The sequence below is a fragment of the Myzus persicae genome, unplaced genomic scaffold, assembly GCF_001856785.1.
Source record: "Myzus persicae strain clone G006 unplaced genomic scaffold, MPER_G0061.0, whole genome shotgun sequence".
Classification (NCBI taxonomy): domain Eukaryota; kingdom Metazoa; phylum Arthropoda; class Insecta; order Hemiptera; family Aphididae; genus Myzus; species Myzus persicae.
In genome coordinates this window covers 441,809-505,433 of record NW_019101330.1, presented here as the reverse complement: position 1 = coordinate 505,433, position 63,625 = coordinate 441,809, and the positions used below count along the sequence as shown (strand labels likewise).

The following is a 63,625-nucleotide window of genomic DNA, read 5'->3' as shown; positions in this document are numbered from 1 at the left end:
TTCGGCTTTCACATTTTCGGCTAAAATACTGTCGGCTGTAATATTTTCGGCTAAAATATAGCCCCTCCGATGCGCCGTCCTTTATTTGTATATTTTAAAATGATGTTAAAGAATAATAATATCGTAATCGGCTAATCTATTACTAAAAAATGTAATTTTTTTTTTCATTTTTACATATTTCTTGTTTTATCCTATTGATTTTATTGTATAATTTAAATAATTACGTGTTATACACTTAAATAGTGGTATAAATTATAAATAATTAGAAACTACATTTAAAGTATTCTTTTGAAGTTTATGTTCTAGTTTTTTAAAATTACTCCTAAGCAAGCCTGGAAAAAAAAGAGTTAAAAAGTTGGAGTTAAATTAATTTTAACCTATTAACATAACTTTAAACTTAATATTTAACTCAACTGTTTGTTTACGATATAAACTTAATAAATAATGATTTACTTTTGATGAAATCCAAGTTGCGTCAATTTATAAAAAATTAAATAATAATAATATAATTCAATATTATTATTGATACATATTGGGTAGACATTTACTTTTTGTTATTTTAAACCATATTACTAGCTATTTGTGTATTTAAAAAATAAAAAAATAAATAACTTAACTTAAGTTCATAAGATAATTGTAAGATTTCATATACCTAACGTTTAACTTAACTGAGTAAAAAAAAAATTAGAATAACTATTAACTTTAAACTTTTTAAAATGTTTTATATCAACTTAATTTAACTGAGTTAAAAGTTATCATTATATTGCCCAGGCTTGCTGAGGATCGTAAAATGAAGTATTGATATCTAACCCAAAACAACATATTATAGAAGGAAAAGACAATGATTTTGATTTTGAATTGATGAGAGGTATCACATGCTACATATTTTGAACATAGAATTTGCAAACTTAAACTTTTACATTAACTCTTACTGTTTACTCAATTCAAATAAGACGCGTTAAATTAAAACAATAATATTTAAATTAAATACAATTTAAGATACATTGACGATTCGTACTGACTGAAAATACTGATATAGTACCAATCTGTAGAATGTGTGTCGTTGTATCGATCAACTCAAATATTATCCAAATACGATACGAAAAAATGTACTTTTTCTGTTGATATTATTGTAGAGCGTCTGCGTGGATACTAATGAACTCATGTCCGGAAAATGTATGTCATACACTCATATGTTAACAAATGTAATCAAAGTCATCGGTAACGGGCTATAATAAGGTAGAACTAGTCAACCAAATTATGTTTCCAGTAGTTTTTATATGTTTGTTCATTTATTTATTCAGATTAAATTTTTTTGGTGTGATAATTTAATATGATCACTATTTTTTTTTATGGAAACAAGATTAAGTACTAGTCATTTTCGGGAAACAAATATAATCTAAACCATATTTTGTGTACTTTTCCATCACCGTACTCCCTGCAGGCGTAAATGTAAAATGATGTTAATGAGAATTTACTGTTCTCGGTATGTTTTAAGTTTGTTTCCTTTATTTGTTATATTTACGGTATACTATCTAATACCAAAGCACTTTTTGTTTAACAAAATAATAAATTATAACCGGATTTAAAATATCAATGCAGCTCTTATAAATTGTAAATCTCTCATAAATGTTCTCCGAAATGTTACAAGCTTTATTGTTGTTGTATATTGTTTTAAATATGTATATTATTGGTTACATTACTGAAATAAATAATAAAATATATATTTTCCTTTACAACTCAAATAATGCCCTTACTTACATACATAATTAATGGAAAATAAAATGAATATGAATTAGATACATTAAATTTAATTGACTGTGGGCTGTGAGACATATATAAAAATCAAATTTCGCGGGACTTGGATCAATATAATAATTATCTATATTATTTATTCGATATATGAAATCTATTTAAAGAATTAAGAAGTTGAGAACTTAGTAGTGAGTTTTTTTCGACTAGTAATGTTGATAATTATTGCCTTTAGTGTATTATGGTTAATAAATTTATAATACTATTTTGTTAAATCAATAAAACTGACTTAATTGTCATGACTTCGCTAATAAACACTGTGAACATATTTTATAAATTCGACAAGGAGAACAATATTATTTGACTCTTAGAATATCGTAGGTCGATGTTATAGTGTAAATTACAGTGTTGAGTTTATCTAGATAATTATTCTTTTATCTTTTATCTTACCTAGATAAATAGAGAACATTTATCTACAAACTTATCTAAGATAAAAATCACTATTATCTAGATACAGTTATCCAGACAATTTAATTTATTCAGCGGGTTTTATTTATAACTAGCTCTCCGAAAGTCGCTGGGGGAGCCTCCAGACCTCCCCCCCCCCCCGGTGGGCTGAGAGTGGATTTCGGTCCACGGAGAATGAGTCATTGCAATTATAAAAGTCGCGTTCGTAAGTGGGTTCAACCCCAAAAGTCAGAGAAGGTGATAAGGGGCTTTGGAGAGTGTCTTTTCGTAGGCGGAATTATTTGAAAAGTATCGGAAAAAAATGCAAAAAGTTCAGGAGGCCGTAAAAAAAATAAATAAAAAAAATAATTTAAAAACAAAAAATTAATAAAAATAAATAAAAAAAATAAAAAAAAGGATTGAAAATAATTTTTTTTTAAATTTTTTTCTTTTAAAAATTTCTTTTTTCAAACATTTTATAAATACAGTTTATTTACTTATGCATATTGATGATTGTCTAAAAAGGGATGTACATATTAATAAGTTATTAATTAAGCAAATTTAAATTTTTTATGTATTTAAAAATCTGAAAAATATTTTGAATAATAGTTATACTATATGCTCTATTGATCTAATACAATATTAATAACTACTATGATTAAAATAAAATATACATAAATTATTATATTGCATATTTTATAAGAAGTGAGTGCTACAAACCAATAAAATAAATTATCCGATAATTTATCTAGGTAAAATATATTTTTTTTCATCTTTATCTAGATAAAATTATATTTATTCTGGGCTCAACACTAAGTGCAATACACAAACATTTGTTTATAAATCGAAATAGTTGAAATGTATTATTGTGATAAATTATAGGTACTACGAACCACAATTTATTATGATATTTGCAAAATGATTAAACTTCGTCCCAAGAAAAAAAATAAAAAGTGCAACAAAAACTAGGCCTTGTACATCCCATGATACTCATGTCATCAATTACTTGCTCTGTAGAAGTGATGCAGCGGCCTAGCGAACATTTGTTGAGTGGAGAGAATTAAATGGCCAGTCATCCACTCTAATTATTATTCCTCATTATTTCACGTGCTCGAAATTGCACAGTTCTCTCATGAGACAAAGTAAACAGTACTATACACTGTGTCTACGACAGTTTCTAATACATCGTTTAGTAATGACTGAATACACGTGTACATACTATATAGATGTATAGTGAAATACACTCTCATAAATATTTTTTTTCTAATTTTTACAATTCCACCAAAATAAATATACCCCCAAATCCAACTATATCCATCTATATTTTATATATTTTAGTGAAAAAGTTATCAGTTTTAGTGCTAATCATGTAACAACCTATCAAAGAATTCCACTAGTCATACATATTTTTACACGTTTTATCGATTGCATTTAGGCACGATGACTGTTAACTACATTTTATTTTATTTTTATTTTTATAAGTTACTAGATATATATATAATATATATATATAGGTCCACACCGTTATTGTCAAAGTATTTGTATCGTAATTTCCTACAATAGATAGATAACATAATATCATAAAATATTTTCCATATCAACAACATTTTAATCAGAAAAAATTAAAAACAAATCAAATCATGATGTTCGTAGAATTTTTATTTATACATTTTGGTGAAAAAAAAATTTAATATGAAAAGACTTCATCTTTTTGTGAAAACGTTTGGTGTTTTTGGACCATATATAGAATATTATTTATGGAGTTCATACATAGTAGATATTAACTGGTTCACTTTGAAAGGTATAGTTTTTTTTTAAGAAATCAAACAAGAGTGCAAGAAAGAAGTTTAAGAATTTATATCAAAGTCGTCATACCAACAATGTATTGGAGGAATGTGGTTATTATGAATCAACTTAAAAATGATAGGTTTTTGTGACAATTCAAAAAAATACATTTTTAATTAAATTATTTATATTTGTTCGACCTCGTCATCTATAATAATTATTAAGTACTAATGAGAAAGGTTCCACACAAATGTTGAAGTAAAATTAAAATAATAGATACATATTAAAAATATAAACTTTATCACAGGTATAATAAAAATGTATGATATATGAAGTAATTATAAGGTGGTCACACAATACGACAAATTTGAGTTTTTTTATTCAATGAAACACTGGCCAAGTGAACCACGAAAAACATCTATAAACAGATAAAATTGATATAAGTAAAGCTATAATACACACAAATCAAATAAATATTTTTAACTTTTTAATGACATTCGCAAAGAAGCTACCTTTACTTACTGTATTTTAACACATTCGCTAAGCTTAACATGTATAACCCACATGCATTCCCATTTTTATGGGAATAACACTTTTTTCTTAGGTTTTTTTATGTAAATTAAATTAAATATAAGGCTTTTATTTAAAAATATATAATATGTATTTTAAATTAAAATATGCAGTGAATGTGTTAAAAACATCTAGACTTTTTAATGATTATTGATTTACCTACCTGTAACAAAACATTTTTTATAACGTTTGTCAGTAAAAGCAAGAACAGTGGTTAATTTTAATTATTGCAAAAATAAAACTTGACAAATAGCATTCAAAATCACTAATAAAACAATTAATATATTCAATTAAAAATGATTTGCTTTACTTTTAATTGTAATGCATGGACACAAAATTATTGCTAATCTTTAATTCAAAAAGTAATTCATATTATTGACAACTAAGTGTTTTTGTTGTTATATTTAAAAAAAAATGTAATCACATGTTTGATACTAAAATAAATAAAATAATAGTAAAAGACATTCATAATAATTCCAATTTTATTTAGAACATACATATTATATAAATAATAATTAATAAAGCAAACAAAATATTTAAATAACATAACACTAATAAGTAGAAGCCTATAGGCTTGAAAAGCAAAATGTATAAATAAAAAAAAATATTAAACATAATATTATGAAGGAAAAAAATTGTCAAGAATAATACTGGATAAAATAAACATATAGTAATAAGAGCATGCCTGTATGAATAATGATGTTATAATATACGAGTATAGGGACATAGGGTTTGTTTTAAAATGTACCCACGGTCATTAATATGGGTGTAAAATGTGCTAGTCATGTACAATTTTGAAAACATGTTTTCATTTAATGTTTTGTACTGATTAAATTCAAATTTATCTGTATTGTTTTCATTTATTTATCAATTTATTAATTTTTTTTTAAAACTTATTTAAAGTAATAATTCAATAGGTATTTTGAATTTTCTCTTTGAAGTAATCAAACATCAATATAAATAATGGATTTTCCTGACGTAATAGTACCTATATATCTACCTAATTAAGTATGTTAATCGGGTAATAATAACATTTTTTTTTAGTTACATTATTTTGTAAATTTGAAATGGGTTGTTTAAAAATGATTGACAGTTAATTAAAAATTCTACACATAGTTTGGTACTATTTTATTTTAAATTGTGCTTGGTAAGATATATTTTAGTGTTTAGTCTAGTACGTCATGTTTTTATTATAGATTTATATATTTTTTTTTATCTTGTAGTTTTTACTTGAAAAATGTCTTTGATACTGTTAAAAAAAACTGTAAATATAATATATTGTATTTACTATTTCATATTACTAAAAACGATCACAATATGAAGTACGATATGCATGAAATGATTTAAATGGTTGAAATCAATGACTACACTATTTAATTTTCTAAGCAAACATGCATTTCAATAACTATTGATTTTAGGTGGGTGAACATTTATTTACTATTATTATCCGAGAATTATTCGAGTTGGGAAAGTGAAAAGAAAACTCAATGATAGATAGCTTAAGTAGTTGCATTGACATTAACAACATTTAAAACAATATTGTATCTTGTAAGTAATAAATAGGAAATTCATAAAAACTAAATAATTTACAAATTTTATCATATGCATTATGCATACCTATCTATATTCATACATTGTATTAGCTAGATGATATGGAGGTATGTATATTCTAATAGGTAAAGTTGCTATAAAGTTAATTTGTATTAATTATATATTTAGAGTAAAAACGAACATACACACCTCTTAACTATAATTTTTAACACCTAGTACATAATGAAATTGGTAGTTAAATGTACTTACTACTTAGGTATAAACCTTGATATAGGTATGTTTTAAATAAGTTTAATTTGTTTTTTCATATTGTATCAAGTTCCAAGTTAAAATAATTCTGATAGTTCTTAGCTACATTTTTACTTAAGTCTTTGGTACAAATATCTCTGAACTCTCCAAACAAAAAACGAAGTTAATGTTTTTTTTTTTTTAATAATCATAACATTTCAGTTTTTCTCAATGCCATATTATATGCCAATTCTTAGCAGGTTAAGAAGACTATTTTTTTTTTTTTGCAACTACATTAAAGTTTAATTTGTCTTATATAATAAGTTGGTTAAATTATCAGCAGTTTAATTCGTTTAATAGGTATTTATGTATTTTATAACAAACTATGCACGTTGTACATATTATTATAATAATTATATAAATTTACTAATACACCTGTTTTATAGTTTTATTATCTATATCTCGGATCTCGCTTTAATAAAGTGCAAAATAATTTGTTTTTGAATATTCTAATCGTTTAAGCAAAATTTTTAATTACAGCCTAAATAAAAAATGTAATTCTTGGCATTAGATACCTACAAAACGGGTGTTGCAAATTTGTTGTATGCAATTACCATTATTGGGATGTATGACGAATCAACAGTGCAAATAACAATATAATATGCTGGTTAATAGCATAAAAATAACATGTAAGATTAAATTTTTATGAATTTCCACACGGTTTTCACACTGCTCGATAAAAAAAAAGATGTGTAGGTAAAGTTATCTGTCTGCGTACGTTTACAATAATTATTTCTATGGAAAATAAAAAAATAATTTAATCACAGCTAGTGTGCTACATTTTTTACATTTTTTAATGTATTTTGCACGACTAACCCATTCATAGCTATGAGTAATTTCGTTCCTTCCAGCCGTCGGTTTGGGGAGTAGACGAGATATGTTTATATATAGCTATATATACTGTATATAATATTTATGTATAATATATAATATATATACAATATTATGTACATGTATAATGTATATATATGTATATATCATTTAATAATTATTATATATGTACATATTATTATATATACCTACTAACGGACAATATAATAACTGGCACATTTGCTGGTAGTTTTCCAAAAAAAAAATAATGAGTAATAATAATATAATATCATTATCGTGACACACTGACACACATGGTATGTATTATATTATATTTTTATAATATTGTATATTGTATTATTATACGGTCATGCCCAAACACACTCGTGCAGCAGCAGTCTGCAGCCATCGTATATCGCAATCAGAGAGGCTGCTGCGAGAATACTTCGTACGTTGTTCTCATGGAACTGCTGCGACTCACGCTCGTGCTGCCGCCGTTGGCGTTCTTTTTGTTCTGAGGCCTCAAGCAGATGGACTTGACCAACGTCCAGTGTTGGAGCACGTACAGGTACGGGTCCAGAGCGAAGTGCATGGCCAACAGCATGTCCGCGGCGATGTAGAACGGCTTGATCTTCGAATCGTCCAAGAACCTGGACAGCGGTATCGCTATCTGTCGTGGGCCACACAAGTAAGTAAAAATAAATAATTAAATAAAATAAAATATGGGTGTGATCTTCTAAACATATCGTCGTATCCTAATTTATAACAATATTGAAATCGAATAAACGAAATGAGTGTTTTTTGCCGACGACCGATTTCAATATAAGAGTATTAATATATCAATAGATTTCTCGTGATTCATTGATGTGGGGAGGGGTAGTTTAGAGATTGTCTTAAAACCGCTGTGGGTCGCTATAGGACGGCTCACGGACGAATTTCGTTTTAGCTATCGAAAATCGAATAAATTATAATTTATATGACCTATATAGATAAGGTTGCTGCCGTTAAATACAGAAATAATTTTTTTTTTATTCATGTGTTTTGAGTCTAAACTTTAGGCCATACACTACTGGACAAGAACTGTGTATAACAACAGCATTGCAAGCAGCGTAACAACATTTCGCAGTGATGCACACTGTCTTTACGAAAAAATTCAGTGATGTAGCCTGTCTTTATGACAATATACAATAATCTGAATATCTGTACGTACTCGTATATCTTACCCTACCGCCCCAGCACTTCGAGTAATCGAGTAATGAAAAAGCGCCCTCTACGCTGTCAGGCTTTCATTCACTCATTGCTCGTCTAGTAGTATAAGGTCTATAGATGGTTTAGACTAGTCAACGGATGACGTGCCATGAGTTGCCGTGAAATATTTTATAAATAAAAGAAAATAATATTTAATTTCTTGTTTGTTGTTCAAACATAATTAGTTCACTAAGCAATGCCGATGCCTATTTTCCTATGAACGTAGGTACACTGAAACCTAGGTACACCGATATATAGCACCGTATTTTAAGTCTGCTCAGTGAAAGTCGTGTTCTACAGCCGGTCGGTATATTCTATAATATATACATATCATATATTAATACAGACTGTTTACATTGGGTGGAATTTTCAAAAATCGTAGAGCGGGAAGTAAGCAAGCTAAACGAGACCGACACCTACCGTTGTGTAGGGGTGGTTCGAAAGTTTTTTTCAATGGCCGTTAGATGGCTCTTGGCATACCTATCATAGCGGCGATGGGTAGAAACGCTTTCGTTTTTATTAGTTCCTAGCAAAGAAAAAAAACACTTTAATGCCGGGCTGCACGAACAATCACTAAACATGTAACGTATCAATAGTGAGCTAATGATCCCTTAAACATGGTTTAGCGACCCATGATTGGTCCATTTTAATTTTATTGGGCCGATAAATTAATAATTTTTTCATGCAACCCGGCATAAGAAAGTGCGACCGAATATGCGTCATTTTAGGGTACCTGGCTAAGTCGAATTGAAAACGTATAGATATGTATTCTATATTTGTTGCAGCCGAAAAAACTCTCGTGAATCACTTGTTTACAATTGTTGGTAAGTGGTTTCTTGTAAGACAGTAATATTTTAATTTTTATGATTTTTAAAATTTCTCGCATTTTTTGAAAACACTGTATAAATTGTGCAATTCAGCATTGAGATAGTATTATATAAGCCGAATTATGCACTGTAAGGCCTACTTGTAATAAGGGAGTTGGTGTGGGTGTGGGAGATGTGTGGGTGGATGTCCCCTGGGTGACATTTAACATTTTGATCGTGTCCCGCAGCCCACCCGATAGTTACGCATTTTCGAACGACAACAATTTTACAAGTCTAAGCCATTAATCATTTGATGTACATATCGTTAATTTTGGAACTAATTCTTTAATTTTTTTTTATAACTAATGCATTTGTTTAAACTTAAAGTTCGAGGAACGCGCTCATTGTCGATACAAAAAAACGTTTTAAAGTAAAATAAATTATAGAAACAATGTCTGCAATTTTCAACCTTCAATAAATATTTGGATTAATATTATGTGATTATTTACTGTCTTTTTCAATATAAAAAACTTAAAACCAAATTTAACAACACACAATATTATTTACTTAAATCTCCAGTTTGAATGCATTATTAAAATCAATCTTTACAACATAATAATAATCCGTAAAATAGGTGGATCCCTACCTCGGTTTTAGAAATCTATGGTGTATTAAACCTGTAAAAAATTCTGGAAGATAATTTTAATTATAGGATACCCTGACAACCTTCAATATGGTTTTGTTCAAAATATCATTACTAACAAGTAGGTAACAACTTGTAAATACACACATTTTTGGGAATGTAAATCTCAATTATGTAATTAATATAATATTTTAACTATCTGAAAGTTATCAAAACGTGGAGATAATGCATAACAAAATTGACCTAATATTCAGGGTCTTAAACTAACAGCGCAATTATTATTCTTGACGATTAAAAATTGTATTTAACGTGACATATAACACTTGTATTTGTTGTGAGCGTAACACACATACACCCACACACACACACACACACACACACACACACACACACACACACACATACACACATGCGAATACACAATTATAAGTAAAAACGAAATAATTTAAAAACAATATAACGCCAAAAAAATAATTGCGTAATTTCAAATTTTCAGAATGCAATTTTATTCTAGAAAAATTCACGGAAATGAGATAAAAGTTATCTTATAACAACTAATGATTTATTAAGAATATAATATTATAAAATCATGTTAATCCACAGTAAATTAAAAAAATAATTTACACACAAATAATGTCAGATACTGCAGTGTTGTTCTTCTCTCTAATTTGTACAAAAATATTGTCAATGCTATTATAATTATATTGTAATGCCATTATAATTTATAGTATCTAGGTACCTATATGGCTATATAGACATATAGTATTATTGTCCGGTACCTACACATCAACAACTGATAACAGGATCATTTGTTGAAATGGTGGTTTCTCTATACGTCTTTTTTTCTAACATGGATATATTTTTTGGTTTAGTAAAATTTTTTTTTTTTCGGGGTTACGCTTAAAAACACATATCTATGATTCCTCATGCTTTTTTTTTGTTGGAGCATAAGACCGGGGCATTGAGAACTCCTAATACTCTAAATACTCATAAGTTATATCACAATTTTCGTGTTTTTATGCAAGCACATAACATAGTAAAAGCAAAATAAAATATTTCATTACAAAATTTTTCAGCCGTTAAAACAAAATCTATTAGATTGCATTTCTCTATCTAATTGTACTATTTATAATCGCAAAATAATAACACGGGTACTGCGTATTATTATTATATAAGGTGGATAGTCTGACAGACATTATGTATTCATTAATCAGTTCCATCACAGAGCTTGACTATAAATTATCTGGCCCCTCGGGTAAGATAAAAATACCACATAAAATAGTTGATTGAAATTCAACAGTTATGAACTGCACTGTTGCATAATATTTGCGAAGCGAGTATGTAATAATGTGGCATAGTCTACTCGCCTGTCGAAAAATCAGATGCACCAGTAATCAGACGATCTTTAAGTTTTTCACGGTCAATATTTGCATCGATTTAAAATGCACAAACAATAATGTATTCATCGAATGTTTGATCAAAGCCATTATGTTAGGTTTTTAATATTTTTCTTCCATAACGACTTTTAACTTATCGAGTTGAATTTATGATTTGTGATCTGTTAACTATTCTAACTTATCGATCCCGCAAGAACACATCATATTGTGCAATTGTCTTAACTTAACTATTGAGTCGATTATTTTCATTTGATTATTCCCACCTTTGGACGAATACACGGCAGCTGTATAAACGTTCAGTAGCTATAACATATTATTATCGCATTTACCATTTGTGGGACCCAACATGTGACAAACGCAACGCACAGCAAAAACATGAGCCAACCGAACGCTCTTTCCTCTTTGGTAGCCGCATTGCAAGTCAACGATGATCCTCGGCTGATGCGTCTCATTAACACGTTGTGCTTGTTGTGAGGACTGTCCTTCATGCACAGAGCTTTCATGACGGCTAAGTTCGTGTAGACAATTGCGAAGCATAAAAACACGCCTAAATTGTAAACAAAAAAAAAACAAAAACGGAAAGTTTATATTTGGCCTACATACCGACTTATTTAACTAAACACATTTTGGGTGTTATTTTTAAGCATTGCAGATGATCGAACGAAGAGTCATCAATTTTAAAAATGTTAATGTTTGTTCTGATATTATATGGTGGATTTTTAAGTAAAACGTAAAAACAACTTCAAATCTATTTATTTGATTTAAACGTTCGGCTTAATCCCGATCTGCAATCGATAATTTATTGGTATTTACCTTATTTATTTTCGTCTGTGTTCCAATATGTTTTACAACTTCCTCGGTCATACATAATTTCTAATAAAACCCACGATCCGAATTAAAGTTACATAAAAATGTTTTATGTTACATCTTTCGATAAGATATTAACTTATACAGTAAACTGCAATATATTATACTATCTATATTTTACAGTAAAAATATCATTAGACTATAAGCTCTATATCATATTCTATTAGTCATGAAATTTGTTTTAAAACGATATTTCCGTGATACGTATATAGTATACTCGTATTACATAGAAATGAGGAAGTGAATTAATTTTCCTTTCAATAATTCCAAACAATTTTTATGCTCTAATCTTTTATATTTTTAATTAATTGCATGACCCATGACCCGTAGATTAGGTTACCTACTTACCATGGCCGAAATATAAGTAAGCGTATAACACGTCCAAAGGCTTTTTGGCATTCCGGTAACGCACACACGTCGACGTTGTCTCGTCCCAGTAAAGACCGAATCCAAAGTATGGTGCGCACACCAAACACAGTACTCCTAGCCAAAGTATGACCATCATTCGTTTAAGTAGACGAAGGCTAATGTGCTGAAATCACACATATTTTACAATTAATTTTGATTTAGGTAAATATAATATTATAAGTTAGAAAATTAAATAGGGTAATTTCAAATAATTAATTTTGGCGTACGCGTATAGGTTATAAGCGTATTCACTTTGTAGAAAATGCGCAAATCATCATAGCTGTTCAAAGAGTCCCGGTTATTTAAATGTTATATTATTACCATTTAATTAAACCGATTTGAAAAAAATTTTAATTTCTGTTTCCTACATGGGCTGTATACGATTTGGGGCCATATATATATAGGCATTAGTTAAATGTACATTTTTTTTAAAACGCCTAGGCAGGTTTGCCTGATTCCAGTTACAATTCTGTGTTTATAAAAAAATATGCGTTTTAATTTTGTTCTATGTCTTAGTACATGTGTTAAAAAAACATTGACATCGGTTGTTGGATTCAGCCTGATCCTATTGTTGTGTCCTTGTTCCGCGAGACTGTCGTGTTCGTATAGGTGTATTAGTTGGCATTATGTTATTATGCAGATTTTGACTAGCTATATAAGTATCGTACCACAAATTTTAAATGTTAGTTGGTAATTTTTTGCCATTGGGAAATTAGGAATCCACGAGTTAATATTTTATGACCAATAATATACGAAGTCTGCAGTTTATGAGCATAAGGATTTTAATTGGCAAATTACATAGTGATTAACGAGGCACACAAACCTAAACACTTTTCTACTTAAATGTTATAATGTTTACCATACTCATAAATTATTTGTTGGCCTAAACTCGTATATATATATATTTGTATGCGCAGGTATAATTATCCTCAAACATAATCTTAATAATATAAACGGGTACGTACGTAGTTGCATTGTACACAATATGTAAATATTGCAGTCAATACATCGAACTCGTTCAATACAGTGAGCGTTTGATGTTTATACGAGCGTCATATACTATTTTATAGGTACTTCATATTATAGCACAGCAAACGTACAATAAATATTAAGCTAAACAAACATTTACAATAATACAATACATCATACGACACGGGACGTCCCTCGAAAATCAAAAGTTATATTATCAACAGTAATACTACGCGTCCTTTACAATTTCCTGTCCAGTTTATAATAATGTATAGGCAATACCTCAATAGCCGGTGCACAGTTGTATACACGAATAAGGTATAACTGGAAATTTCCTGCATAATGTTATGTACCTTGGCAAACAATATAATATACCCATTTAATAAAGCGCACGGCTGATAAATCGATCCGACTTGTCTATAGCAATGCGCATATAATGCGAATTACTATAATAACTAATATGACATGTAATGAACTCGTATTTCGGTTTGGAGCGGAAACAGATTTTGTCTCATCAAGTCAAAATACGAACTCGTATATTATGCATATGACTATATGAGATGCCTCCACGAGGCTATATATTCATGGAAAGCGATTATATATCATATTATATATACAAACTCGAAATTAAAATAATAAAAATATATCGATAAATTCATCGCTCTTATACAAATATATAGGTCACACGCATACTTCATACATGATATATATACATTTTTTTTTTTTTTTTTTTAGAAAAATGATATCTCTAGGCCCTGCAGGTTATGGAATGGAATATCTCATCATTAGGTAAACTGTCAAATCTGCGAGTGTCCGAACGCTTATATTCTATATTTTTTTTTTGAAACCCGAGCTGTACATATTATGGGCATATGACGGTAGTGTTTTCATTTCAACATGTAGTTAGGATGCCGGATGTGTGTAGAGATTTTTCAAATTTCAAATGGTTATTTTTTATCTAATAAATTTGGATGAAATAGAAAATAGAAAATGGTGTTCACAGTAGCGAAATTCACGCGATTCGTGCAACGAAAAACTGTAATGCGGGTGGTGTTACTACTACAACTCACGACTTACTGAAAAAAAAAAGCTCTAGACTAAAGTAATTAATTTTCCTATAACCTCTGCCGCCTAACCATCCGACCACAGTGTATTCCTACCTGTCTGCTGCGGTGACTCAACAGCCACTGCTCACTCGACCCGATGACTTCGATACGAGTGATAACTGCTGTCGGTGACGCAACGAACGGCGTCTCGACCATACCAAGGTAACTCTATCATAATATACAATAATATATGTACAATGTACATTATTTTATACAATATTGCCAATTACACTCATCACAGCTCTCGGAGTCTACGTGATCGACGCCACATAATAATAATATATAAAATAGATAAATGCTGCGGCGGACTTGACTATTCCACCGTAGCGTTTCCGTCTCGCATTAAAACATCGATACGAGTGCAACATTGGCATCACACTTTAGTATTATTACTATTATTATTATTATTATTATTATTATTATTATTATTATTATTATTATTGTTATTATTGTTATTATTAATATTATTATTATTATCGTTATTATTAGGTGCTGCAAAAGCAAACAATAATATTGTAAACCGTTCGCTTGCGAGCGAGTAATTAAAACGTTTCGCAGATACACACACGCGACGCAAAACACGTGTCGTTTTCCCCTCATCGGGTTTGTAATGGAGCACAGTATTCGCAGGTAAAGGATAGTACAATACCTATATATTATATATATTATGTTAACCTCGTACAATAATAATATAATATTATTGTGTGTGTACGGGCGCTGTATCATTATATATATATATACATTTATATACACCTACGGTATTGTACATATATATGCACATAACTCGACGGTATTACCATGTCGTCCGAGTCGCCGTTGCAACGCCAATACTAACGAGACTGGCATATTCGCACCGTGAATATAAAACACGAATAAAAGTCGCACACATTTTTTATTTTTATTTTTATTTTTTTTTATTCCGTCGTATTATTATTATGATTTGTTAGGAGTTTTTCTGGCGCAGAAATAAGAACTTTCGTCTATGTTAAACGTCTATGCCGGTAAGCCATGCCGAACGGAAACTTTCGGCGGCACTCTTCCATCCGACCACTGCGATGGTGAATATTACGCCGTCCGACGATAAAACCACCATTGTCCGGCTATAGAAAACAATGATAACGTTATCATTTATAAAACACAATATTATTATTTTGCTGTCGGTGGGGTGTAGCGGATACACTTAATAAATAAGGCTTAGAAATGAAACGCGTTATTCGGTAAAAATAATTGAACAGGTCGTGTTGTGGACAGTCGTGGACATCGGGTGATTATTGTTGTTGTGTATAAGTCATTACAATGTTCGGCGTCGGAAAATAAATAACTCGTCTATCCGAATGGATTTGATTTTAATGAAAGTCGGACGCCAAAAGTGTACCTATACAATTTAATATTTATGTTTTTGAATAATAATAATATGTGCTACGACTGTAATGAGTTTATTGTCGAATTCGATTACAAAAAGACGCGTATGATAATATGTATAAGTGTCGTGACGAATTCATTAAATTATTATTATACTATTATAGTTCCTCCTTCCTGCCACGGTAAACGGAAAAGAAAAGATTTCTGTGCATGCGTGTGTGTATATAATATTATATATAACTTATGTATATAGCATATTTTGTTTTTACTAACGACCTTCAGTGTCATTAATCCAAGACTTTGCAGTTTGCCTGTATATTATAGAGTGTCACAAACAGAATAATAATTTTTAATCGGCAAAAATAGAATATAATAATAATTGCGTTGTTTGTTTTCATCACCTAATGCATCTATATGTAATGCATGTCGTGTTTTCATCAACAGACATACATTTTCTCGAAAAAAACTTGCACGCCACCAGCCGAACACCGTTTTTATTTTTATCTGCTTTTTCACACTCGTGGTCTATATATATTATATACATTGATCAAAGGTCGTACATAGAGACTCAAGTACATCAAAACTTATCTCAAGACATTTGAGATATTTTTTTTTTGCAGCTCCCGTCCATTGCTTTTTCAATTAATCCCCCGCGGGTTATATTTACCAATTTCAATAAAAAAAAAAAAAATAAGCCAATTGATTCGATAATAAGGTCAAATGAAACCAAACCCAGTTATTCTATGGTATTCTATGATATATATATATATATATATATATATATATAATATACAGTGTCGTATTAATAACTGATAAAATATTGTAAAATGTAAACAAAATATTAAATAATATTGATCACATCATGGTTTATTACGAATAATAATAATTTTTTTGTGTAGCAATTATGTCACAATACTTCTATTATTTATGCATAGATTATGTAATATATAATAGATATTATGTAAATATTCTACACATCATAAAATTAATTAATAATAAGTTATTAAATTATTTTAATGACTCGCAGTGTAGGATGTAGGTACCTAACTAGAATGTCTATGGATTTTCATATTTTCATATTTTTACATATTGTATATCTTTATACTTATATTCGATTAGATTAGGTAAGATAAAACATTGTGTACAATTAGTATCTACTTGTGGTTTGTGGTTTTATTTTTTTATGTTATCTTCAATGACTATAATAACGCATTGTAATATCGTGTGATAAAGTCAATAAACGTAGAGAATTAAAAACGCATAACTTTCTGTAGAGGTAATAATAATATACTAATATGACCATTAAAAAAACATAACCCTTAAAGATACAGTTGATCATATCGGTTTTCACATTTTAATATCCCCGAGAAGAAAAAGTGGGCATCTAAAAAATTATTGATAAAAAAATAATAATTGGAACTTAAGAAATACATATATTTTATTTGTGTATAATGTTTATGTAACAAACATTCAATAACTTCAACTGCGAGTTTTTTAACTAAAGTGATCCCATCAAGCATTTTACGATATGAAATATTTACAATAATATTACTACCTGAACCTATAGTCGACTTCGAGCTTAAATGTAATTTCTAAAATTTGGTATATTAGCTGCATTATAATATTATACTTAAGTAATATAATTATTATTAAAATATATTCTGATATTTATGAAAGCTAGGTAGTAGGTATTATAAGAGTAAATCAGTTTGGACGTGCTTAATTCTTTCTACAATTGTATAAGATACCAGTTAACCGATTCATTGAAATTCAAAATAATTAAATACAAAATTATTCAACCACCACCACAATGAGTATAATATATTTTAGATTATAAATGAAGCAAAAAATAATAATTGGCTTTTTTATACCAATTGGTAATATTATATTTTGCCTGTGGACTTTTTTTCTGATAGAAGCGGGAGTGTTCTAAAAGTTTCAAGTAGCCCTATTGATTGTAAATCGAGACTAGTTGGTCATTTTTTATTTTTTCAACAATTCACCTATGAGGAAAACTACAAATAAGTTATGAATAAATTTAAGCAGGCTTGGTTTTAACCAACAATTCATTTTTCGAATTCGAAGATTTATCATCAATTTCAAATCCAACATAACAAATGTTGCACACTAGCCTTAATGATATGTGTTACCGATTCGTTATCAGAACATATTTTTCGTAATCAATCGGTTTTTAAGTTTTCGTTATTCATTCAATTTTTTTTCAGACGCGTATTAGAAAAATGAATAATCTATACGATTATCAATTAATGTTAAAATAATTATCGAAGATACCTTCATAGCAATTTATTGATGTTAAATAATATTCACTAGTCAGTTAGAAACATTCACAACTTGAATGATACAAGTTTACTATATAAAAGGCGAAGTATTTTTTAAATCTTCAATTTTTTTTGAAGTCAGGAATGACTAATTGAATAAATGTAGTCATGCAATGAACGTTTTAACGACCCATGAAATAAAATGTATGTAGTCATATGTAAATGTACGCTAAACAAGTCTACGGAAAATTAAAAATTAATGAACAACCGAGTAAAACCGTTAGAACGCAAATGTATAAAATCTGTAGACGAGCTTGTATTTTACTATGTAAATATAAAAATAACAGTATGATGAGTTTGAACATTATTTTGAAGAACTAAAGTTGGTAAAAAAAAAAACCCAGCATCGACTAATTTGCGTTTCTATGTAATTAATGATTATTATAGAACGTCATATTAAATCATCATCTTTAATATCATTGTTGTAGTGTGATAAAAGTCGTATGAACAAATTATGAGTGCATTAATTGTATTCCGATCGAATATTGCGAAATTCAATTACTTTTAGCATTCTGTGTTTATTTTTTTTTCACTTATCTCAGCACAGCGAAATAAGACTGTACATACACTCTGCCAAGGTCTTTTAGCATACATCTTATTACTTATATAGTTCCTTCACTAGTTTGCCGACAAAATTCGTTTCCGTTCCGACGTTAGAAATTCGATTCCGATCCGATCCACTGTGTGGCAGCCTTTAGAATAACTGAATGGAAGTGCTCTTCCTATAACCTTTAGTGCCCATAAAGTATATACAATGTGTTATTCAGACGAATGAAGTCTTCCTTTCAATCACCATTATTCAATGGAGGTAGATGGTATGGTAATATTATATCTTACGCACCAGATACCGATATAATAATATAATATACGAGAGTAAACTTTCGATTATCCGCTTTGAGAATTAAAAATTATCGCTTGGCCTTCCGCGGAACTATGGACAGTGCCTACTAAAAAATATAGAGTTTATGTACAATGTAATACGTGTTTGTAAAAAAATAAATGTAAATTGTCTTATATATACGTATTTTATCAATGTTCGAGTGAAAATACAACGTGTACTTATCTAATTTTCTCAAAATACTATATAATAATATCATCATTGTTTAAATTTGTATTGTTCGGATTAACCGCGAAATTCACTTGGCCGTGGTTTCCATGCAACCCTATTTGTAATATAACTACTAGACTTTGACCGAGAAAAAATGAAAAATATAAAATACACTGAAGTGTAGGTGTATCTCGTTTTTTTACTGTAGGCACCTCATTCTACGGGCAAATGCAGGGCTTCGGTGTAGGTACTTAGCTTTGTGAACTAAGGCGACTTAGATGAATGTACTTGGTATATTTTCAGACGCGGTTGGTAAGAACACTTTCCTGAAACCTCCAAGAACAATCTCTGAATTTATTGTTCGTTAAAATCAGTCTAGCGACTCTATATAATCGCTACAAACATATTCATATTTATATACACAATTCACGTGTATCATAAAAGTCTCATGTATTTTTGTAACCAGTGGCAACCTCAACCCTACGTAACCACGCATATATATATATATAAAGGCAAAAATATTTGATTTTCGTGAGTCACACCGGAACTCCCGAGTCCACAAACCGAGCACAATCGTGCTGCACCGATATGTGAGCCACGCCACAGCAACCTAAATATGGATGTGAAAAAACGAAGCTTTAACAAGCTGACTGCCCAACTAATTTCACTGATTTTGCTATAAACGCCTCGAGAATCATATTATGTGCACTCGGTGGTTTCTCGAGCCCGGGCTGAGTTATCTTACACGATACTCACATTTTTGTTGGAGTTTCTGACATGGAAAATTCCTTAGATATAAATGAACAGGTAAAAAATCTCGAAAAATATTGAGTATCGCATAAGTAATAATATGATACTTGCAAGACGAACTTGGTAAGAACAAGTAAAACATTGAGAACAATAGTATTGAAAGTTTGACTTGTATCACATAGTGCGTGATACACAAGGCAGTCGACTTGTTAAACACTTCCCAAATATCAAGTGCGATTTGAGTGCAAGACTTGGTACCAATCGGTTCGCAGTAGACCCCTGAATACCGGACACTAGCAAACAATATAAAACAAATATTTTTTATACAATATAACAGAGAAGATTTAGCCGGTTCGGTCGTCCGATGGGTTCGGCTCGTATATTGTTTGTTGTAGGCCCGTCTAAAATTAATACCTCCTGCAGCCCCACAAGACGTGTGCTGGTCGCACAATTAAATACTGGACACGGACACTCTGGGCGACGTGCGTTTATAAATTATAATGTACGTACCTAATATGATAATATGATATTACAAGTCGTATTTAATAATAATAATAATAATATAATCCCGTGTGCCGTGTCGTGTCGTCGGTCGTCCGTCGAGGAAACGATACGGCGTAGTGTTAATATTCCGACAGGCACGCGTCGGCCAGTTGCGAATTCTTCGGCCATTACATTCCGCGAGCGACAGCAATAATAAGACAATAATAATAGTAGTAATATAATAATATTATAATGGAAATTAAAAAAAAACACATCGGCGACGAGACGTGGGACCGCGCGATTGTGCGCAGATTTAGAAAATACGCTTGGCGAATATCACGAGGTATAATGTAATGTATAATACATCAATAATTATCGATGTATACCTATATAGTACGTCCTATACCTACATGATATCGCATCGTGTTGTCGTATTATTATTATTATTATTATTATTATTATTATTATTATGTATTGCCTTCGTCGTTGTTATTATTGCGCACGGTGTCGAACACTACAACAGCACACACACTCGCTCGTCGGTTACACACAATAATGCGAACGGGATCCGTGTCAGGACTCAGGACACGCGCGTTTACCAGGAAATGGGACACTGCGTGTACGTTTCTAAAGGGCCGGCAAATATTTGTTCCTTTTTACCTGTGCGCAATTTTGTGTGAAAAAAAAAACGACACAGTACCTATATTATAATACATATAATATCGTATTTTTTTCACAACCAATAATTCGTCCAACCTTGAAAACTGATACGTGAAATCGACTTGCGTTTGTGTTTTGTTTTTCGTTACAGCTCACGATAACAATCGTCAATGTCAATGCCGATAAGAACACTGTCGTTCGGTACGAAAAATTGTTATTCCGATGCATTGACTATTTCGTTTGAATCAAATTAACGCAATGAGTATATTATGTTATTTAACTATTCAAGTATATATTATATGGATTTTTGTATTTGTCTATGTCACAAGATTACAATGTTCAAGTTTGATATTCTGTTTATCTCCCGAGATATACCAATAAACATGATATAAATCGTGTTTAGTCCTCAAGTTAAATATTCTATATACGATTGATGATGCGAATACGTACACTGCAGTGAATTTGGCACTTCTAAAAAAATAGAAACCTTTATTAATTGTGTACGATTTTATTGAAGATTCTAATGAAATAAATTGTATAAAGATCAATAACTATAAAAATATGGAAAGTTTAATCACCCATGCTTGATAATAATCATATTATAAGCACTTTTAAAATCGTTGTCAATGCGTAAACAATTTAAGTTCTGATGCTTAATGAAATAAAATAATCACATTAACCTAGTGAAATCAATATACCATATACATAGTGATTCACCAATCGTGCTCCATTCCCATTTTTCTTTAACAAATTTATTCAAATTCTGATTTGGGAATTCTTAAGTATACTTAACAAGCGCCATAATTGTTTATTTTACTTCAAAATACCAAAAAAAATCAATAACAGATATTATAATTTAATTTATTCATTCAGTTCGCATAACAATAATTATCATACATTTTTTTTATTAATGAAGCTGAAAAATTTGGTTTTATATTTAACGATTTGTTAAAGTTTAAGAAAAAATGATTTTACACTAGATGGATCCTTTTTTTTCTATAGTTCAAAATGCTTATTAAAACAACCTAAACAATATTTAACAAGTCTAGTTTCAAATATGTTAAACATTAGCAATATCTTGTTTATGCTCTTAAATTAAAAAGAAAACATGTTCTATATAAATTATAAATGATTATTTATTTGATTAGTTTATTATATATTTTTGTTGATTTGGCCCTGAGCCAATCAATAATTGTACAATATGTTTTTTTATTTGATAAAAATTCATATCACAAAATGAAAAAAATAAATAAAAAAACAATGAATAATATCAGAAACCTAATTAGTATCTGACCTCCTAAATTTAGGGCAAATTTTATAGCTTTTTCAAATCGCAATAAAAAATTTTACAAAAATATTGCACCTAATATTGTCAGTATAAGAAATTAATGTAAATATTTTATAAACATCGCAAATGATAGGTTTATGACATGTATGTTCATATATATTTCTTTTTGATATTTAAAGCAGCCATTCGGTGTTGGTTATCAGGATTATGAAGTTTAATGTTGTTCAGTGTCTTATAAACTCACTATTGAACACGGTTAGGTAAACTATTAGGCAATTAATCAATGTCTTAGTTAAATTCATTACTTGACCCTTTGATAGACAGTTGGTGAGTATAAAAAATTAATCGTTTTTCGTTCATATAATTTAATAAATAAGTACTTTGTTCATATTTAAAGTCATATTAAAATGAGTTAATTAAAAGTTTGTTAAAAAATAATTAAAATTAGGTAGGTAGGTAGGTACCAAATATCTATTACATAATAATATTTCTCCGAATAGACAAAATGAATAAAATTATTACAGTTTATATTTGTATATATATGTATATAAGAATGTATATAAGAAAATATACTAATAATAATTGTATAAATTAATAAACAAAAAAAAGCGATATAAGTAGGCAAGGCAATCGCTGATATAGATGGGAGCAAGGGGTACGGTGTTATTATTAAATTTATGCAACCGATAAAACCATTATTTATATAAAAAAAAAACTTAAATGATTCCCAGTGAATATTTTACGTCATATTTAACAGAAAGTAGTTATTCGCATTGTAAGTCGAAGAGTTGTGTAATTATAAATTATTTATCATAAAACTAAATACTCGTAATCGTTGTAAAATGTATCTTAAGGTTTTCAATTGAATTTTAATATTGTAATAATAATTATTTATGTCTTGTGTGGACCAATACAATAAAAAAAACTTAGTTTAAACCATATTAAAAACCCCAAAAACTGATGGACAAAATTAAATTCATGCGAAGTCTGAAATCTTAAAAATACGCGTTTACACATATCAAGTTATTTACCAAGTAAAAATAAATTCAATATCAATAAAACGAATTGATTCAGACCTGTATTGTCTACGATGAGAAGGTTTTATTATGTTTTATTTTCGGTGGCTAAATCACAAAACAGAACTAACGAGCAACAAAATGAATATATATGTACCTAGGTACACAAATTGTGTCATTTGACTTTCAGAAAACATATCACAAACTTATTCGGCTATTCGCAGTGTTTCTCCGTCAAGAAAGTCATATTTTAATGTAATTCGGAATGTATATAAGTACGTAAACCTACGCGTAATATACACGGAGAAGTGAACGTTTTCTTTAGAAAAGTTAATCCAATATATACCGATTTTAATGGAATTTTCCACAAATTTAGAGGTTTTTTTTTCTCGGGGAAGTGCATCTGCTATATATACCATATTATGAATTAGTGACATTTGGATTATTATTATAGTTGTGGTTATTTCAACAAGTTTTAAATGTTTACGTTGTTATACTGTAGAATAGATGACTATTGGTATTGTCTACTGTTACTATTGTTGACTGTGCTTAAGTTTTGTGTGCTTGACCGTTTATTTTTTGAGGACAGTTCACTGTTCATCACGATGTGAATTATAAATAACTAAATATGGAAACACACACACATCAAATGCTTGTACAACGATAATATCTCATCAGTTATTTTGAATCTATATTTATGTACACCGTTAATAAAAAAAATAATATATACATTTTATACCTACCTACATACCTTGTCATAATATATTATACCTGCCAGTCAACGCGATTGGTATACATAATTAGTATAATATTATAATTTATAATATATTTATAAGTTGGACATAATATATTATTATTATAAATAGTTATCCACAATATCATATTCGAAACTTAATGGTAATAATCCAATCTACTTATATTTTATATATTGTTATAAATAATATATAATTGGTGCTGTCTCGGTTAAATTTTTCCATTCGTATATATTTCAAGTTAACTGCCTTTAAAATTACTATTATAAATCGTATGTATGTACTCAAATATGTATATTCTGATCGTGGTTGGGTTGGCTGTATACTTAAGATAAGAAAAAGTGATTTTGAAAATTTTATTTGATACATTTTTTTGTAAAAAAGACTTAATATAAATTTTATTTTCTTATCCATTAATATCTTTAAATTTATAACCATGTAGTTTATAAAACACTTGTATTTGCTGGAAATTTTAAATGTAGAGTAGCTCAAAAGGGCTTTCCCTTAGGAAAAAAATGTTCTACTGAAATGACAATTATACCCTTAAATATCAATAAGTAATTGATACTATAAAGCTGGTAATTATAAAAAGAAATGATTATTTACAGTTTGTTTGCTTTATCCGCACATACAAGGGTCTTAGAAATTCTTAAAACGTTCTATCATAATTAATTGATACTGACAACGAATTAATTATTTTTTATTTTTGTTAACATAATAAATATACGTTTAAATTAAAATGTCATAGCATATTAATACGTGGTTGTATAGACAATTGTAAAAGATAAAATATAATATGAATAGTACAAAATATAAATATATTACGTATATACAAGAATGGCATGGTAGTTCCGCGTCCATTATGATACTTAATTATTTTACATAATTTACATAATATATCAAATTATAGTTTTTAAATGTTAAAATTTTGTTAATATTATTGGTAATAGGTACGTTGACCGATTCAACACATTTTTAGTTCAGTGAATACATTTAAACCTGCAATAAACGTTTACAATTATAGGAATGTTTACAAATCGTGCAAAAAAAATGTTATTATCAGTGGTTACATTATGTGAATCAAACAAAGCATTAATATTCAGATGCACGTTTTTCGCGATCACTGTTGGTTACGATCAATACAATATAATAACAGAAAAGGTAGGTACTTAGGTGTACTGTATTCTATGGCTGTATGAGTATCGTCCCACCACTCACCAGGTCACATACTTGTCTTGCAATCTCATTAATACTAAACATCGTACCTAAGTAGAAAAACACTCACAATGTACACACACGACAAAAACGTACAGACGTATATAGATGCATATATATTTATGATTATTAGATTCTTTGATTATCAGCCTGCTAGTGCATATCTATAAAAACAAATTACAATTTTAAATATAATCGTGATCGGGTTACTTTAATTGTGAAACGCTTAGGACTAGGGTGTTGTGAACGAAGTTTTACATTGTATTCACACTGTTCAGGATTTCGGTGATGGTTTTGTCATTGGGAGTCTGTCTAGGTAGGTCGTTGGGTAATAGAAACTAAAAACAAGTTATTTTTTATATTTCGGTGTTCCGGGGAATCTCGAATTAAGCGTCGAGTCGCTACGTCGTCTTGGCATTTATTGCATTTAGGTGAAGACTGGATGATCTTTGTGGATGCGGAATGAGTGAATAAACAGGAATCCGATTCTGACTTTTAATATATTGTGATTTCCTGCCGTCTTTTGAAATGGGCCATTTTCGACATTTTTTATCTTTTTTAATTTGATTACAGTAAGTGAAATAAAATCCTAATACGTTCCGACCTTTGCCTTATCATACCTATTTGATTTTCACTTGATGGAAGTTTTAATGTCATTGACTGGTATTTCTGTGGTTTTTGGGAGAGGTTAGGGGTATTGTTCTGGTCGCAAGAACTGATGTTTTATCGGCCATCTCGTTACCGGTTATACCTACGTGTGATAGCACCTACAGATGTGTTTAACCAAGGTCTTGGTCTTTGTAATTTGTACGTACACATTTGCATGTACTTATAAACGCCACGCGCATACCGATAACAATTTCGAACTTTATTATACGACTGAAAAAAATAGAATTATTAAAATAATATTGAAAACCCGAATATTGTGAGTTATAACTTACATAATGGCGATTCACGACTATACGCCACCAAAATTATTTCACGAAAAGTTAATAACCGTCTATACAAACGTTTGCATGCGAAATAAATAATATTATTGGTATCTATCCAATTTTATTACATAAACGTTTAAAAGTTTAAGACACCGCGAGGCCACCAATATGTTATTCGCGTTAATGGCATATTTCGAATAAACCATTCCTCCTAGATTAATATAATAATGATAATAATAATATTTACACTATGATTGTAAATATAGCACAGTTCTATTTTAATGACTATATTTTAATATCTATATTATAATATTATCTGTCCGATATCCCGATACTCGTGTGCTGTTTATATGCATACAATATTATCTAACCATTTATTACACCCAAGTACCGTGTATGATGGTGAAAGATCGTCCGAGTGCTTCCGTGAAGCGATTTTTTAAATCAATTCATCTCTTCTACTGATTTCCCTGAATGAAAACTACATCACGTTATTAGCGGTTTATACCTATGCAAAACACAGCGATCGAATATGATAATAATAAATGTATTTCATAATATTAAAGCTGCAAGTATAATAGCTGTTACAGTCTCGAAAAGGAAACTTTAAGAAATAACTGATAAAGAAAAATATTTTAAAATTTAAACTTACACATACGATAATTATTGTGATTTATTTATATGATTGTGTGTTTGAAGGACATTACGTGTGTATACGCTGTGTATAATTATACTGTATATACATAATATTATATTTGATGCGATTCACTTGAGAACATTATTGAGCGTGATAAATATGTTTTCATTTTAATTGCACAGAATTTATATTTTTTATATGAAATCTATACGAATGAATTAAATTGTTCAATTCGATTAAAGTATTTGAAGATTTATACCTGATTGATTAAGTATTTGGTAAACACTCGGAACCTAATAAGTATAATAACGACTAAAGTAGACCGCAATACTATTGTGTTACCTACATAATATGAAAACCTACTGGTTTTATCAATATGATATAGTAAAAAAACAAAAATGTGAAAATAAGCTGATTTAAAAAAATCGACCAAACGATGTTGTAAACATTTTACCAAAAAAATACAACTATAATATAGTCATGATACAACTAGCTTATAATTTGCACTGGTATAGTTTTAATACTAGTGCACGAATAAAATAAAGACTACGCTATAAATTTCATCTTTCAATGCACGATTATATTACTATTACGGTTCTATTTTATTTTTATTTTTTTAGATTGTGACCGTAACAATGTTATATTATATTATTATAAGCCAATAGTCATCATAACCATTATTTTCAATTGCCTAATTATGTTTAATGTGAATCATAATTATGCATAATGTACCTAACAGTAAGTTGTATTAACTTATCTACGTTATTGAAAATTATTGTTCTACTATATTAATAATTAATGAAAACATAATTATTTGTTACCACTCTAAAATAACATAATATTATATAAAAGCCCAATGACTTGTGTCACTATATTTGTCTAAATAATATTATAATATAGTATTCTTCAAAAGTTAAGTAAAATTTACCAGCTCTGCTAAAATAACCGAAATATTGCTATTGCGAAGTAACAAAATTATCTCGCATAATAATTTTTAGTTTTTACTATAATATTACCCGTATTAGGTTAACTTTTGCAAATATAAAATGATAGATATAGATACTCAAAGTTATAATAAATTATTCACTTAAGTTTGTGTGTATACATTCATTCTTTTGACCCATATTATAGTCCACCTCAAAACCCCTATCTTAAAAATGTACTTATTGAAGGGTCCTTAATTATAGTTTTTTTTTCAAAAGAAATAACGTAAACATACATTTTGTTTTGCAAAGAAAATATTTTCAAAAATAGTCATTATTATGTCTCATACAAGTCAGTAGGTTCTGAAAGAACTTATGGTATTGCGATTACTTTCAACTTTTTACCTATATGTATTAAAAATGAGAAACAACAATAATGAAACCTTATAAGTTAAATCATTAAATTATTTTCATTACTTATCTATAAAAATAAATTCGGCTCAAATAAATTGTTAAAATCTCCTTAATTTTAAGTAAGTTTATATTTAATAACAACGTTTCGTATATAATCAACTATACGTAGTTATTGAAAAAACATTAACAATACTCGTATGAAAAGATAAAAACTAAATGTATAACTTTAAAAGTAATTTCTATTTCTCTCATTCGTACGGTAATATTGTACTTGGAAATTTAAAAACTATATTTTGTTTATGTGTTTTAAACTTTTAAATTTTAGTACCTATACCTAGGTATATAATATATATTTATCGTAGTTTGTGCGAATTTTCAGTTCCCATTTGCGTTTATTTCTATTATATTAAAGTGCGCGTAAACACATGTTTCAACTTATAAGTTATAAAAGTTAAAGTTTAATATGATCGAATAATGTAAAATTTGATTTATCGGATTCACCAGAGCGCAAGTTGATACAAAATAATAATAACGAAATGGATCACACTATTGCATTATTGAATTTTATTTAATAAATTGGCGAAAAGATGACATAAGAGTATGCGATTTTCTTTTTTATTCAAGTCACAATATATTATTAGAGAGATATCTAAGGTACCTCGATAGTCGTCAAATAATTGCATTGAGTAATATGGAAAACTTGAAATGTATTTTAGTTCTCCGTTTACACCTCTTCCCCTATCATTATACTATGATGAATGATGACAATATTTTGTATTTGTTAGGTATTAACAGTTTTCAAGCTATGAAAATATTTTCTTACAATAATTATGATTTACGACACACATTATAAAAAATAGCGATCCTTTAAGAAAATTGCTTAATTAAAATAATTGCTTCATATTTAGAGCTAAAAATTCTAGGAAAACCTAACAAAGTATTTTATATAATATGTGATTCATAGTTTCTATCCGTTATAATATTGATATTAATTAACGCTGTTCAAATTTAAACAATTTTTACAAAAGTATCTTGAAGTAAAACATAAATACAAAATTGTTTACAATTTAACTACCTACCTATTTAATTTTTTACATAATCACGTAATATACAACTGACAGCAATAATCGATCGTTTTTTGTATTGATTCGTATGCCAGTGTCAATGGAGATTTGAACAAATGTAGTGTGTACTTTCTAATATTATATTAATTTATTGAAATTACAAAAAGGTTTTTTTTTATTTTATTTTTTTTTTTTGTTTTTAAATGAATGATTTGAATAAATATGTATTTTCGGGCATATTTTGTTAGGTAATTATTTGAAAACTGTAAAATAATATATGGAACTATAGTTATGTTTATATGTTATGCTCTGTGACTCCTGGGTATCTTAACTACTACCGTAAACGTAATGTTTCAATGATTGTCACTATTGTTTTTAAGTTTTATACGCAGTTAATTTTATGTTAACCATTTATTATAATAATTATATCATTATTAATTTATCACAATACACTTGAACTGAACGCTCTAAACTTACATGAGTTCTACAGAATATGTTCATATTATTTAAATTTCTTACATCAATCCGGATGTCCAGTGTATAAACATCTTTTCAAGTCATAAAATTAATCGGAAAAATAATGATATTTATGACACGACTTACTGTTTACTAAATAAAGTCCGACGTCATAAAAATACAATCAACAAATGATAATATTCGCACACAAAATCCATTTTTAACTGTAATAAAATTCATATATTTTTACCTTTTCACACACACTTGTGGATAAATTTATTGTTCGTCGGTACGCCCACGAATCGTATAAACTTCCACCGTGTAAACAAACAATTTTATCAGATGAAAGCGTTATATTTGTTTTGAAAAATACACGTGCCTCGCATTAAATACAATAGAAAAAAATTCGATGGAGATTTTCCAGTGCTGTTATTTCCCTATATGAACAGCTTGGAGGTACACACGATATGAGTGGGTCAATATACCTTTATATAATAATCTATAATTTAACACTCCAAACTTTGAGAACAATATTTACGATGCGTATGAAAGTGGGTAGGTATAGATAGCGAATTTAGACAGCTCGAATTACAGCAGCTCGGAATGTACTGCGCAGGCATGTCAAAATAAAAAGTTCATTATACACGAGATTTTCGACGGCAACTGCTAAGTCGCCAGACGTTTAAATCCCAGACATTTTCGGGGAACATTGGCAGTGTTATTATTACAACATAATAATATTATAAATGCGACTTCCAAACGATAACCACAGTTATTATTATTATTACTATGAAGAACCTGGCCAATTTACGTACTATTATTTGATGAAAGGAAACCAATGATACACTGCACGTGTAATCGTACAACATAATAACGAATTTTTGATTACGATTTTATTACATTGCTTGGTTATGACACTTTGAAACTACTTGTTTGCATCCTGATAATCGACGTGCGTAAATCTGTCTTTGTTATCACCCATCGAGCGACTCGAATACACATAATACGAAAACACGAACGAATCGTGAACAACACCGCTCGCCGCACTATATTAATGTAATAGTATAACAGATTATAATAATATATTATTTTCGTAGAATTCGAACGTGTATTAATATATTAAAATCGGTCGGAATGAGGAACCGTTGACTTTTTCGATATTAAATATTGTTGTCGCAGACGCAAAAGTGCGGCAAGCTTGAGTACGTAATATAGGTAACAATATGATAATAATATAATGTCATGTACCTATTCATACTGAGCTAGTCTCATGCATATATATATATGTGTGATTCCGCTCCAGCGTATTTACATTTTATTTTAGCTAGACCCGCCCTATTGAGTACTTACGAATTTGCACTCACTTGTTCGTCGTATACAAAATTAACCAACTAAATAAGGTTAATATTTACTGTTATAATAGCATATAATACAGGTTAATGCCCCGTGGCGTAGCTAGAAATGCCATCGGGGGGTGAGGGGCAACCAGGTGTATTTTCAAACTTTTAAGCCCAATTCCAGATTTCGTTCAACATTTTTTCACCACGGACATGTGGGGTGGGGGCAATAATTGTTCCCCTGCTGCCCTCGCCCTTGGCTATGCTTAATCAGCAGAGCTGATTGCGATTTCAAGTCAACAAATTAAATAAATACATATATTTCTTTCGTCGTGTTATGTTCGGAATTTTCAAATCGAAGCATTAAAAGACTATTCCAGCCCCATCCACTGAACGACATTTTTTAATAGATAAGTAGATTGAAAGTTGAAATCATTAAATAATTAATCCAGTCATTTAAGACACCGCCATTTAAGTTGCTGCTATACTCACAACTTCAATGTTTCGACGAAAATGTTTAGAGCACCCGACTGCAACTGTTTCGTAATTTATTTTTCACTGATACTTCCAAATCAATATTTTATCATTATTTTTCATCGGTTTAGCTAAAATCACATCATATCCTTTTTAGCCGAAATACTTTGCAAATAACGAGATAATACACATTATTTGAGAGACACCAATATTAAATTTTTAAATTTTTCTAACACACAAAATATAAAATATATTGAACATTTTTTAAACTTTAGATGAAAGTAAGCGGCAAAAAACTTTAACAAATGTGCACTGAAACGAAAATATTATATGAGCCCCCTGATGCAGCAGTTATATATTAATGTATTTTGAACTTTTCTGCCGTTCTTTTAACAAATTCACGCTATTGTAGTTATGGCTATTTCCCTTCATTTATGCGTTGATATAAAAAAAGCTAAAGATATCAATAGAAAATGTTTCTAAAATGTCATAATTTTATATTTTCATTTTATTAAGGGCCATTGCACTGCAGTTTATAATTCAATATATTTTCAAAGTAAGGTCATTTTGATGAGTGCTGCATCATAAGTGTACATGCATCTAGCTTTCTTTTTTACATTATTTCCTTGAAATTATAAAATTTATCAGAAATTTATACTTTGAATTTTTTTTTAAACAAAACTTCTGAAATGTATCAATAAATAAAAATCAACCCCTGTAAGCGCGTATTTGACGAGCTTAATACTCAGGCGTACTTGGGTGCAGCGTGTGGATCTGGTGGGGAGGTGCAGGAGAAATGCAGGGGCAGTTTCCACATATAACCCGACCCCGCCTGACCCAATCAAACCGGGTGCACGGTATACACGCACGTGCAGCAGCAGCAGCAACAGGTATGATACATATGCATATAGGTACTCACCTTTTGGTAAAAAAACGGTTTGGTGAGGGCCAGCCAGCGTTCGACGGCCATCACGATGGCCACGCACCCGGAACCCAGCCCGAAGAACCGCCACAGGACGCGGATCCGGCAAGACCACACGTTGTTCCTGGTGCCCGGCCAGCCGACGCTCACGAACATCTGGACCAGCATGCCGGTGAGGGCGATGCAATCGTTGGTGGCCAGGCACCGCAACATGAACCCGTGCTTCTGGTTGCTGCTCGACCGGGTCCGGTGCAATATGAACAGCGCCAACAGGTTGCCGAATATGCCGAACCCGTACAGCCCGGTGACACCCATCTGCAATCCGGAACTCGTTAAACGGGTGCCGGACGGGACTGGGAACACCGGCGTCGCGGGCGACGACGACGCGGTCGCGTTCGTCACGGCCAGCTCCATCGGATCGCGATCGTGTTCTGCGCCGCGGTCGCGTTCTGCGCGCGTGGCGACCGGCGCGCTATCTCCTCGCCGCCCCCGACCCCTTCCCGGCTAAGCACCGCTCGACATATGCCGATATAATATAATAATAACAATAATTAACGACCCCCTCTATATCGTTGTGTTATGTTCACGTATTACTGCGTGTGCTGACTATTATTATTATGATATTATGCAGTTGTTGTTGTTGTTGTTGTTGTTGTTGTTGTCGTTGTTGTTGTCGTTGTCGTTGTCGTTGTCGTTGTCGTTGTTTTATCGTACTCGATAATTACGTTATAAATATGCGAGTGCGCTGCACCGCACCCCCTCAGACGCCACTGTCGCCACTGCGGTCGTCTAGCGGGTACTTGATCGTAATATATCGCTTTGCCTAGTCCATTTCGCGAGTATACGTAATATTATTGATTGATTTTTTTTTTTTTTTAAACTGTTATCCTATATCATAATATTATTTACTCGTATACAGTTATTGCTATAATTATACTTAGTGGCGCGCTAATAAATCGAGACGGGAAAGTTTTTTAGCGATTTTCATCGAAATCGCTGCAGCGTGGATTCGACGCTTTTCTCGTAAAACCACCCTTAAACGAGCGGTATCCGCGTGTATGTGTATGTGCGACAAACTTTTTAAACGGTCGTCGTCGTTCGGTTTCAACCCCCGTCGGCAACAATTAACAACTGCGGCGGTACAATATAATACTCGAAACTCGAGCGATTGTTCGCAAATTATCACGACACGATTTTAAAACACTGTTCGACACGCTTTCGGTTATTGGAAGTTGTATATTTTTATGACGAAGTTTGCGGTGTATTCACTGCGAGGTTTTCACTGTATTTAAAAACTTTCGACGACGATGATAATAACACTATAATATAATACCAATAACACACCATATATACATACAGAATATTATATAAACATTCGATCGATCTCAAATACGATTATGCGATACTATAGCTCCGGGTTTACTGCAGTTTTGGGCTCGCAGAACGAAAAAAAAATCATCTCGAAATTCGACACTATATTGCCGCGAAAATATCCGTCATGATCGCCGAAATTCGATGAACGCACACACAAGCTCGTCGTCGTCGTCGTCGTCACATTGTTTTGGCAGGACGCATAATGTTATTCATAATATTATAAATATAATTATACGGTGGACTCGAATAATATAGCGTTATATAATATTATATAATATTATATTATTTTATGCTAACCTTTATGCGCGCGGAATAGGTACACTATATTATGCCTACGACCGACATTGAGGCTAACCGAATTATGACTGGCCACAGCTAATCGTATACTATTATAGTGGCTAGGTATAATATTATTATAGTCATCGATGCACAATATATGGTATAGGTAACACATTGCGCGGTTTTCGTACTGTGTAATAATAATTATTGCGTTCGCATTTTTATCGTATATTACAACAATAATTTATAATAAAATTATTAGTACCTATGCGCATATAGATTATAATACGACTTGCACTATTATAAACGCGTCTTATCTCCGACGACCGTCCGACTGCTGGACCCCGAGAAATATAGTGGCGATAAGGCGCGAACGCTGCATCACTCGTCGTGTATTTATAATAATAATTAATATTATATACATTTTACTTACACTATATATACTATACGCTGCAGGTCGCCAATCGCCACGTCGTCTGTCGTACTAATAAGGCCGGGCATTAGAGAGTTAAAAAGTTTCGTGTTAATTTTTGTTTTAGCTTTTTAACTCGACTGCACAGCTACTTTTGGAATTTCATTGACTCGACTTAATAAATTCGTTTTTGAACTGACGTGAAATCGACGAATTAATTGATGTTCGTTTTAATAGAAATAAGTCGAGTTAATTTGTTTTGTTTTTGGTAAATTTCAATATTTCAGTCGATTTCGTCTTCGTGTCAAAAACTATTTACCGTAAATCGTTTAAAGTTAAAAATTTTATTTTTTTCCAATCTCTAACGTATTATATAGATGACAATTGTTTTTTTTTCAGAACGATAAACTTCAATGAAATACATGCTAGGTACATATGAAAATATAAACATTAATTGTCTATAATTTAGTTTTGGGTTGGTAAAATATAAAGCACGCAAGCGTAGTAATAAAAAGTCTTACAAAAATGAGTACTAACTTTTAACTTAACTCGATGTTAACCAAAAACTAAATTAACTTTAACTTTTTCTCATTTATCCGCACTAACTCTTAACTGAGTTGTAAAAAAGTCATGAACTTAAACAGCCTTGTAAATATTATAGTAAAATATTAATATTATTATGCATATATAATAATATGAATAGATAACTATTACTGCAGTGCGATCACAAAGTCACATTTTTAAAATCGATCTCAAACCTCTATGCCCATATAGGCGAAACTAGTCCTCTAAAATGGGGGATACTATAATTGTGGATTCCTTTGACCCCCCCCCCCAATTTCATAATCTAATAGGTTATAAACCTATATAAATCGATACTTGAAAACTTTTACTACCTTAATCCGCTATCCCGGCTACTTCCCGATGCCGCAACTATAACGCGAGTCTCAATTTCCTTAAGGTTTTGACTTTATATCCCCCTTCTGTTAAAACAAAACACACATATAAATTGTCATTTATATAAAAGTATTTTTTATTTTTATTTTTTATCCATAAACGCCATACGGTTTAGTGCCTTCATATTAATGAAATGTACATGGTAACGTAATATGTTTATTGGCATTAAACATATTAACATACTGAGTACCTATCTTATAAATTAAAATACACAATATTATGTACTAATTATACATATATTATTAATTATATACTATTTATACATTATTACACATTAACCTAATAAACGCTTATAATGACTAAATACAACGATAGAAAAAACCTGAAAGAAAGAATCATCGTGACTAGATTAACTGTTAACTAAAGACATAGTTATCCTTAGAGGGTCATCTTCTAAATAATTTCTTGTCACTGAAGATAGGTAATAAGGGTTTCGAGAGTGGGTTATTCCAGGAACGCAAAAACCTGTTATGGATAGCAAGGTGAATCAATTACAGTAGAAACACTAGAAACTAAGCCATTTAAAAATTTAATATCATTCATATCCCTCCTTCTGCTCGGGGTAGATAAAATTTCATTATGACGGGTTTCATGGGGTTGATGATTAATTCCCATATAGAGTGGGAGAACATTTTCAAAAAAAGATGCTGTAGAATGTATTTAATAGTAAGAACACAGAATAAACAGAAGGAAATCAAAAGAAATTTTACATGGATTCTTATGGGAGATGATAGAAACACGTCCGACATATTGAATTTTGAACTGAATTTTCCAGAATAGCCTTATTCCGGGATACTATTATTTTTTCATTATTTCCGTGGTCCAATTTTCGGAAATATTTTTCGATATGTTGTCAAATGAATAATGAATATTCTCCTTCGATGTTTCGTCTCCAAATAATCTCAACCAGATAGGACTCCAATTAATAATGGACTCTGGTTTTCCCATGCTTTTTCTTTTTTCTTTTAGCGGAGCCCAAAAGTAATATATATACCTACGACTTGACTAGCTTTTAACTTTTTACGCACAATTTGACACACTATTCATATTAATGATAAAAACAAAATATAACACTTTTTTATTAATAATATATTAAAATTTGAACGCTAATTCAAATATAAAACTCACGAGGGTCAGCTGGTTAACTTATCTTTTAGATAATGGAGAGTATGTGATGACACTACGAGTCCAAGTATCTAAAGGTAGATACCTATAGGAAGTTACTCGCTGTAAAATTAGTTATAAGTAAATTCCTCAACCTATAATGTGTATGGGAGTTACAATAATACACCGTATACCAACATTATAATACCATTAAAACTGAACCCGATTAGTCTGATAATATACCTAAGTACTAATTTATATAATTTTGTTTACTTATGAAAAATCAACAAACAACGATATTAGGTTTTTTCTCAATACATTCTAGATCTAGAACATAATATACCTACACCGTATAGATGAATTATAATCTGCAGATACTATAATGTATAAATTATATGAATTATATTATAAATTTATAAATTATGAAATGATGTTTACACATGCTGTCAATTTATAATTTATAATGTCAATATAATTCGATTACATGAAATGGACATCGACTTATTATGACATACTTTTACTTCACACAACAAGATGATACAGTAAAAATCGATTAATTAATTATATATAATATAATTAAATGTTCAACAACCAATCTAATTTAAAATTTCAAGCTGAACATTAATGCTCGACAAGTTTACGAGTCATTTATAACCGGCTATTATAATACATAAAATATTAGATTATTTTATTCTTTGTTCAAATCGAATACAATTTATTCATTCGGGGAAACATTTAAAAGTTAAATTATTTATTTATTCGTACCATATCCATAAAAATATTCACGCCGACCGGTTTTCTAGGAACTACACAAATTAAAAATGTAAATAAATATAAATATGTACAAATCACTATGGTATAAAATATGAAATTGAACAAAACATTCAATCCATAATCATCAAGAACAATAAACATATAACCTAATCGAATAAAAATAAAACTAAAAAAAAAATCTAATTTTCGTAATAAGTATATAAATTTCAACTTTTTAATTTTAAAATTGACAAAATATAAAATATATGCTATGGCAGTGTCCGATCATATTTTCGAGTAGTTATTTACATAATATTATGTTTCTTTTTAACATTGTTGTTGCTATTAAACACATGGTCTTAAAATTTTTACACGATTTTCAAATAACTATTGCAGGCTATTACTATTGCTATTACTATTGTAATAATCACTGTAATTGTATAATTTTAGTCTACTAAAAGTATATAGTCTATAAGCTTATATTTAAATCATATAGATTTTATATGAATCAAAATATTATATAATATCACAAATTAATATTCACAGGCACGGCGTCAAGCGTAATGTACAGTGGATTTTGAGTGATCCACCCCCTTCCCCCACCTGTCTCCACCTTTAAATGTTAAACAAAAATATTTTCACTCATTCATTATAACGGTTTTGATTGATTATGACATGCAAATCCATACCCCCAACACTGAAATTTTTTTTCTGTATTCCTGCAATTTCTATTCGCACGACTGCCGAGACCAGTCATGCATAAGCTTTAACGTTTCGTTCGCGTATTGAAGGTGAAAACATTTAAAATTTGAAACATTTTTCGATTGCGATTTAATACATTACGTTGGATTTTTAAACATGAATATTATTTCAATGCAATTTAAACATTCAAGATCAAGGTATACAAACGTATTTATAAGCTTTTAAAAAAAATTAAGCAATCTGAAACTCGAATTGAATTATTAGTTGAGACCTGTCATCAATTATTTATTATTTGCGACCCCTATTTTTGGTGTGTGTCATTAGTGAGCAGCTGTAGTGTGAATAATTGTTGATACTAGTTTAGAAAAATGTGTTGCTAATGTGAATGAGTTGAAATTTCCCAAAAAGTGTTTATACCTATAACTGCATGCGGGCAACACTATATAAGTATATAAGTCTAATTGATATACAAGAACAAAAGTGTGCAAATCTGACGGTTGTTTTTTTATAATGGTTGGTTGAAGTCTTGGTAAAGACATGTTATTATTATGGTGTAGACACGATTGTCGTTAAATCAACTATGCGAGGCTTGGTGGGGAGAGGAGGAGGTATCTTAACGTGCTACTGTCAACCGGTAGCTGAAAGTTCTTGACAGAACCTACCCAATATTCGCGGTAACGGTCATGGAGTGTGGTATAGATTATAAAATACAGAATGTTTTTAAGGAGTTAAATATAGGCAATTTTCTATGCTTGCGGTGCATGCGAGGGATCGAGTAAAATAATTATGTGCCGTGTGCGTAGTAAGTGATCACATTTTGTGCGAGTGACTGCAGTGGAGTACCCAGGATTTGTCAATGAGGGGGGGGGGGACTAAACAAAGTAAATCAAAATTTGACATCCGTTACCTTATACTAAGTAGTAGGTCGTTAGTAGTTACTAGTTAGTACTATATCCCGTAACCGTAATAACCTCTAGGTACAAATAATTGATAAATGATAATACGCAAAATTGTTTCCTCAAAATAGTTTTCAGAAATATCCATAGGCGGTCCCAGGATTTTACTTCAGGTGCAGCCGTGCAGCATAGATGGCTAATTTCTAAATGTTAGGGGTATTGGGAATGTGTACGAAGTTAGATTTACTGAGTATCAATGAACCATAATTTACTTTAGACTATTATATATAATTTTTGAAACTAGTAAACTAGTAATTTCCTTTCCTCCGAACTTGGTTTTTCTTCATATTATGATAACTAATAATTATAGATGTGATCGCGCTTGACTATAAATACCACTGTTAGCCTAGAGTCTTCCTCCCTTTAATTCTGGCTTGATCATCAGATCTACGAGCTAACAACTATCCAGTGTTGGGTAAATTACTTTCGATAAGAAACTAATTACGTTACCTACTTATATTACATTAAATATGTTTATTTAAATTACATAATTCGCGTTTCCCGACATTATTTTTATCACGTTATGTTACTTTTTCATTCAAAAAGTAATGTGTAATGAATTGTTACTTGTTAATGAACTGTTACAAGTAATGCGTAATGAATTGTTACTTTTTCAATTCAGTCCATAACGAATGTAATAAGAAGTAGGTATACTATTAATTATTATATATAAATTGTATAGTAGTATATGTAATACATTAATTATGTAGGTACACTATATTGATAATGGATGGATGTAAGACGCAGGAATAAAATAAGTAAAATGCCTGCATATTTTATAATATTCATCATTATTATCTAAAATTTTCAGAATATTAAATACATTTTACCGATTTTTAATTTTTCTCGATTATCTTAACCCTTAGTTTCTTATGAGTTATGAATAGTTATATGATTTCAACCAATAAAATAAAGTGGTGGTTGTAATGTCAGGTGCAGCACAGGCTGCAGAGGCTGCATCCGTAGGACCGCCTATGGAAATATCACGGTTTGTACTATGGTTTGTTCGATGTTCTATGGTACTACGATGTAGAGAAGATAAGGTGATACCACTTCCTTACATCACAAATCACAATGTAATGAAACGGATGCCAAATGTACGGCAGTCCAGGAGTTCGGAAATCCCTCAACAGCCGTTGAGTACGGCACCATTCGCCCGGGGGTCTATTTTATTTCAAATTGTAACGCGTAAATGTGCTATTAAATATTTAAAAATGTATTTAAATGTAAATATAATGTTCATAGTATGAATAAAAAATAGGTGGAATATAATATTATTTTATATGTTGTACCTATAATGTTGTATTTGTTCGATATATTTTATAGAAATAAACCAAGCGGAAAATGTATTATATTAATCATATATTTGTATTATATTACATTATTATGTTAAATAGGTTTGAACATTAATTGAAAAAATAAATACAATTTTTTACATTTAGTTTATTTTGTTGTCAATAAGTTATTGATATATTTTAATATTGTAATTTATTATAACTAGCTAATAGAAAAAAACTAATAAAAATCGACATATTCTGATGCATATATGAATAGCTCAATAAGAGTTGAAATATTTTGAAGATTGTATGGTGTATTGTAGATGCTAACATAAACATCAGGTAAAAATGATAACGTGTCAATAGTTATATTTTATAAAGTAATACCAAAAATCAAAATCCAATTTGTTAAAAAATGGTTTTTCTGTAACTTATTTACTTTTGATCCCTCAAAGTACAAACTAGATTCATTTTCTCACCAGAAAAGATGTTTGAACTGAAAATCAAAGTACTTTACAGCCTCTAAAGACGATGACACAAAAACAAACCACACACCCATTGAAAAATCAATAGGTAAATTTATTGCTCCACTCAGAATCTAAAATGTATTTATACAATTATTTACTAAGTAATGCAATGACTAAATCATGATTCATTATAGACATAAGATAACTTACCATCACTTCAATTATTTTATGAAATAACGTTAAGGTTTGAAGTGTAATTTGATTTTTAGATAATTGTTTATTTATTTGTTAGTTTTTGATGTATTTTAATATTATATACCTACTTTATTTACGTGCCTAATCTACTAAACTTTATAATAAATATATAATCAAATGTGTCCTGATCGATTGATAATTATAAATTTTAGTAAATAGTAGCTACTAAGCACCATAGACCTATAAATATAATGGTGTGTGTAGGTCAATGATAGGTATACCATTATTTTAATTATTGAAAACAGTATTTATTCAACGAACACATGGAAGTATAAACATAATTTATGCAACGATAATGAGTCAAGTACAACACTTGTAAGTTTTAATTTCAAAATCTTATATTAGTTATATTATTTTACGACAAAGAAAATCTTTTCTCCCGCATGTTTAACATGCAAAAAACAGAAGAAACAGGCCCCTCTGATCAAATGGTGCCGCTACCTACCGTGATCTGGCGGTACTATCAAACGCCGTCGAAATTGGCACCCGGAATATTTACAAGTGGTGTCACTTTATCTTCTCTGTATCGTGGTTTGTACTTATTCTTTTATCTAGGCTTTGCCTTTTATCATACAAAATTTATACAATAATACGAATAATGGGAGGGGCTGAATCCCCCTTAGCCACCTCCCATGGGTGTACCTCTGATTGACCGTGTGTAAAATAAATAGCGGAGCTTTATACAAAATAATAGTAATTTTTTTTTTTGTCAATAGTATTAATAATGCTTACAAGCTATACTTTAAACGGTCAAATCTTAATTCTGAAAAAAAATCTTGGTTAATTGATTTATCTATTAGTCATTGATTGAAGGTTATTTTCCAGTAGGTACTGAAATCTAAACTATTTTAAATGTCTAAAAAGTTTTTGATTTTAAATATTGCACTATCGAGACTTTTTATATGTGAAAGAAAAAATTGCCCCGATCGATTACTAGTAGGTAGTAGAACAAACAACTATTTCAGAACAGTTTTCAGAAATAAAATCCGACCACCCCAAGCCCGACTCTGTTGTCTCGGTCTTCCGGTCTCCATCGCTACATTTTTACATCGGTATCCTATCTTATTACTCAACCGTAATGTTTGTAAAATATTTGCTACATGACGTTGTCTCTAATCGTCTTACAAATTTAGAATTATGTTTACAGTTATCGCGTTTTAAAGTGGTTATCGTTACTACGATAATTATTACAGCCCAGTGGCTATTATAAATATTATTCAATATATATATATTATTTAACTGGTATAATATCCAGTGCAAAATGCCTGATTTTTAATCTTTTTTTTTCTATTTTGTCCGCCTAAATTTGTATTTACGACCACCACCACTGACGATACGGTTTCGATCGTGCCAAGCCACATGTCAAAGTGTTCTGTGGTGTAAACAAATCCATCAGTTTGGGCCGTCTCTCCTATTTTTAGAACATGTCCCTACGGCTTATCTAGTTGACGGACTTATTAGTTATTAGTTAATAGTTATTACTTATGTCTTAGGAGTTAGGACCGGTTTCACCACTAAGAGTTAAAGAGAGAGTTATCGACCTAACCATGATCTAGCTCCCTCCCGTCGGTCAAGAATCGGGGCCGTATTAGGGGAGGGGGCTGCAAATTTCAAGTTTTTAAATTTTTATTAAATTTGTATTTATATTAATGCGTTTTGTTTCATCAGAAAATTTCTAAATGCGGCCCTGGTAAGAATATAGTAATGGTGATTGGTGGCTCCTTGCAACTTGTCCAACAACTGAGGCATCATTAATGGTGGTGATGGCAGACTCCAGTGGTAGCAGTTACAGTTCTTAAGGACTGTTCTCACAATGACCGGTTATACTGAACGGACACTTATTAACCGGCGGAACTCTGCCGGTACCTAATCAAATCTATCATCAGCTCTATTATCCGACTCTGAACCGGACATTGTGAGAACCAGCCTAAATCTATTTCAATGTGGCCAGTATCATCCTGAATAACTTTGATAGATTCTATCGCCATTTATAGAATTAACTTGTTCGTCAGTGTCACTGACACCATTTGTTGTTACATCTTCAGGTGCTACTCAAAAACCAAAATCGTTGTTCATAATATCTTTCATTGATTCAATTTTTCATCGCTTTTACAATAAGTATTTTCCAAAACTACTGATACCTGTTTGGGCTTATCTTGATTCTTGAGATGCATCATTCTTCAGCTGTTCAGTTAATTCAGGAACTTTAAGAAGTTATTTTGTAATTTCAGATTTTTTGTTTATAGATACGGTATGTATACATACACCATATTATATATAATTTAAAGATTCAATTATTCACAACTTTTCTACAAATATTATAATGCAGTGTTTCAGAGTTAAGACAGCATCCTTGGAAAATATCAAACAAGAATTATCAAGTTAGGTTAAGTTTGTGGACATTTAAATATGTTACCATTGATGGAATGAATGAACATTTGATTATGACTTATGAGCAATAAATTCAACCATTGAGTCATATTTCAAGTTCTAATTTGAATGGATCATCAACTCAAAGAGCTAACAAAAAAATTATCAGCATTGCAACAGTAATTTTTTTGTTTAACAATTTACTATATTAGTTGTTGGATATTTAATTATTACTAAATAATATAATCACTAAATTACAAACAATCATATAATTAATTGAATATTTAAAAAGCCAAGTTTGATTTGTACCTAAATAATATTGAAATTATGTGCTAATAATTGTATACTATTTTATAAAATTATCAAGATTAACATATTATTATGGTACAAAAATTAAATTAATAGTTTCTAATTTTAAGATGACAAAAAAATGTACCAATAATATTTTTACACATTTATGTAACACATTAATAGTTTTTTTTTAGTTATTCTTGTAGCGCTATTAGCTAAGCATTGTGGTTTAACATTTAATCATAATATAACCAGTCACGTTTTTTTTAATTGTTAAATAATATTTTAAGAGTATTTCCCTGTATTTTTACTGCACAAAACACCATTGGGCATTTATACATAAAAATCCTTCTCTACAAATGATTTTTTTTTTAAATAATAGTTGTATTATAATCATTTAAAATCACATAATTTTTATTTTTCTCATTAACCATGTTCTATAGCTTATAAAAATACTGATAGTGCAAGACTTAACTATTTATTGTAATCACTAGAGCTAGGATTTATATGCTTTGGTATATTTCTTTTTGCTAAGTCTAACTTTGGTAAGTCAGGCGAATAACCCAATATTGATGCATAGTAGGTATGATCATTTTTGCTTTCATATTTTAAGTATAAAGTATATCATTGCATATTTTAACTGCAAACATCATATATTTATGATTTATGGTATATTTCAAGGAAAGTATATTCTATTTAACTTGAGAGTACACCAGTTTGTGAGTACGCGACTGATTGCTATGCGTTACTTTATATTATTATACCATAAGTGTAATTGTTAACGGTAGTTGCAGTGGTGTTGATGAGTGACGGATTGGTGAGTGGAAGCAGAGGTACCAATAACCACTACTGGAGAAATCATATGTGTTTTTTTCCGCCACCTGGTATAGGTCATCTTAAGATAAATGGAGTATAGTGTAAAACGCTAGGTGCCGTATTACATTACAAGCTCATTAAGTATATCAGCTATTTTGTCTGACAAAAAAAAATGATAAAAATGGTTTTGATATATAGGTATTTAAAAGCCAGACCAACTTGATTAAGTTTACATATAAAGCAACTGTATATATACATATATATGTATTAAAATATTAGAAGATGCGTCTCTTTCACATATTGATAGTTTGGGAAATTATTGGTAAATTCATAATAATATTAATATAATTCAAATATTAAATTATTATATTTTAGCATATTCCAACAAAATAAAATGCATATTTTATATTGCTTATAAATCCTAGTCCTGACTAATCACTTTCATAAAACTTCTTTACAACTTCTTAGCAACTATGTTAATGTTAAGTCGTTTGTTTTTATATCTATAATATTTATTTATTTCATATTAATTCTATGTATTTTTGTTACTTTAGTTTTGCTAAAGTTCACATTGCATGAAATAGAAATGTTCATAGCAAATTACTGAAGTTAAGCAAATCCTCCAAAAATTGTTGATGCATTTTTCTTATTGATAAGAGTGGTGAACACTCTCATGAGAATCATAGTGCGCTTGAAAACTGCTGGAAATAATGAACCTTTCAATTATCAATGCTCGTGGGCCTACATTGAAAATATAATTGTCAACTTATTATATAAATATGAAAAAGTAATAAATAATAAGTATTATGAGTAATAATTAATTTTCTGTTTGTTTTAGCCTATGAACTTCAGTTATTTGCGGTGCTTAGGTTGGGGGCAATAATAATATGAAGTATGCCTACTGATAAAGTATTTTGTTAGTTTCAAATTGACTAAATACTTCCCTAGTTGTAAAATACTATTAAATAGTTGTATGTGTTTCAAAAATATGTTTATGCATCTTTTTTTTGTTTTCATGAAATTCTAACATATTATATAAATTATTATACCTCAACTACAATACAAACAAAAAGTTAGACAAATTAAACGTTAGTTAAATAAAATAATTACTAAATTAGATTAGTAAAAACATAAATATTTTCAATACATTAAGCTACCCATAAACATCAGAATATAGTATTACCTATATTATTTTGCTATATAATTATATTTTAATTATACATACTAAACCAACTTTAACATAGATTATGGTGTTTTTAAGATATAAAAGTATCTCTGATTAATCGATATACGTAACTATATAAATTAAATGTTATTATTATAGAATGTAAAGTGTAGATTGAATTAAAATATTTAGAAAATACCTAGGTAACGTGAGCAAAAAATGTTTGTGAAATACTGTGACTATTAATACTATTAATATTACTACTTTTATTTAACATTTTTAAACAGTGGGAAGTATTCAATTATTTTACCTTTAAGCGTGAATTTCTTATTATTATTTTTTTTTTAGATGACAATTATTAATAATTGTAGGTACTGTTGAAGAAAATATCTATTATTTTTAACTCCATTATTATATGAACTCATCAACAGTGTAGGTATTAGAAAATCTAGTTTAATAAGCAACAAACTTATTATTCTAATTTCACACTGATTAATATTTTCCCAATTCTATTACAAAATGCATATACTCTGCAGGTATGCCTTTCCTTAGTTACAGAATAGAATAAAATACACGGATACACTTGATCTGTACACAGTTAAAAAAAATGTAATTTAATCTGTGATCAGAGTGCGTTGGTTGTCAATATTTTTAATATGTTAATTTTTACCATAAGAGTAACTGAATTGTATACACAGGACATTGGACAAAGTTGTGTGATAATTTTAAATTCATAATTTAAAATTGTCCATTACCTCCACCACTTTTAGATCAGCTACTGGACATGTTATAATTTTGCAAGTTTATAACAACAAAAGTTTTAGTTCTTGTTCTATAGCCAAAATTGTTAAAATTAAAAACAACAATTTTTAATTTTTAATAGGAAAGGAAAATAGTCCAAGAATAATTTTTATAATATGAGGTTATCAATAAAATATAAGATACCTTTTAAATAATACATTATAGTTTAATATTATTTCGGCACCATTTAAAAACACAAGACAAATAATTTAAAAAAAATTGTTTTGTTTAGATAATATTTTTTTTTATTGTTATTATTTTTTTTTCATTTTATGATAAAAGCAAAATTGGCAAAGCTATATAAACAAATGATAACTGATATTATAATAATTACAACATGTAAATTAATACCATTATAATAATTAATAATAGAATTTTTGTTTTCATATATTTAATATATAGCTTAATTTAATTAAAAATTAAAAATGATTACAAGTAATCATCTTTAGATAAATAATGGCTTGAAAATAAAACAATAAAAATTTTGCTTATTAGAAACATCCACTGTTTCACAGATACAGTTGGCAGTTTCAACTCATAAATTTAGTATTAGTGAACTACTACATGTCAAAGAAAGACAAAAATTACTACGTTTTCTTAGCCTTCCGTTTCGATTGAGTTTCCTGAAACATTCAATTGACAGAATTAAATATAGCAGTCAGGCGAGTAATGTACAGCTGATTTATTTTTACATTTGGCATTGTATTAGATGCAGGTAGTTTTTTTTCAGTAGTAAAGTTCATTATGTATTTTAGATGGATGGCAAACAAAGTGACATGTTAATTTAAGGTACTTACTCAATCCATAATAAAGTATTCAAACTAAAAATGAACGCATTTATAAAAAAAAAATTAGATTTTATTCAATTTCAAAATAAAGATTAAATTAAGTTGCACGATATACTTTATCAACATTGGTGGTTGCACTATGAAAAGTGTTTCCACAATACCGACATCACTTCTCAAACCAGAAAGACAATAATTTTATTTAAAAACTAACTGATACACAATTCTGATCATTAGATACAACAGAAACATTAATCCTGTTATTGTTAATTGTTTTGAAATTATTAATTTGTTTTATTTATTTTGGGGCCTTTAAAAAATTATCTTTAAGGGTATCATTATAATAATGTGTAGTTTGCCATTTTCTCAATAATACATTACAACATATAACAAATGGTATAAAACTATTGGCATTGATGTGTACTTTATTGATATTATAAGTTTTTACATTTACTTATTGTGGAAATTTATGAACGTTTTGAAGAAAAAATGTATTCAAGTAATTTTTTAGGCAAAACTATATTGAGTATACTTATTTCAAATTGATTTCTCTCGACTATTATTTCTTATTTAATATAAAGGAACAAATTATGAATTAAATGTATAGAATAATAATTACCTTGGCTTTTTTAATTTCAGCCTTTTTGGGCTCTTGTTCATCAGCTGACTTGTTTTCAACATTATTTTCAACAACAGATTCTATTTTGTCTCCATTAACTGATGAACTACTGCTTACACCGGTATCATATGCAGGTTCATCAGACGTATGTGATTGAGATGATGAAGGAGATTCTGGCGACATATCTTCTCCATTTGTAGGTGGTTGCTGCTCGGTTGAATCCTTAGACAATTTCAATTGATTTTCAATAACTGACTGTAGCGTCTCTTTTGACTGTTCCGCTAAAATGTGACCATGACATGAGTACATATTCGGTCGAAAATTAAGATTTAATTACGTTTAGATTTTGCGTTATCAGTACTTGCAAACCATTCCGCCATTGCACACATATTGGCTTCTGTAAAACGTTCAGCCACATCTCCAGATACCACATCTGGTGGCAGTTCCGGTGTTTTTTTCCCATGTTCCAACTTAGACAAAAGTGTCTGTCGTTCAGAGTGAAGAGTTCTGCATAATTTTTGCAAGGTACTCAATTGTCGAGTTGCTACGGACAAATCACTGATCATTCTAGTGCGTTCAACAGTAATTTCATCTAAAAGTTGCTGGCAGCGCTCATAACGCATTTTCCAACTAGCTGACTCTTTTTCTTGTTTTACTATTTTTTTGGACATCTGTGAATAAAAAAATACAATAAACACAAATCAATCACATATGTTCATTTATTAAGTGATATACTAGACGGGTTAATGAGGTACAGATATACACAAGCATACAACAATAAGAACTATAGCATGCGTAGAATTAAGTCGACAATATATAAGAATAGTACAAGAGGATATTTCTATGCAATATGATAAAAATATACAATGATTTAGTAATGGATTGAAATTCAACATTAAATATAGAAAAAAATTAAAGTTAATGGTTAGTAAATATTTATCTTAGATTTGTTAACATAATGGTAGAAAAATCAAGATTTTTTAACAAAATTAATCTTGCCTATATTGGTAAAAACTAATCAAGACCAATAGCATTATAAGCTGACACCTTGAGAAAAGTTTGTACCAGTAGATCAGGAAGGTCAATTTATTATTTAAAAGCTTGGTGTCTGTATTAAGCCGTCTAGCTTCTAAAGTAAGGATTTAGCACCGTAAGGTGACATCAGTTACTGGTTTATCAGCCAAACCAATTGTATGAGCAATTATACGAAGAATTGTCTTTGAATTTTTTCAAGTTCATTTATAAGAAATTGAGTTGGGCTCCAGATAACCAAGCCAAACTCAAGAATATATCTATCAAGAGATTAAGTATAAGACCTAAACACATAAGATGATTAAAATCAGAGCAATTTCTTTTCAGAAATCCCAAATTATGAAAAGCTTTACTAATTATTAAGTTAATATGTAAAGTGAAGCTTAAGTCTTTGGATAATGTTACTCCTGAACCATGAACAATTTTTTTGAAGTTATAATCCCCAATTTTATAATTAGAAGGTATTTTTTCTTTGCGGCGACCGAATGAAATAAATGTGTATTTAGAATTATTCAAATTCAAGATATTAATTGAAGACAAAACAACAAAGATGATACATTTTCTGATTGCCTTTGGGTACATCAGATGAAGTATTAAACTTTTTGGACATTTAATAATATTTATCTTCACTATTTGGAAGCGGTCAGTAAGGTATGAATAGCCATGACAAGATGGGTGTATTTATATATATTTTTTTTTTACTCACTAATTCCATGTCTCCTTTAAACCCAGCAAAAACTTTATTGCTTCGGGCTAAAGCATTTTGAAATTCTTCATATTTCTCATTATACAGGGAAATTTGGTTTCGCAAGTCTATTTCAGTATTCTGCATTTCCTCAATTCTGGTTTGATATAGCCGTATTTCCTTTAGAAAATAAAAAAAATACATTATGTAACATTATAATCTTAATAAATTTATAAGTAAAATCAAATAACTAATACAAAATTACAAACCTTTAATAAATGGGTCTTCTCATTTAAAATAGTTTCTCGTTCTACACTGATTTCCATGTTCGCTTTGGCTAGCTTAGCATCACATAATTGGGTCTCAAGCTCAATTTGTTTAGCTAACTTAACTACTTGCTACAACAATTAACAAGTTTTCTATACTAAGAATTAATTCATAGTTAAGACTGTACAATAATAATAATAATAAACTTTTATGTGCTTACAGCGCCATTTACCTGTTCTCTAAGCTCATACTGTTCGCACACATTCTTAAGCCTAGAAGACATGTCCATATTATCATCTCGAAGCTTGTTGTTTTTCTCACTATTTTGTTGCATAACTGAAGCTATTTCACTTAAAGTGTTTTGAAATTTATTTGTCATTTCCATCCGTTTATCTTCAGCTTCTTTGACACGTTTCAGACTCTCTTCCTAGAAAAAAATGATGTTTTAACAAATTAATAAAAATAAATATATATTAATAATTTATAATTATTACTCTTATTGCTTTATTTTGTTTCTGCAATTCCCTGCACAAACTCTCCAATCGACTTCTTGTCATCACTGCTTTATTCATTTCACCTCTGACTATATCACGTTCTGTTAGTGCCTGAGATACTCTTTTTTCAGTTTGTTTATAAGCAGTCTAATATTCAAGGAATAAAAAAATTAAAAATTAATACATACTGAAAAAAATTAATGTTGCTTCTTCTAATTAAAAAAAAATTAATTTACCTTAAGCTTAGTGTTTTCTTCCATCAGATCTGCATACTTAATGCATAATGCTGCTAGTTTTTCTTCGGGTGTATTTAAAGAATTCATACTATTCAAAACAGTTTTCAATGCTTGAGCTAAATGACGATCTTTTTTTTTACGGTTTTTATCGTTAGACGGATGATTTGAATCTGCTATGTCCAACTCTGAAGCTTGAGTGGCTACAGATGTTGTACTATCAACAGCATCTGCCTGTTTGGGCGAAGTTTCCGTTACTGCACTGGACGCACATGACGTAATTTTTTGATTATTAGGCTGCAAAATAAATTATAATTAATATAAAACTACAGTTACAATAAAAACTTTATACAATTGTACTAACCTGAGCAGTCTTGGTGTCAGAAGGTTCTTCTGACACGGTAGGTGTAGTCTCCATGTCAATAAAATAAACCAAGTATTTTAAGTGTTAAAATAAACTGCAATTGTGCATCTATCTAAATATTTTCAGACTGAAAACAAAAAATGTTACATTATTTTAAAGCTGGACGTGACAGCACGGTATATTAATTTATTATACATTTGAGCTATTTGCACAAAAATTAATTGGAAATGACATTACTGCCATTAGTGCCATTTATTAATATGTTGTGTTTAGAACTATCTATTTGAACACACAATATATTTCTGTAAAGTTGATGATCATAATATAATAATAAATATAGCAGTAACACAATATAGGATCAATTTCAGATAGTATAATTGTTTGTAATTGAGTTTTTTCATAGTATTTCGGGGATATACGATATGTACCTATCCCCTTACTTGGTGCTACGGAAATATTGATCATTACTGATTACTGTACACACATGCATTTCAGTAGCACTAAAAAGTATAAAATACTTTACACCCCTATCAGTGTGTGGATTGTCTGTCTGGAAACTAGCAACTGGAGAAAAATTTTGAAATTGATGGGACTGAAACCGGTATCGTGTGGCAACGGGCGACTCACAGTTCTATCGAGCTGGGACAACGAGACGATGGATGCTTAGATGGATGTGCTGCCAAAGAGCAGCGAACGACAACACCCAAAAATCAGTCCGGGGACCCAAAAGTGGCGAACCGAACGCGTGTCGATGGTGGACACGACTCAGGGATCTAACAGTTTCGAGGGACGAGCACTTGAGCGGTGTCGACGCGATGGACGATGGTAAATAGCGAATAACGATCGTGAATAACAAAAATAACAATAACAACAATAATAATAATAATAATAATAGTAATAATAAATAATAATATTATCGCGTTCACTGACCAAAATGCAAGCACGCCGGATGATTAATGTTTGCACTTTGTCGTCGTAGTCTTCGTCCTCGTGATCGGGCGGTGGCGGAACGTGTACTATAGAAAAATGCCGAGTCTGGACTTGGTACACGGCACTGGGCGATAATGCACTGGTAAATGACCTAAAACGGTAATCGGTCGGTGCGGGACAGACCCGTACGAAGCAACGGGACGGGTAACGTCGGACCGATATACATATATACACTGTGTATGTATTGTTATTAATATATATACATTTAAATATATATGTGTAATATACGGTGTCGTGCTCGGATGTGCGCGTATCTAAAGGGTCTGTTGCTGAGCGGTGGAGGGGACTGGACGACAGGTAGTGGCGGCCGCGGCTGGTCCCGGTGACGGACGAGGATCCCGAGCCGGCGCGCCGGTGCCCGCGATACCCGCCCACAAAATGGTAACACTGTGCACCGTCGCCGCCTTTATTCGAAATTCCTTGTTCCGTGCAAATATCGGCTCGGTCGTACGAGCCCTGTGATGTACCACAGCCTAATTATTTACACATTATGACACTACTGTCTGCTGTACGACGGATAAGACTAGAAAGTCCTGCATTCACAAATGCAACCAACACTGCGTTTACAAATCTGGCCAATCCCACAGCTCTTCGTTTCGAACTCCAATGTCCCATGTTTCGGTATGACACTGTAGCTTGACTCCCCCTCCCCCCCCCAACTTGTAGCCTATATTATACACGAATAGGTCTGCTGTAGGATTGGCGAGGCTAATATGCATAATATGCTATCACTGCAAAGCCCAATACGTTTATATTCAAAAATGTCTCATAAGGGAGAATATTCGATGATTTTTTTTTTTTATTAAGCAGTTGTATTGAGAATACCGGTGGTTAAAACTAGGTTTAAGATAAAACTAAAAAATATTCAAAAACATTTTGGTCAAATTTTTCATCAGTAAATAGAGTCCAAAAAAGGACATTTTTCATTTTCAGTTCTTTTCCATTGGTCTATGTAATATACTTAGTAATAATATAATTATAATATAGTACAATATATTATTGATCTTTCTTGAATTTATTTTTTTATTATTAAATGTATAACTATTTTGAATCAGTATCATTTTTCAGATCAAAATATTTTAACTATTAAGTGATTTGAGAAGGATTTGTTGTTTTTAATTACAGCAATTCTACGTGATGAGTGGGGACCACAGTCCGCTGTGGAGTTGCCAGTGATTAGTAGTGATGAGCTCCAACAGAATTTGTCAATAACTCAATCACATATTCCTCTTATAGCCTTAACACCACATAACCTTTGCGTTTAATTTCCAAATTTGTAATTTAATATTTCTGATAATTAGTATAAATGGTTTGATACAAGCAACAAATACACATGTAGTCACGTGTGTATTTGTGGGCATCATACTGTTCCCAATAAATGAAGATACAGAAAGTATAAAGAAAACTGTTAGAAGCTGTAGAAATTGCGACTGATGTTGCTCATGTAGTCATGTCCTCATCATAGAAGCAGATTTAGCTCCCAGGTTAGCTCAAAGCCAATTTATTATTTAATTATAAAACTTTGCAAAGAAAAATATATATATATATTTTAGAAAAGTTAAGACATTTTTTAACAAACAGTCTGGTTAATTGATATCAATTCAGTTAGTATTTCAATCCACTTTATTCGTCTTTTAATTCTTCTATCGGAATAAGGAACAAACTTACAATCCAATTCTTCAGTTTTTTGCCAAACTTTCAAAATTTAAATTATTAGGTGTCTTGGTTTCTGAAATAATTGAATACAGGTATTATTAGTTAGGCAAATCTTAAATGAAATATCAACATACTATGATGTAGAGAAGATAGGGTGATGTACTGATGTCACTCCTTTATCTTTCAATCACAGAATAGGTGGTCAAACCAGATTATAAAATCAACACTAAAATCTTTTCAGTGGTACAATTTTGACGCAAAAAAAACAATGCAGTTTGGTAGTTCAGAATTGATGAACAATTTTTATTTAAATAAATTAAATGTTCATAATCTTAGCCTCTGTAATTTCGTGGCTTTACTCAGATCATGTTATGGGCTTTCCTTAATTTTAGTGCCCGTCCTTGTTTAAGAAAAGTCTCTATGGGATGTGATGCGATTTTTCACTTCATTTCAATTTCTATTAGTTGTAAGAAAAATTGTCCGTCATTATTCTGGACCCATCCTCGAAAAGTTAACACGGTGGGTTGTACGCTTAGTAATTTCAGAATTTTGTCGTCGGTACTACCTTTCCATACGACCACTAGGTACGTCATAAGTATCTCATTGTTGTTAAATGTAAGTGCTTGTTAAGTTAGGTTTTATTGCATGGTCAGAGTCGTAGATTTGTGCTAATATTGGATACAATTGTGAAGGTTTTACTCTAATGTTGTGTGCATAATCTCAAAGGCTCCAAAAGCCGTAAGCTTTAGAGAAAAATCAAACAAGTTACAAGTACCAAATTGAACTGTAGAATAACGTTTATTTAGGACAGAAAGTATGGTAAGTGTATAATAGCGTGTGCGCGTGTGACGAGAAGTTGCTCTGGTCTCCGTGGCTATGATACATCTAGTCAGGCTGTCCCACGGGCTCCCTTATAAGTGATGGCGGCACGTGCAGCTTGTATGTGTTCGTGTTTTTGGTTGTTGTTGCCGATTCTTAGAATAGCGACTCGTGTCCACGATTTCTAGTCGTGTACCTGTCCAGTGATTTATTACATGGATAGGTGCAGATAGTACATATTCTATATTACATCATTATAATATTTGTGCTAATCACATATACGGAGTTCAAGACCGTAATAACATTAATGTTAATATATTCTATATTAAATATAGCGAATAGGGCGCCTAGGGCGTCAAGGCCCGCAACACCTCCCCGCGAAAAAAAGGTTTATGTCTGCAAGACAGAAATCTTTACAATTTGTTTTCTTAGTTAGGTATTGCTATTGTCACATTACATCATATTTTCATTACAGTTTACAATTTCATAGTCTGAGAAATTAGTTAAAATGTGTGACAACATACGGATTATTATTTCATTTACATTTTTTTTTTTTTTATTATAATTATTATTATGGCTTATGCCATTTACAACGGGTTCCATAGTTCACGTTTTAAATAAGTAATTGTGTTAGTATTTGTATATAATATGAATGATATTTTTCTCTTATAAAATAATGATTATAATAATAAGTGTTAGTTTCCCTTGTATAAATGTTTTAAAATCCTTCACCAATTTATGTGAATACTATATTCAACATTATTACATTTGTATGTTTATATTTAATAATATAAATATATTTTTTTTTAAATTCAAATTTATTTTGGGTTATCAAGTATGTATCTAGACTCTAGAGTCTTGTGTCATTTTGATTAATTTCAGAAGTTCCTTACACTCCCCCTTACAATGATCCTTCATAAATAGTTCGATGTTCCTAGTTATTTTATTTAGTCTCTTAAATTCAAAAGGTTGACTAATCCTTTTATTTGCTTTTAATAAGTGTCGACATATGCATATCGATTGAATTTTATCTTCCTTATATCTATATATATGTACTTTGTTGCCTATGATATTCTTTAATTCTTCAATGAATTTCTTTTCTCCAGAATAAATGTAATGTATATTAATAGGAAACCCTTTACCTCACATCTCATGTGTTTTGTTGTTTTTTTTTTTATATATATATTTATATTTATATATATTTTTTATAACTTATATTAATTGTTATTGTCTATATTATCATTTTTTAAATTTACCCTTATGCCTTTTTTTTTCTTTTTTTTCTTTTCGTTTCTTTTCCCTTTTACATATTTTATATAATTTAATAGGTCTAATTTTAGTTACAACATAATTAAAAATACATTTTGTTAAAATTATATCAGCCACTGGATCATGACAATGTGTTATATTATGATTTATATTACACACTAGTTCATGTGTCTCAAGTAAATTCAACATCCTGCCATTTTTAGTTACTGTTCCTATGTATCCCGAATATAATTGTTCCTTACTTTCTACGTTTGTTAATTTTAAATTAAATTCATTATTATTTTTATCGCTATATGCTGTTAAATTTAAATATTTAAGTATTCCCCTTAACCTTAAATGCTTAATTATAGTCATATCCATTGATCCATTCCAAAATACTATTATTGGTTCCCTTTCAGGTATGTGTAAATATTTTTGAAGATAAGTTGTAGACAAGGTTGAGGCCCCCTGCATGTTAACACTTAGGTATAACTGTTCCAACAATGGTGTCATCAATTCTGTCTTATGCCAAAATATTCTCTTAATGTTTTGCACAACGGTGTTTAAGTCACAGCGCCGGAACCTTCTCAACTTAACATCTTTAGTAGGTATGAGAGGTATTCCCTCAAATTTTACAGGCTTATATTTGTCTAAGCTGTTTGATATGACGCCGGACACTAATAGTACGTCATTTTTATTGATCATAGTGAATTCAAAATCCACTATGAAGAAACAAACCTGGGAACTAAAATAAATAATTTATATTAAATTCAATATGTTAAAATGTGTTAGTAGCTAGTTTTTATATTACTATGTCTATGTTTAGTCATCGTATTCGTTTAATGCCAACAATCGTGACTGAATTAATTGGTCTATGATCACGCCTATTGTTAGGCATACAGATCGGTCTGGTTCTGCATCATCCACAATTGTGTGTATGAATGCTGTCACTGGTGTCATAATCAAATTTAAAACTCTATCTGTCATTGGTGCCGTCATTCGGTTATTTGCGTTTAATACGTGTTGTCTAAAGCAACCTAGTATTATAGTATCACTTACTACTGTTTGTAGGTGTGTGCCAGTCAGTAGTTCATGTTTTAATTCCCGGAAAAAATCAATAGCTTGTAGCGTTGGGACGTATAAGTAATCCCTCGGCGTGTTATCCATTTTATATATATTTGGTTTTGTTTTTTTTTATTTATACTGATTTCTTCTTATCTTCTGCAACATAATTATTTATTACTTAACAGTTAAATTATTATTATACTTATTTATTATGATTAATATATTTATTTTATTTATCTTATTTATCTTATTATATTTTATCTTATCTTGGCGATGGTGGCGGTGTAAATGGTGTGTCCTCAAATGCTCTTACGTAATCAATGGTTCTGTATTTCACTAGCCTCCTAGGTATATCTACAACTTGACGATTACTTACGTATTGACATTTTACTACTACGTATATAGCTATAATTAATATTATGGATATTATTGCTAACACAATGGTGGCATATAATAAGTTAGAATGGACAAACTGATGTTTTTGATTTTGTTCTCTTGCTTCTTCGTTTCATTTGTTGTACTTCGTCAAGCGACTTAGATATTCCATTTATATCGGTAAATTGAATATTTGATTTTTTATTGACCCATTCTTCTTTAAACTTAAAATTATGTACGCTCTCTGGAGATGTATCTTTTTCTGTACTGTCCATAAAATGCCTTTAATATTCATTCAATACACCCTTCATTACTTCAATTAATAATTCTCAATATATATATACACTTTAATAATATTCAATAATGATTCTCGTAATAATCTCAATATACTTCAATAATAATTCTCAATAATAAACCTCATGATAATAATCTCATAATAACAATAACTCTCAATAGTTAAATCTCAATAATATTCTTCGACAATAATAATCTCAATAGTTTCAATAATAATCTCAATGACTTCAATAATAATCTCAATATAATAACTTCAATAACTTCAATAATAATAATCTCAATATACTTCAATAACTTCAATAATAATAACTTTTATAATCTCGATAATTTCAATGGGTTTTAATAATTGACTGAATGGGCTTTTATTTAGGTTCTACTCTAACACCTACACTACTATTTAAACTTGATTACCTTAAATAAATTCCATACGCCTCTATTGTACATACGTCTATGTAACAATATTTAATAAATTATTCACTTACAATAAAGCGGTATTTGCTGATGATGCCATGTTCCTTTTGAAATTACTGCACTTGTTTTGCTTGGAACCTTCCTTCGGAGTTGCTGATGAAGAAGAGTGATCAATTCCTCTTGTCAACGATGGACCTTTGATGGTTTTGCCTCCTCGAAATATCCTACCGACTGCGCCAGAAATGTTGTGTGCGTAATCTCAAAGTCACCAAAAGCCGTAAGCTTTAGAGAAAAATCAAACAAGTACCAAATTGAATTGTAGAATAACGTTCATTTAGCAGAAAGTATGGTAAGTGTATAATAGCGTGTGCGCGTGTGATGAGAAGTTGCTCTGGTCTCCGTGGCTATGATACATCTAGTCAGGCTGTCCCACGGGCTCCCTTATAAGTGATGGCGGTTCTTTTGATGTAGCGGCACTTGCAGCTTGTATGTGTTCGTGTTTTCGGTTGTTGTTGCAGATTCTTAGAATAGCGACTCGTGTCCACGATTTCTAGTCGTGTACCTGTCCAGTGGTTTATTACATGGATAGGAGCAGATAGTACATATTCTATATTACATCATTATAATATTTATGTTAATCACTTATACGGGTTCAAGACCGTAATAACATTAAGGTTAATATATTCTATATTATACATAGCAAATAGGGCGCCTAGGGCGTCAAGGCCCGCAACACTAAAAATATAAGCTACATGCCGCACAATTCGTTTTTATTCGAAATGGGCAACTCTTCTGTTTTCTTTTAATACTAGAGCTCGACCCTGTAACTTGATTGTAAAGCCAACATGGATGCATCCTAGGATTGCTCTGCGTATTAAGATTAAGTTGTATTTTCCCAAATTTGTAAATTCAAAATCCACGATTGCGAAAACAGGTATATCACTGCAAATCATATTTGGTTAAGTTAAACATAGTATATATATATTTTCTAATTCTGTAACATTCATACATTAAAATGTCTGCTGGGTTCATTGCTAACTCAATGTAGACATTTAAATATAAGCATAGTGGTTTCAGTAAAGGTCTGAAACCTTTTGGTCATGTCATGTGAAAAGTGAGTTATGGTTCGCGTTATGTTCAATATTTCCTCAGGTAAACTATTTATAATAGTAGTTATTATTATTATTATTTTACAATTCGTAAATAGTTATACGATCGTTATAAAACATACCGTAAGTTATTTCTTCGACCAGCGTTCGAGTCGCAGAGTAAAAACTGGCTCCGGCAGCTCAGTGTTCTCGTCAACATTAGCATTTAAGCACTTTACTCAAATTTTAAGATGCAACTAGGTATTAGGTAGCATATTATGTACCTATGTGGCTATGTTACGTCATACGACGATGTATAGTCGAATAGAAGATATCTTCTCCACATCGTGGTGCATTCGTGGTGCATAGTGCATACTGTAAGAAAAAATCTATTTAGTATTTTGTATTTTTGTCATGGTGCATACAGATTTTAAACAACTTGTTATTCTAACGTTTAATGCTTATCTTATCATCTCGTGTGAAATCGTCCGTTATCCATAGAGTACTATTACTATCACAGATATGTGCCATTATCATTTATCTGACAGTATCAGCAGGGTGTCAGTTAATGCAACGCGAAATATCTTTACGACGGACATAACCTACAAAATACATCAATCGCGAAATCGTCACGTACTTTAGGGTCATTAAACGCTGCAGGACTGTCAGTGGACAAGATACATAATTTATCATCGCTGTAGACTAGATGTAAACAAAATTGAAAATAGTTGCTTCCTATTACTTTACAAGTGTCGAATACGACAAACAATTATGTAAATTAGTGCACTGTGCACGGACTGCGATCGAATGATGATTGAAAATAAAGGGTAATTATTTTTTTCACATACCTGCCAGTTTTTTAAGTTAATTATCAATATTCGAATTGATTTAACGTCTTCAAATACTAACAGTTGTTAATACCTGTGTTTGGCTTATACATTTAAATATGTCCAAAATGAAAATACTCATTAAATAATTTTAGAATGTTTAATTGATATTCAGCTGTGTATGAGTATTCTTTTTATTTTTTTGAGATTTTCGGTTGTCACCTTTTAGTTTTACTGTTTACAGGTGATGTGCAAGACTAGGTTGTCATTATGGACACCGAGTCTATAAGGTCTATGAGTGAGTACAGTTCCAAATACAAGAGTCACTCACTAAAATCTGGTACTAATCACAGATCTAACAGTTATAAGTAAGTTGTTTAGTTTCTTAATTCACAACTTATAGTTTTAAATAATGTTTACCATGTTCATGTGTAGAAACAATACTCGAACTGCTCGCAAATATTCTGATAGCCTAAATAACCCGTACGAAACAGCTATGGCACCATACCAAACTACTGTGATGTTAGATGATACAAGAGATGGACAAGATGTTGTTGAAGTGCAAATATTACCTCAAGTAATTATTAATATTAGTCCATAGTGCAATATTATTTCAATGTTTACTATTTTTTTTGTCTTTAATTATTCGAGTATAAGTTATTACTTATTATATATGCCTTCTTTAATAAATTTATTTTTCATTCATATTGGATATTGGTACATCTACGTAAGTTCAATACAAATGTTGCTATGAAATTATTAATAATTCAGGAAACTTTCCCAATACCTAGTTAAGATCACTGCATGGTTTTGCAAAAAATTTCAATCGTTTTAAACTTCTAAGCATTTGCATCTTTTAATCAACTTTGATTAAATGTTACAGTTATTTATCGTTTTTGTAAAATTGCAATAATATTTCCAATAGTTGATCAAACTTCATTGTATTATTGTTAAGTTATATTATAGATGAATTATCGTAACATTGGTTTTCAATGTTTGACATACTACTGTGTTTTATAGGATGAAAATTGGGGTGAAAACACTACAGCAATTACTGGTAACACTTCAGTGCAATCTGGATCAATGGAAGAAATGGGAGCTCTGTGGCCAGATACTGAGCAAAAAAGTGCTTTTCCAATATTGTGCCATCGTTATATAGCTACTACATTGACTGGGCTTTTGTCTCTAGTCGCTTTTCTTAGCCCATTAGCTATGCTAGTTTTACCAAAATTAGGTAATTTTTCAGTAACATAATATTTTATATTTCTAAGTACCTTTTACCTCATTTATGTATAGTACATTAGCTTAAACTTTGAAATCCTAGGTACTTATTGTCTTACAATAACATATAAGGCATTAAAATAAATTTCTTAAGGGGATCAGTAGCTGACAGTTTTTAAGGAGTTTGATTTACGGAATTTTAAAATTGCATGCATTCGGGTCTTGTAAATGTGTGTGTAGTAAGTGATCATTAGAGTGTGTGACTGTATAAAAGAAACAGCAGAGCGGTCCTGCACTCGCATGTATAAGTCAGCACCTCGGAGTTGCGCTCATGAACAGTAAAGAATATATGCTCATTTCATTAGTAATTTGTATGTATTTTTTTTCCATCCTATCTATCATTCTAATAATGCGATAATATTTTAGAAAACTGATCTGAATTTGTTATAATATTAACTTGCTATCGTTCAGATAAAGAATCTAGACAATTATCTAGTAGTCAGAATTTGAAGAAAAAATGCATTTTGCATATTAAAAAATATTTAGCCTATATATCATGTTTAAAAATACATTTTATTATTTGTTCTTAAAAAAAATCATATTTATTAATTTCTTAAGTTGAAAATATTTTATTACACAAACAAAAAAAAATGTTTTTTAATTTTAAAATGAAAAATGTTCGAAATTTTTCGTTTTGTTTGATTGTTTCAAGTATGGCTGAGTTAAAATAATTTAACAACAAAAAAGGTATGCAATTACTATTTTCAAATTTGAACATAATATTACTACATGATGTGCAAATTAATGATGGTAAATTTTAATATTATAAATTTATAAAACTTAATATTAAAATATACCTTATACTATACATTTTACATCATAATGTTTCTATTGTACCTGGTATACAGATTTTTAAATTATTTGAAGTAAAGACCAGCGTACTTTACCGATTTAAGGATTATTAAAAAATATACTAAGGTTCTGTTTAGAACATATTACAATCATGTTTCAACTTTTAAGAACCTAGTAATCCCCTCTTTAGTTATCATACTCACGTGATATAAATACCCTATTAAATTAATGTTAATATTCTTTTTTATTTTTTGTTTAGGTGTTTTTAGTCCTGCAGCCACAAATCTTAGCCCTCAACAAAGAGAAACCCTATTAAATTGTGGCGCTGAATGTAAAGGAGTGTTAGTTTCACTGGCATTCAAAATGTTTTTGTTAGCTGTGGCATCATGGGCAATTTTCCTACGTCCCGTGAAAGCAACTATGCCTCGTATTCATGTTTTTAGAGCAATTGTCTTAGCATTAGTGTCAATTTGCTGTGGAATTTTTTGGCTTTTCTATGTAGTTCAAGTCACAGAGGGTAAGTTTTGAAGTTTATTATCTAATAAATAATATTTCACATTACCGTTATTTAATATTTATGTAATATGAATTCTCAAAATCAAGAAATTTAATTACCTCATATATATATAATAAAATTTTATTTTTTAAAAATATTTTTAGGAATTTTAATGAATTGCATATTTTCACTTGAACATAAAATCTGGGCGGAGTAAAAATTTATGTAAGAAATTGTATTAGAAATGTTCACAGATTAAATCTAAAGCATAATCTTACTAACTAAATATTCATTGTCAAATATTATATGAGTTGTTATTAAAGCTAGATTAAAAAAAAAATATATATTACTTTCATTCCAGAGGTAGCTTTAATATTTTCCCTATGGTTTGCAATGTCTGTAGAAAATATTATAATTGGTGACTTATAGATAGTTATGTTCAGTACCAGATTTTAGCTGTCCAAATTCTATAAGAAATAGGAATAAAAAAGGTCTGGGTCTAATAAAAAAGTAAAAAGTACTCTCTAAATGTGATAAAAATCAATTAATAGTTGTAGGAAACACCTATGCTCTTCTTTCCAGCTGTTAGAATTTTTTATAGTATATGTTGCAAGTATAAATTAGGTTTTTGTTTAATGATTTTGTTTATTAAGTAGTAAAATATTAAAGTTTATTTTATACAATTTTTGATTTTTCAGGAGTACGAGCCACAGCTACTGGGGAAGATTTGCTTGAGTATCGTGCCTTGGTATCCTATTCTTCATCCCTATGTGATTGTCTACTTTGTATTCATTATGTTGCCATAGTGTTAATGGAAATAAGACATCTTCAGCCAGCGTTTTACATCAAGGTATGTATTAAATAAATATTAAGTCAACTATTACCACACAAATAAACAAAATGCAGCAGTTACTGATATTATCACACTGTCTAAACACAACTTATTCTATAGAATTTTCAAATGTTATCGAATTGCCATTATTGATTATGGTCATTTTTTCTGTCATCAAAGCCCGATTTTCAAGCTGTAAAAAAAATCTATTTAAAATTCAATTTTTATATTTAATTAAATACTGCTTAGGGAATTGAAACTTAAAAAGTTCGGT

At 30.2% G+C, this 63,625-nt stretch overlaps 4 protein-coding genes across 7 annotated transcripts in view; 1 reads left to right on the top strand and 3 right to left on the bottom strand.

The window, feature by feature from the left end:
• Positions 1 to 4,161: 4,161 nt before the first annotated feature.
• Positions 4,162 to 34,424, bottom strand: LOC111028661 (prostaglandin D2 receptor). The gene is made up of 5 exons (XM_022307391.1): positions 32,717 to 34,424; positions 12,513 to 12,696; positions 11,627 to 11,844; positions 7,656 to 7,873; positions 4,162 to 4,402 (listed from the first exon to the last, which is right to left on the bottom strand). The coding sequence occupies exons 1-5, from the start codon at positions 33,131 to 33,133 to the stop codon at positions 4,366 to 4,368; spliced, it is 1,074 nt and encodes a 357-aa protein (XP_022163083.1). The 5' UTR covers positions 33,134 to 34,424; the 3' UTR covers positions 4,162 to 4,365.
• A 12,636-nt stretch (positions 34,425 to 47,060) lies between these two features.
• On the bottom strand, positions 47,061 to 52,428 carry LOC111028663 (alpha-taxilin). 3 transcript variants are annotated; one of them, XM_022307397.1, is made up of 10 exons: positions 52,108 to 52,428; positions 51,178 to 51,304; positions 50,817 to 51,110; positions 50,581 to 50,727; positions 50,307 to 50,513; positions 50,089 to 50,217; positions 49,841 to 49,999; positions 48,464 to 48,773; positions 48,103 to 48,383; positions 47,061 to 47,321 (listed from the first exon to the last, which is right to left on the bottom strand). In XM_022307397.1, the coding sequence occupies exons 2-10, from the start codon at positions 51,229 to 51,231 to the stop codon at positions 47,286 to 47,288; spliced, it is 1,617 nt and encodes a 538-aa protein (XP_022163089.1). In that variant the 5' UTR covers positions 51,232 to 51,304; positions 52,108 to 52,428; the 3' UTR covers positions 47,061 to 47,285. The 3 variants fall into 3 exon arrangements, with proteins under 3 accessions (XP_022163089.1, XP_022163087.1, XP_022163088.1); XM_022307395.1 differs by having other exon boundaries at positions 47,162 to 47,321; positions 48,440 to 48,773; positions 52,108 to 52,426; XM_022307396.1 differs by having other exon boundaries at positions 47,162 to 47,321; positions 48,440 to 48,773; positions 50,319 to 50,513; positions 52,108 to 52,425.
• A 1,362-nt stretch (positions 52,429 to 53,790) lies between these two features.
• Positions 53,791 to 57,058, bottom strand: LOC111028659. The gene is made up of 3 exons (XM_022307390.1): positions 56,950 to 57,058; positions 55,987 to 56,635; positions 53,791 to 53,862 (listed from the first exon to the last, which is right to left on the bottom strand). Exons 2-3 carry the CDS (start codon positions 56,593 to 56,595, stop codon positions 53,791 to 53,793), a joined length of 681 nt encoding a protein of 226 aa, XP_022163082.1. The 5' UTR covers positions 56,596 to 56,635; positions 56,950 to 57,058.
• A 2,762-nt stretch (positions 57,059 to 59,820) lies between these two features.
• Positions 59,821 to 63,625, top strand: part of LOC111028662 (vang-like protein 2) — a 5,584-nt gene continuing 1,779 nt past the window's right edge. The window contains exons 1-6 of one of the 2 annotated variants that reach the window (XM_022307392.1): positions 59,821 to 59,950; positions 60,195 to 60,318; positions 60,386 to 60,527; positions 60,971 to 61,184; positions 62,283 to 62,540; positions 63,218 to 63,369. In XM_022307392.1, the coding sequence (XP_022163084.1) occupies positions 60,221 to 60,318; positions 60,386 to 60,527; positions 60,971 to 61,184; positions 62,283 to 62,540; positions 63,218 to 63,369 (864 nt within the window). In that variant the 5' untranslated portion in view covers positions 59,821 to 59,950; positions 60,195 to 60,220. Of the gene's footprint in view, positions 59,951 to 60,003; positions 60,130 to 60,194; positions 60,319 to 60,385; positions 60,528 to 60,970; positions 61,185 to 62,282; positions 62,541 to 63,217; positions 63,370 to 63,625 lie in introns of those variants that run through there. The other variant, XM_022307393.1, reaches the window with a different exon arrangement.

Bases quoted from the DNA above. Each gene is read 5' to 3' on its own strand.
- LOC111028659 (XM_022307390.1), bottom strand. From the start codon at position 56,595: ATGATCAATAAAAATGACGTACTATTAGTGTCCGGCGTCATATCAAAC. The intron at 53,863-55,986 runs GTAACTAAAATT...AAATTTTGAAAG, and splicing joins AATGTATTTTTAATTATGTT to TTTGGCAAAAAACTGAAGAA.
- LOC111028663 (XM_022307395.1), bottom strand. From the start codon at position 51,231: ATGGAGACTACACCTACCGTGTCAGAAGAACCTTCTGACACCAAGACT. The intron at 50,218-50,306 runs GTAAGCACATAA...TAATTGTTGTAG, and splicing joins GAGAACAGGTAAATGGCGCT to CAAGTAGTTAAGTTAGCTAA. The intron at 48,774-49,840 runs GTGAGTAAAAAA...TTTTATTCACAG, and splicing joins TTAAAGGAGACATGGAATTA to ATGTCCAAAAAAATAGTAAA.
- LOC111028661 (XM_022307391.1), bottom strand. From the start codon at position 33,133: ATGGAGCTGGCCGTGACGAACGCGACCGCGTCGTCGTCGCCCGCGACG. The intron at 12,697-32,716 runs GTGAGTACCTAT...GTGTGATTTCAG, and splicing joins AACCGTTTTTTTACCAAAAG to CACATTAGCCTTCGTCTACT. The intron at 4,403-7,655 runs GTACGAAGTATT...ATCTGTTTATAG, and splicing joins AGCAGTTCCATGAGAACAAC to ATGTTTTTCGTGGTTCACTT.